The 64,818-nt window shown below is 40.7% G+C and overlaps 1 protein-coding gene and 1 long non-coding RNA gene across 2 annotated transcripts; one reads left to right on the forward strand and one right to left on the reverse strand.

The window, feature by feature from the left end:
- The first annotated feature begins 11,282 nt into the window (after nucleotides 1-11,282).
- On the forward strand, nucleotides 11,283-55,995 carry LOC140592632 (uncharacterized). Its single transcript, XR_011992997.1, has 3 exons — nucleotides 11,283-11,803; nucleotides 54,205-54,294; nucleotides 54,818-55,995. It is a non-coding gene; the product is annotated as an uncharacterized lncRNA (long non-coding RNA).
- Nucleotides 27,004-46,625, reverse strand: zbtb32 (zinc finger and BTB domain containing 32). The gene is made up of 6 exons (XM_023792249.1): nucleotides 46,537-46,625; nucleotides 39,231-40,262; nucleotides 36,895-36,992; nucleotides 30,059-30,229; nucleotides 29,624-29,797; nucleotides 27,004-29,192 (listed from the first exon to the last, which is right to left on the reverse strand). Exons 2-6 carry the CDS (start codon nucleotides 40,169-40,171, stop codon nucleotides 28,963-28,965), a joined length of 1,614 nt encoding a protein of 537 aa, XP_023648017.1. The 5' UTR covers nucleotides 40,172-40,262; nucleotides 46,537-46,625; the 3' UTR covers nucleotides 27,004-28,962.
- Nucleotides 55,996-64,818: the final 8,823 nt, after the last annotated feature.

The raw sequence follows: 64,818 nt of genomic DNA on the forward strand, positions 1-64,818 counted from the left end.
CAATTACAGATATCCACAATTGCATTCTTACTAGTAGAAAATGTATTTCAAGATATCTAAAACTTTATTTCTCCTAGTCACAATTCTATTTAAGATATTTTTAAATCTTTACAAAGTACAAGTGGCCGTTTTGACATGTAATCGCTAGAGTGGATATGGTATTGCAGATATCCGTAATTCAATTCTTCCTAGTCAAAAAGAGCATTTCAGATATCCACAATGACATTCTTCCTATCCACAATTGTCATTTCAGATATCCACAACGTCATTCTTCCTAGGAGAAATTACGTCACTTTTGCCATTCATGTCTATTGGGCTTTCAATTTCAGATATCCACAATTACATTTCAGATATCTAGAATTAACATTCTGGATATCCGAAATTGAATTCTTACTAGGAAAAACTCCCATTTCAGATATCTACAATCCAATTGTTACTAGTCATAATATTAATTTCAGATATCCGAAAGGATACCACCATTTTAGATATTCATAATGTCATTTCGAATATCCGAAATATATTGTGAATAGTAAAAATGTCATTACAGATGTCCACAATTCATATTATGACTATGACTAGTATTTCAGATATCTACAATTAAAATTACGCCTAGGAACAATGCAATTGCAGATATCTACAATTGTATTGTGGATATCTGTTGACGAGTAGATAGGACGCCGTTTTAACATAAAATGGGTCCATTGACTATCCACAATTAGCGTCACCTCGCTCCACTTTCGTATACCGGAGCTGTACCAGACCAGCTCACACCCTGTGTCTGAAGCATGACTGACCCAGAAATAAACAATTTCTACTTGAATGTGGATTTGACTGCTCATTTATTTTGATGCCAGGCTAAAGTTAAGGCTAAAACTTTCATTCTTGGAGACAGCGGTGAGCGATTTCCTTGGAGCGGGATTAAAATTGACCCGAGAGGGGGGCGATAATGAGCGAAGTGGCTGTGAGTGGGGCCACTGGGGGGAGCTGGACAAATGCGCGACAAATAACAACGCACTTTCACAGCCGGTCGCGTACAAACACTCGCGAACTGTGTAAAATATATAATAATCGCACACACACACATATATATTTATTTGTGACATCAATTTCTGTCAGTCACACAACGCCAATAAAATGAAAATTAGCAATCGCGGAAAAATAATGCGACGCTCCTTGGAGTGATAAACAGAATAACTTTTATTCCGACGTTGTCGCTTACAGAATATTGTTATACTGGCTGACTGGAATACACAGGTGTGTGTAATAACCAAACATTACAGACGACCTTTCCCGAGTACAAAGGCATGGATTCGTATCTGACCACTGTAGTGTCATTCTACTGTTCCATTATGGAAAGGGCCGGTGTGTTGGCATGTTTTTTTTTGGGATAACCGTTGGATCAGTTGCTCAAACCCAGTTGTGCGACCTCTTCAGTCGATCGGTCCTCTACGTTTTGCTCTAAGCACGGAGTTGCAGTGAAAAGCTGCATGCTCTTTCTGGATAAAATTAGCCACCCCTGTGCTAATTAATACTTTGCAGTCTGAGATTTGTCCCTATTGCTCACTACAGACAGTTACCGTACTTATGACCAGAGACCCACACAACAATTACGTTTCAAACTACATTTTCAGACACCTTCACATTATATGTGATCGTAGAGCTAAATTATTTCTTATTAGGTATTAAAGATTATTAAATTTCTTACTTACACGGTGACTATACCCTTATTAAACTGCATTTTCCACCATCGCTTACGAATTTACATATAACTACGCTTCGAACTACACAACTTAACGAGTGTTTGCGAACGTTCGTTCGAACTATGGTTTCGAGAAACACCTGCGTCGTTTAACGATGCATCGTACCACGTAAGTCCGCAGTATCGTTACCTATGTAGTTTGAACTATGGTTTCGAGAAACACCTGCGTCGTACTTACATAGTTTGAACCACGCAAGTTGCTAACGTAGGTAGCAACGATGGTTTCGAGAAACGCACCCCAGGTCCGTGAGCGATGAGTTCCACTTACATGCTCTGGTCAAAATTATGCATTTTGTGAATGAATGACCGTCCCATGCACTAACTGCGAACAGCTGACAGCCTCTCAACACGCCACTTGCGCTAGCTGTCTGTCTGTCAGCAGACCCTCTGGATGACCAAATCAAAAATGAAACTGGAGCAAATCTAGTAAACCCCGCTAATATTGATTTAATTGCACTGGAGTCTGTATTTGTGCTGAACAGTGCAGATGAGCTAAACCTATCATGCTGATCACTTTCTGTTCTGCTGCATTAACAGCAAAATCTATATATTCAGCAACAAAACAAAGAACGTTTTATATTTTACAGAATAAGAATAAGCTTTATTGCCAGGTATGTTAACACATACGAGGAATTTGTTATAGTGACAGAACTCTACAGTGCAACAGAATGACAGTGACAAGACAAGACACAGGTAATAAAAAGAGTTATATACAGATATACAAAATAGCATGCAAAATAGCAAAAGACATTCCAGTATGACCAGGTATGATGCGTTTGTATAGGTATGTTGATATGTGCAAATATGAAAAATAAATAAGTGTGTGTGTTAAATAAATTATTTATTTTAGCGTTGTGTGTACCACGTGTATTGTTAAGTGTTCATGACATTGTTAAGTGTTCATGACATGGACTGCCTGGGGGAAGAAACTGTTCCTGTGTCTGGTCGTTTTGGTGCTAAGTGCTCTGTAGCGTCGACCAGATGGCAGCAGATTAAAGAGGGAGTGTGCTGGGTGTGAGGGGTCCAGGGTAATTTTCTTAGCCCTTTTGCTCACTCTGGATAAGTACACATCTTGGAGAGTGGGGAGGGATGTTCCAATGATTCTCTCAGCAGTCCTGACTACCCTCTGCAGTCTTCTAAGGTCAGATTTGGTAGCTGAGCCAAACCAGACAGTTATAGAAGTGCAGAGGACGGATTCAATGATTGCGGTGTAGAACTGTATCAGCAACTCCTGTGGCAGGTTGAATTTCCTCAGCTGACGAAGGAAGTATAACCTCTGTTGGGCCTTTTTCACAATGGAGTCAATGTGAGTGTCCCACTTCAGGTCCTGGGAGATGATGGTCCCCAGGAACCTGAATGACTCTATTGTAGCCACAGTGCTGTCCATGATGGTGAGTGGGGGGAGAGCAGGGGCGTTCCTCCTGAAGTCCACGATCATCTCCACTGTTTTGAGCGTGTTGAGCCCCAGGTTGTTAAGACTGCACCAGGCAGCCAGCTTTTTAGCCTCCTGTCTATAAGCAGACTCATCACCGTCCTGAATGAGGCCGATGAGTGTAGTGTCGTCTGCAAATTTCAGAAGCTTGGCAGAGGGGTCTTTAGAGGTGCAGTCGTTGGTGTACAGGGAGAAGAGCAGTGGGGAGAGAACACAACCTTGAGGGGCGCCAGTGTTGCTCATACGGGTGATGGATGTGATTTTACCCATTCTCACTAGGTGTTGCCTATCTGTCAGAAAGCTGGTAATCCACTGACAGACAGAGCTAGGTACAGAGAGCTGGGTGAATTTGGGATGGAGGAGTGATGGGATGATAGTATTAAAGGCAGAGCTGAAGTCCACAAACAGGATCCTCACGTAAGTCCCTGGTTTGTCCAGATGTTGCAGTACATAATGTAGTCCCATATTGACTGCATCATCCACAGACCTGTTTGCTCTATAAGCAAACTGCAGGGGGTCCAGTAAGGGTCCAGTGAAGTCCATCAGATAATCCAACACCAGTCTTTCAAATGATTTCATTTGACATTCGCTTTAAATAGACAATCAGGCCTACGTACAGATATTGACTCAGAGGTTCTCAAACTATTTCTGTCTTGCCCCCCTTTGGAAGCAGTTGACCTTTCTCATAGATATATATGCGAACAGCTGACAGCCTCTCAACACGCCACTTGCGCTAGTTGTCTTTCAAATGATTTCATGACCATAGACGTTAGAGCTACAGGTCTGTAGTCATTAAGTCCAGTAATTTTGGGTTTCTTTGGGACAGGAATGATGGTGGAGCGTTTGAAGCAAGAGGGGACTTCACACAGCTCCAGTGATCTGTTGAAGATCTGAGTGAAGATGGGGGCCAGCTGGTCAGCACAGGTTTTCAGACAGGCTGGAGGCACACCATCTGGGCCTGGTGCCTTCCTTCTTTTGTTCTTCTTGAAGACCTGGCACACCTCGTCTTCACTGATCAATACAGCAGGAGTGGGGGAGAGGGGGGTTGCAGGAGGTGTGAATGGTGTTCTCTCAGGAGTTGGGGAGAGGGGGGATGCAGGAGGTGAGAATGGTGTTCTCTCAAACCTGCAATAGAACTCGTTCAGATCGTCTGCCAGTTGTTGATTCTCCACAGTGCTGGGGGATGGTGACTTGTAACTGGTGATGTCTTTCAAACCGTGCAAGTTATTAGCTTTCTATTAAAACGTAGGCTATGTAGTTATTAATTTATTTGTAATAAGGAATTTATAGAGAATTGTCATAGCAACAGTATGGATGGCATCAATAATTTAGCTGGCTTATATTTTTATATATTTTTACGTCGCACCGCCATTCTAGATATCTGAAATGGTAATAGGGAAACATACTGGTGGAAGACTTCAAGAATTCAATTTTGGATATCCAGAATGTGTTAATTCTGGATATCTGAAATGTAATTGTGGATATCTGAAATTGAAAGCCCAATAGACATGAATGGCAAAAGTGACGTAATTTCTCCTAGGAAGAATGACATTATGGATATCTGAAATGGCAATTGTGGATAGGAAGAATGTCATTGTGGATATCTGAAATGCTCTTTTTGACTACGAAGAATTGAATTACGGATATCTGCAATACATATCCAGTCTAGCGATTAAATGTTAAAACGGCTTGCCATAGGAGCGGTCTCTCTGTCTCGCTCCAATTTCGCTCCGACACCGCTCACACTAGGACTCTGAGGCGTGCCCAAATCTACCCAGAATTCATCTGTAGTTATCAAGACTGTTACACAAATTGGCCGAGATGGAATTCGAAAAGTATTTCACGAAGGAAACTGATAGATCATACAAGTGTACTATTCCTATCAAACGTATAGATGACAATAATTTAGAGCAAGAACAACAATGTGATGAAACTGTTTCAGTGAGTAAAGATTCACTTTGGAATCACTTTTCTCAAAAACATGAGTGTGCTACGCGAACAGGCGGAAGCCAGTTCCGAAGTTCGGAAGTTTTATATGGTTGTAGCATATCAAGTCTATAAAGTAAATAAAAGTATAAAAGCCTATAAAGTAAATATTGGTAATCAAATAAATTAGTTTTATCATTCAAAGTAGGTCTAATAGGATTTTGTAATTTCACGTAACGCTGTCAGTGAAATTTTATTTTATAGAGACGCAGCAGCAGCATCAACAGAAAAAAATTGAGGAATTTAAAACGTGGATGCTGTTGTGAATCGGGAGAAGGGCGAAAGAGCAGTGCGCAGTGAAGCAGAGTCCGGGAGCAAAAAATCCAAGGTAAAGGGATTTATTGAGGGCAGACGGACATACAGGGCACAGACTTCCACAAACGTCAATGACAGACCTGGGGAAACAGACTTGAACGCGGACTAAATACAGTGGTACCGCCGAACTCGAAATTAATCCGTTCAGAACTATGGATCGAATCCTAAAAAGTTCGGGTTCTGATCGAATTTTCCCCATAAGAAATAATGGAAAACCAATTAATTGGTTCCCGGCCCCAAAAAATTACACCTAAATATGTTTTTTTTAGCATTTAAACACAAAATTTACCGGATAAAACAAAACGAGCATATACCGTACTAAACACATCTAAGCACATTTATCAAAACAGTCATTTGTAAAGTAAGAAAATAAATGTATCCAAACCAGGGCCGGAGTGGGACTCCTTTTCAGCCCTGGAGTTTCAAGCCTTAGACCGGCCCACTTTAGTTCACGACTGGACTATATTAAAATAACGTCATTTCCAATTCAGTGCAAATACAGTAGCCTAAGTGTTGCTTCACAGTGAAGTTAACACAATGTTTAACAGTATCAAAATCTATTTTCTGTAAGAATTAGTGCTCATGAATATCCAAACCATGAAATGAAAAAATATCAAATAAATACAAATATATATTTAGCTATATGTATAAAATAAAGATTAAAATAAAATGTATTAAACTTTCTAATGACACTATCATGTCTTTTTCAAGGAAACAGCTGCTTTATAACTTCAAATATTTTTCATAAATATGAGAACATTAAAGGGTAAATCTCCAACACTATTCTTTAAAACATCACAATGTCCTTTTCTGCAATATCTGAATATATATTCTGTGCAAAATTGTTCACAGATATCCAGTCCTTAAACACAAATAAAGAATAAAACAAGTATTGCACTATTATCTGCAAGACTTTTTTTTAACCTGTGGTACAACAGCTTACCTGTGTTTTCCACATTGAGAGTCTCTTGCATGATACAACTGGGTCCTGGCTCTGCGTCTGACACTAAATGAAATTTTTTAAATATTATATATATTTATCACCACAAATTTCTCCTTTTTAGCTTTCTGATGAAGTTAAGTCAGATTTATTAATGTAGTAGATCATCTGATGTCATTAATTATCTCAGGGCATTTTTCATTGAGCAGGTGTAATATTCATTAATATTAATATTAATTATTCGAATTCTTATATTCACTCAATGACAATCCTACCTACCCATTCTAGTGTGTTGGGCTCATGACTTGTGCTTGGTAACGTTACGGGGCCTGGCTCTTCACTGTTAGCAGCAAACTGGACTAGAGGCTGCTGCTGCTGAAGAGCTACAGTACAAAAAAAAGTTCGATACATCAACATGAACGGTGGTTTGCAGACATCGTTGTTTTGCACTGCTCCTAACTAGCTTAACGTTAACTTACTGGCCGTTTCATCGTCTTCATGTGTTGTTGTACTCTCGCTGCCGCTGGTTTTAACGAAAAATGTACTCAGCTTAGTACATTTGGCCGCGTCAGTTTCTAGAGCTTTCTTTTTTTTTTAATTCTGGCCTTTTCAGCGCCACCTTTTCGCTTTTTATTATCCATTTTTCATCTCTCGTGTATCTCTTAACAACTGATTTTGATCTGTTGAGCAAAGTGCCGCTGTCGGGGAAGTCGAATGATAATTATGTCATCATTAACCTGCAGGCTGTATTCTGCTCATGGGGCTGCGAGAAAATAAATAAAAAGAGTGGAACTGCGGTAAAATGATGAATAAAAAGAGTGAGGCTATGGTTAAATAAATAAATAAATAAATAAACAAACAAACAAACAAATAAATAAATAAATAAAAAAGTGCGACTGCTATGACTGCAGGCAGCTATGGACACCGGCCCTTGCGGCCAAAAAACGGACCGGCCCACTGGGAATTCTCCCGGTCCTCCTGATTAGCCAATCCGGGCCTGATCCAAGCAATGTGTCCTACCCCGATCGTCCGCTCCTTCCGTGTGCCACGTTAACCCCCGTCTCCGCCGGGTCCGTGGATGAGAAGAGATTCACAGCTGACACGGGGAGAAGTTGCAAATCACCAGTTTATTCTCTGACAGATTGCAATACGGGAGCAGCCATCTTACATACATTCAGCATGTACAGGAGGAAGCTCTGCCATATGTATCAGCTGTATCCCTTTTAAAGCCCTTTGGGCATCTCCCCCCCTCTCTCGGTACCTTCCGACACTTGCTCTAGTTAGTTGGTTAGTACTTGTCCTTGTGGAAGGCTACAGATATGTAAGGGCCGCTGACGTTTTTCTGTCTGCTCCCCCTATCGGCCCCGATTAGGTAACCTTGCCCTGCTGGCGCCAGTCAGTTCTCGTTTCAGTTAACTGCATTTTTTAGAATGAACCCCCCCCCTTTCATCATGCCCTGCTTTAAGCTATATTCTCCTTTTCCTCTATTCATTGTATGTTCTTTATAATTCTATTGAATCCCACAATTACCCCTTTTGATCATGCTGATTATTAATATTTTGCCTTATTTATGAAATTTTGCATTCCCCCTTTTCATCTCCACTAGGAGATCACCCTATTGGCGGGGGAGGTGTAGTTCAAAGCTGTCCAGAGGACCTTTGCCCATCTCCGGCCCGACAGGCAGGAGAGGCATCATCTGTGCATAGGTGTCATCCCGCTTCTCTATTACGGTAGTAATGAGACGACTGACAGTGCGCGCAGGCAGGGAATATAACAACACCCGCAAGTAACTAAAATTGCAGCAAAAGTAGCAATGGATAATAAAAGCGAGCTCATTAAGCCTTTCCACTGTCCAAACACCGAGGTCAGCCAAGCATCCCAGATGTTATTGATCCCGGAGTGCCCATGCATCGTTTTGGAGAGGGTCCGGAGACCCTCGAGTGCCCTGGTCACTGAGCCGTCTGGTGCTGTGTTATTAGGAATGCAAGTACAGCATACCTCCCCGAACATAGCGCACACTCCCCTCTTTAGGTCTCCAAAGAGTTCCACACATAATCCTGTCCATCCAGCCTAGGAAGGAGGGTAAAAACCCTGAGCTTCAGGGAAATTCCACTCCTAGCCCACCACAGGCGCGGCCCCCCTTCGGGGTCCATGGCTGGCATGGCTCACAAACTACTAATCATTAATACTTTAAGCATTTTAAACATCACACATAACACACTTGTTTCCCCCAACATTCCCCTTTTTATCTTGATCTTCATCCTGGTCCTAGTGTTGTCTGGCGGTGGATGAGGTGCTTTTGTTCTTTCTGGTCGTTGGAGCAGGGGTGGACTACCCTGCTCTGGTTGTTCAGGTCAGGGGATTATTGTGCCCCTTCTGTTGAGACCTGAGTTGTGTCTAGTTCAGCCGAACTGACGCTCTGGGTTCCTTCCCTCAGGGCCTCCTGGATCTCTGCTGTGGTTCTCCCTGGGTCCTCCGCAGCCGCACACTGGCTCCAGTGAAACCACGTGTCGCCTTTGCCTTTCAGACGAATCGCATGTGACGTCCTCTCAGTGACGTGAAAGGGGCCAGTCCACCTGGGCTTTGACCACTTCCGTTTCATGACTTTCAGGAGGACCCACTCTGGTCTTGCCTCCTGGATCTGTTTAGAAAAATCTGCAACGAGACCTTGCAAACAATCATAATATGCCCTAGGATTTTGCTCCCCCTTCTCGTCGGGGGTCTAGGTTAACCCTTTCTGGGGTCCTGGGAACTGCCTACCTGTCTGGAGCTCAAAGGGGGTGAAACCGGTCCCCCTGTTTATGGAACACCTCACTGATATCATTGCCAGTGGTAAAGCGTCAACCCAATTAATTTTGGTCTGCGCGCAGATTTTTGCCAATTTTTGTTTTATTGTTTGGTTCATTCGCTCCAATTTTCCCTGGGACTGCGGATGATACACACTTCCGAACGCATGTCTCAATCCCAACACTTTCTCCACCGTCTGGAGGTCCTCGTTCTTAAAGTGGGACCCATTGTCTGACCGAATCCTGTTGGGAAACCCATGTTGTGGTATATACTGATTTCCCTGCGGGGGTCCCGTACCCTCCGCTCCTTAAAGTTCTACTTCTTCACACACGATGCCTGCACACAATCCCTAGACACAATGCATACACAATACATAGACATACCCAATATACACTCACCTAAAGGATTATTAGGAACACCTGTTCAATTTCTCATTAATGCAATTATCTAATCAACCAATCACATGGCAGTTGCTTCAATGCATTTAGGGGTGTGGTCCTGGTCAAGACAATCTCCTGAACTCCAAACTGAATGTCAGAATGGGAAAGAAAGGTGATTTAAGCAATTTTGAGCGTGGCATGGTTGTTGGTGCCAGATGGGCCGGTCTGAGTATTTCACAATCTGCTCAGTTACTGGGATTTTCACGCACAACCATTTCTAGGGTTTACAAAGAATGGTGTGCAAAAGGGAACAACATCCAGTATGCGGCAGTCCTGTGGGCGAAAATGCCTTGTTGATGCTAGAGGTCAGAGGAGAATGGGCCGACTGATTCAAGCTGATAGAAGAGCAACTTTGACTGAAATAACCACTCGTTACAACCGAGGTATGCAGCAAAGCATTTGTGAAGCCACAACACGCACAACCTTGAGGCGGATGGGCTACAACAGCAGAAGACCCCACCGGGTACCACTCATCTCCACTACAAATAGGAAAAAGAGGCTACAATTTGCACGAGCTCACCAAAATTGGACAGTTGAAGACTGGAAAAATGTTGCCTGGTCTGATGAGTCTCGATTTCTGTTGAGACATTCAAATGGTAGAGTCAGAATTTGGCGTAAACAGAATGAGAACATGGATCCATCATGCCTTGTTACCACTGTGCAGGCTGGTGGTGGTGGTGTAATCGCGGGGGGGATATTTTCTTGGCACACTTTAGGCCCCTTAGTGCCAATTGGGCATCGTTTAAATGCCACGGCCTACCTGAGCATTGTTTCTGACCATGTCCGTCCCTTTATGACCACCATATACCCATCCTCTGATGGCTACTTCCAGCAGGATAATGCACCATGTCACAAAGCTCGAATCATTTCAAATTAGTTTCTTGAACATGACAATGAGTTCACTGTACTAAAATGGCCCCCACAGTCACCAGATCTCAACCCAATAGAGCATCTTTGGGATGTGGTGGAACGGGAGCTTCGTACCCTGGATGTGCATCCCACAAATCTCCATCAACTGCAAGATGCTATCCTATCAATATGGGCCAACATTTCTAAAGAATGCTTTCAGCACCTTGTTGAATCAATGCCACGTAGAATTAAGGCAGTTCTGAAGGCGAAAGGGGGTCAAACACTGTATTAGTATGGTGTTCCTAATAATCCTTTAGGTGAGTGTATAAACACAGTGTGTGCAACCTCTCCTCCGTCTTAATTTACCGACGGGCCACTGGACACTTCAAACTGCTCAATTTGACATATCCAATGTGCAGATTTTCCTCAGAATAAACGCAAGACAGCTGATAAGATGGGAATTGACACGGGGTTAACGAGGAGGGCGTGGCACACACGAGGACTGGAGGCGCAGGTCATGACAGATGCTTAGCCTGTATATTCTTTAGCCTATTAAGCCCACTGATTCCTTTATTTTTAAAAGGAATCCATTTTTGTGTGGAATGCCATTTCCAAACCTGTCCGTTGTTGCCTATAGGCCTATGTTGTTTAAAAATAAATATTTTCTGTTCTGAGTGGCAATGCTGCCGTTGCTCATATTTCGGTTTAAGGTGACATTTGTTAGGCATACAGATTATGTGTCCCTCTTTTAAATTGGAGCGAGCGTGGAGCGATTTGACTGGAGCGGGAGGAAATTTTAGTGGAGCGAGGAGCGATGTTGGGCGGAACGGCTTAGTGCGAATTAGAGCGGAGGAGCGGGCGGAGCTAATAGCCTCGCGAGCGAGGAGCGCTCGCGCGGAAGTTCTCTGCGCTCCACTCCGCTCCCATGCTCTGGTCTGAATAATTAAACTTAAAAAAAAAACAAAACAAAAAAACTAACAGCTCGTTGCGTGCATATTGTGAAGATAAATTGGGCGATTATTGTGAAATAGGGATACCTGCCTAAATGGGACAGTTAAACTTTGCAGTTATATGTTTATTATTACACGTGTAGCAGGGTGGACTTTTGTGGTAGAATTGATTATTTCCGGTAGGGGCGTGTATTTTACATACCTTGCCGTTATAAAAAGGCAAGTGGATAGCACACCTATGGTGCGGTGCCGTCATTGGCATTTCCTGATCCGGTAACCCCCTCCCGGACTGCAGTGGCTTGGTGGCACGCTGGCTGTGTGTTACCTTTATTGTGTGTCTTGGCGGTAGGTGGCTGTTTTATTAGCGCTAATACTCTGCTGGGTTTTAATGACTAACAGTCATTTTATATTGCAGTATCGGGAAGCGAGAACAAGTGCGCTTTGTGGGTGCAATTGCGTTGCAGCTCCAGGTATGATTGTGAGTTAGTTTGGTGGCGGGGCTTATAGGTACTTGTTGGTGTCCAATTGAGGTGTTTTTATTTTACTTAAGGTTGTCAGGATTATGGTCTCAATTTGTCATCTGTTCCGGTGTACGTCTCCAAGTAGGTTTTTTTTTTTTTTTAGATGGTTTTCTTTTTGCAGTAATTGTTGTTTGTTGTTGCAGGCAATGTAAAAGTTTGGGCCTGCACTGTCGCTGCTGTTTTGCCTACGTCTGTTTTGTTCCGTGTTCTGGGGGGTATTCCAGAAAGCTTGGTTAACTTACCATTTGGTAAATCTTAACCTCTGGGTTGATATACCCCAAACCCGCATACCATGAGTATGTCGGTTCCAAAACACCTGAGAAGAGTAAGTTCAATCAACCTCCTATTGCTTACCTAGAGTTAATGCGCGTGCACCGTGCATACATAAAGACGTTTTCAATTGATCGCCGATTTCACGAGTCAGAATGGAAAATCAAAGTGAAAAAAAGAGAGCGGCATGCTTCACAGAGGCGGAGTTGGAAGTTTTAATGCACGCATACGAGGAATTCAAGCCAATAATAATGAAAAAAGCAATACGGCTGCATCGGCTAAAGAAAGAGTTGGCTTGGCAAAAAATAAAGGACAGAGTAAATGCGTGTGTATTAAATTGCAAATTTGACATCGCCTCCCCTTTTATTATAATGCAAAATAATTAAACACATAACCCTTCCGCATCCTTTCTACTGTTAAATCACTATGAAAGCATTTACTTTTCCTGCCATTCATTTCTTTAGGTTAAAATAACAATGTGTATCGACTAGGAATATATGGTTTCTTATTTAATAAGGTGTAATCCTTCTGGAGACAGAAGAACTTTGAGCCAAGTCAAAATGAAACACAAAAACATTCTGCAAAAAGGTAATTGATTACACGATCACTTAACTATTTATTAAACACGATTTAGTATATTCTTTCTGTCATGTAGCTAATAGAAAAAAGGCTGAAGCCCGTCTAACTGGCGGGAGCCCACCTCCCCTCACCCCATCTGAGGGCAACCAGTGGTAACCAGCATTGTACTGTCCTGTAATGATTACCTATAGTTAGTGGAAAAAAGTAATGAGTTTGATGATTTTAACAAGGCAAAAAATTAAGGATACAAAATCAAGTTACCTGCACATTGATACTATGAATAGATTTCCTCCGCTATCTCGCTGTACTTGTATAGTGACAATAAAGACATCTATCTATCTATTAACATAGTCTCCCTCATTTATTGAAGGAGCTTTAATAGGTGCCATCAATGCACCCAATTATGAATGAATGCCTTTTATTGTCACTATACATGTATTACATGTATTCCAAATTACATTTGGAAACCCTGAAATACAAAGTCATATAGGGAAGTATCAAGTGTGTGTGTGTGCAGGATGAATACATGTAGGCTATAGATATAAATAGTATGACTATATATTAAATATGCATCATAGATTTTACTACAAAGGACAAACTTACCACTCTGTGGAATTCCTCTTTAATAACACGCAGAGCTTTATGGACAGGGAACTGTATAAACGTGTGTAAGAAGCGTTAAGTACCAGACATACTGTGCGAACGGCTCTACACACAGTTGCCTTTCCTATATGCTCTGCGTCGCCCATATTGTACAAAAAATGCCCTGACGCAAAAAACCGAAGTGCTATGCACAGAATGTTTTCTGTGCTAAGCGCAGACCCGCGGTTTGGGTTTGTGACATTTGCAATATGCGGTTTCAAGAGATGTTAAGTAAATGAACGATTCTTTTGAAAACTGATAACGCTTTTTCAAATAATCATTAGGAAATGACAAGACATATCAATACGCGGTCTTATAACTCTCTCCCGGCGAAAAAAACCTTGTATAATTTATGCCTCCACGTTCACAGGATCGTCATCAAAAGGGCACGCCATGCTCAGTAACCTTCTGCAACAAACTTACCCTGGAACATAACCTGCTCAGTAGCAGGTTATCTTCAGAGAGTAAGCTGCTATGGTTACGTACATACCCAGAAAGTTAACCTCCGTTTTTGGAACCGAAAGTTGAGGTTATCCACTAACTTACCCTTAAACTTACCCGGGTATGTCACATAACCTGCTTTCTGGAATACCCCCCTGTTCATTTTGGGTTTTCTTGGCTATTCAACGCCGCCCGACAACTGATTGAACGCTCCTGATCGTGGGAGTCTTGGGACGCGTCAAGGATCATCGCGTCGTTTCCTGGTTCCTGGAGCAGTTAATTTACCTAGGATTGTGGTTTAACAGACGCTGGGGCTGCCCTTCCTGTTGGGGACTGCTACAGGGAAATTATTGTTGTTCGTTGTTTTCTTGTCCACTGATTTTTAGTATAATACCACGCCGATTCGTGGTTACTGTTTTATATACATTTCTTTTCCGTTTGTGGTATACCAGTGGCCGTCGTTGGTTGACCGGCTGGGGAACAGAATTGATTGGTCTGGGGTGGTGGTCATACGTTCACCGTGTGCTGTATAATTGTGTGGTGGAGCACGTGTGTGTGTTTGTGTGCGTGTGGTAGTGGACTTAATTCCCCCTTTAGATCAACTTTATGGAATAGCTGTTTCTTGCTGGTTAGTCTGCGAATAGCCGGAGTCTGGTCGCTGGTTCTTTTCTCTTTCCCCCCCCCCCCTTTGGGATTGCTGATATTAAAGTGTTTTATTTCCAATAAATGGTTATTTGTATAAAACACGTCTCCAGCTCCACTCAGTAAGACGAACCTGTGTGCTCTTAATTTAGAGTAATATTTCCTGGGGTGAAATTCCCCAGGTGGCGTAGTCGTGTACCGGTATTACTACCCGCTTGCCGCCACACACGGCTCTCTGGAATGCTTGATTCTGATTGGTCAGTTGAGACATTTGCAGGTTTGTTCTTTTCAAATAACCGCTCCAAAGTAAACGCATAGCTATGGAAGCCCGTTTCCGCCAGGTAGTAAAAAAATATAAGCCACGGAATCTCGCAATTGCGACTTAGTAAGTCGCAATTGCGACTTTATATCTCGCAATTGCGACTTTATATCTCGCAATTGCGACTTTATATCTTCAATTAAAAGGACCTGGATTTCACTTAAGCATCGGTGTCATTTTAATGACAGAATCGTGTTGTCCAGTACACATACAACGATGCCCACCGATTATTTTTGCGCTTCAAACCATTTCATGATTTGTGCAAAATCGTGTTAATAGCTAATATTATAGGTGCTGTCAGCTGTAATGACATGGTGGTTTAGCATTTTGGGCTCATGGCGACTGATGCACACCCCTTTGTTTCCCAGATTGCTTTACGTACAAATCTTAATTAATTTCTGAATGTTTGAATGTATCCGTATAATGTGCAATGGGACGTACAATACATGAATGGGTTAATAACTTTAAAACTAGACAAGACAGGCACTTCTAGTGAAGTGTGCTTTGATCAGTGGACTACAGGGAACAATGCACACCCCTTGGATTTTCAGAATAACTTTCTCTCTATCAGTTATTAATTATATATTGTATCCATATTACATGGCATAGGGGTAATGCACTAAAGGGTTAATTGCTCTGAAACAAAATGAGACAGTCATGTCCTATGAAGTGTGCCTTGATCAGTGGAGTCAGGGGGCAATGCACACCCCTTGGATTTTCAAGATCACTTTCTGTCTAACAGTTTAATTATTACATCATATCCATATTACATGCCATTGCTTCATTTCATACATATTGACAGTTAATTGATAACACAAATTAATCCATAAGTAAGTTGTAAAGTGTGATTTAGGCAGTGCACCGTGGGACAAAGTAAATGTATCACAGCTGAATTGCTTGATTACGTGTTTCGTAATCGGTGTGCATCGTTGTCTGTGTACTGGACAACACGATTCTGTCATTAAAAACGCCCCACCTTATTCCCGTGAAAAGTTATTAAAGCTAGAAACTTGTTTCGAGATACTAAGTCGCAATTGCGAGATATAAAGTCAGAATTCTGACTTACTAAGTCGCAATTGCGAGATATAAAGTCGGAATTGCGAGATATAAAGTCGGAATTGTGACTTACTAAGTCGCAATTGCGAGATATGAAGTCAGAATTCTGATTTACTAAGTCGCAATTGCGAGATATAAAGTCGGAATTGCGAGATATAAAGTCGGAATTGTGACTTACTAAGTCGCAATTGCGAGATAAAAAGTCGGAATTCTGACTTACTAAGTCGCAATAGCGAGATATAAAGTCAGAATTCTGACTTACTAAGTCGCAATTGCGAGATTCCGTGGCTTATATTTTTTTTACCACCTGGCGGAAACGGGCTTCCATACATAGCCGGTACTACTTGTATGTTTAAAATACTGGACTCTGACCACCGCTGACAGACAGAAATGGAGCAGTATACTCTCATCAAATCCTGACAACAGCTTGGCAAGCAGTAAGTGTTCGTATTAAACATAATATTTATCATAAAATTCAATCACCAACATAGTTTAATGATAAGTGTGATTTTAGGTGCAGTAAACAAGTCCATAGAGAACTTTCGCTGACTCTACCAAAAACATCAACTTCAACATCCCCGCTGGGACCACATTTACAATGTCACAGTTCACAATTAATGGAAATGTGCAATTTAATACTTGTAAGTAAATAAAATACATATGTTATTATATAATCATATGTAGATGTTATAAATTGTCTTACTAACATTTGAATGTTAGTCACGTGGTACTATATCATTTCTCGGAAGGATAAAATTGTATATTTAAAACATATGCCAATAAAATGTTTCAAATTCATATTCATGTCCAGTTTTTTTCCTTATGTGGCAAGTAGCCGTGTAATAAGCAGGATAATGTACAGGCAGCCGGTAGTTATCGCGAAATAAGCCCCTTCAGTGTGATGCAAGACCCTCCGCTTCGCGTCGGGTCCTGATCACACTGTCGGGGCTTATTTCTGCGGTAACTACCGGCTGCCTGTACATTATCCCTTACGTAACGCTTTATTCTCTTCTATATAGTGTTCAATGGGCATGAATTTATTTAGAATGGTATCAAGTCGGGATTCAAGACATTGAGATTTTGTCAGAAAGCAAATTTACAAAAAGTGTCACATTTTAACAATACACACCCTATGTAAAATAAATTTATCAAATGTATAACATCGTAACAATCATAATGAAGCAAATGCCATCTAAATCTTGTGTTCCGCACGCCCGAGTTCTCATAATAAATGCATGCGCATTATACGGCAAGCCAGTCTGCCAGGAAATGGACCCCCTGCCTATGGCCCATTAGGAAAGATTCACACGGATGAATGTTATTGCACGGATCAGCAGCACTCCTATAACTATTTTGTAATATTTGATGCTGGGACCAGAAACTCCTGGCAGACTGGCTTGTTTTTAAAAGCACTCCCCCAAACAAATAAAATTCGGCATCAAATACTTAGGACTGATGCTCATAATATCTAGCACTGGCCCCCGGGATGGTTTTATATAGCCTGTTTTTACTCGTATGTCGACCTCCTGTTTCCATGGTGAATTAAAAAAGTGTGCAAGATTTACAGTTAATTGAATCAATAATGCATAATTTCCAATTCACTTGCTGGAGCTGGAACTGAAATTGGAATTTCTACTTGCTCTAGGATCACAGAATTGGAATTGAATTGGAAATGCAGAAAGCATAATTGAATTAAACTTAATTCCAGTGCATTTTGGAGCAGGTGGCAGTCAAAGGCAGGGGCTGTAGTTACCAATTGTTGCCTACCAAAACTTACTTTAGAAAATTGGAATGTAATCTCTCTGGTGGAAAAAGAGCCTGAGTTGGTGAAAGAGGTAAAAAAGTACATCTAGATATAACCAAGCTCACCGTAATGCACAGCTGGGGCTCTGGAATCAAACTCCTGGAGAGGTGCTGATTCAATTCCACTTTGGAGTTTCTCTGGGTGAGAGGCATTGGGCAGGTGTGGGTCTACTCAATGCCCCCTGTTTCAACACTAGTATGCTGGAGTTTCCTCTGGTGAATATGAGGGTCATCTCCCTTTAACTTCAAGTCAGGGGATGGTCTCAAACTGTTGTCTGTGCTTATGCACCAAACAACTGTTCAGAGTATTTGGCCTTCTTTTTAGACCCATTTCCAGACTTTCTCAGTCAACCATTCTTTAGATCCACTAGCTATTTTTATTATCATTCTGGTCATAGAGGGTAGAAGATTTTATCTTTATTTTTAATTGTGTGGTGTTATCTTTATTATATTTAGGGTATTTACATTTTTTTGGCATTCCAATGTTTGAATATTCTTAAGAATTAAGAGTTCATTGCTCTTTGAAAGGGTATACTTGCATTATTATGCTAATATATTATAATTCTATCAGTAGCATAAAATGGTCTTAAATTGACAATAATAATGTTTACCATAGTTATTTCTGGGCCAATATATTGTCTAACAAAAGTAGTTATTGTGACAGGCTTAATCCCACTAACATGTCTTCCCTGGTGGAAGTAGAGTTGTAGATCTTGGAGAAAGACTTGCCCATCACTGGGGCTGAGGTCACTGAGGTAGCTAAAAAAACTCCATGGTGGTTTGTCACTGGGGGTGGATGAGACTCACCCTGACTTCTTGTAGGCTCTGAATGTCGTTGGGCTGTGTTAGCTGACAGCCCTGTGCAATATTGATGGAGGTTGGGGACAGGGTCTCTGGACTGGCAGAGTGGAGGGGTATTTTACAACTTCCTGGGGATCACGCTCCTCCTTGGGAAGGTCTTTGCCGGGGTACTGGAGAGGAGGGTCCATCTGTTGGTCAGAAAAGCAATGTGGATTCTGTTCTGGATGTGGAATTCTGGGTATGATATTAAACTGCATCCAGAATCTGCAAGCGGTCCTCCAACTTGCAGGGAAAATTTTGGGGGTTGGTGGCGGGATTGGTACTCTGTGAGGAAACACAAAAGATAGATGCTGGCACAGATCAGCAAGGTAAGCAGAAGTTGGTACACGAGGAAACAGGCACGGGAATGAGCACTCAAACTCAGGAAGAACCATGGAGATCTTGCAACAAGTTAGTGAGCCAGACCTCCAGATATACAGCTAACACATAGAAGATAGGGAACAGCTGAGAGAGGCGTGGTTCCAAGGAGGGGCCACTGGGGTGATCATGGAAAAGAAGTATTTTCCCGGTCAGGCATGTCTTGACGAAGGGACCGCCTTGAGGGGAGCAGCGGAGGTGGGGGATGTCTAGGGTGATCCATGACATACTCCAGCCACAGACAGCACCAACAAAACAGGCATGACACCTTTCTGCTCTCCGCCTAAGTAGCTTTGCTGCAGCCGCTCACAGGAAGGCTGCACATATCTGTAGGTGTAGGTGGCTACACCTATTTTTGGTCTGGTCGCACTGATGAGTTTGCATGCAGTTTATGTGAGGAACTTGCAGATTTGGGTGCCGATGCTAATGTGATGTGGGGGACCTAGAAGAAGATCTAGAAGGTTGCTGATAGTTGTGTTGGTGTTGCTGGTGTTCCCAGAAGGAGGTGCTTCATCTCAAAGGGCACCCTGGATATTATCAAGAGGAGTTGCAGCCTATGACTTGGTGGCAACTCCAGTCTGCCCTGAAAACTGAGTAGGACAGCTGTGAGGGCTCTGAGGGCTGATAAGGAGATGTTTGTTAGACGAATCTGTGAGCAGGTGACACGCCATCTGTGGTCTAGTGACCCATGTCCTGTTTACAGAAGAATCGAAGCATTACGTACATCTGAATCTGTTCCTTGGAGACTTGGAGTGAGGGCAGGTGATGGAATGGTCCTTACTGATGACACAGCAGTTGTGACCCTCTGGGCCAGCTACTTTGAATAGTTGATTAAAGCTGCTCCATTCAACGAGTGTCTAGGGCACTCCTTGGGTGTCTTGTCTCAGTGTATGCTCCGACCACGGTGAGTGATGTCTCATTGAGGAAGACATTTTACTAACAACTTTGCTCGGTGGTTGAAGGGTGCCCAAGAGGTGATACTCCTCTGGTCATGGGTGACTTCACTGTGACCACTGGCACTGACAGGGCTGGCTATGAGGATTGTGCTTGTCCCCATGGATCTGGAGACTGGGGTGAAAGTGGCTCCATGTTCCTTGACTTTGCAAAAGGTCAGGGGCTGCGGGTTGCTGGATCCTGGTTCCCACGCCCTGAGCCGCATCATTGGACTTGGTACTCCAGTATTGGTGGTGCCACGAAGGAAATCGATCAAATCCTCGTGGGCAGACGCTGGAGGTTCCTGCAGAACTGCATGGTCTATAGAAGTGCCCAGGTTGTGAATTCTGACCACAGATTTGTTGTTGCTACTCAGACTCCAAGAACAAGCTGTTTCTGATGAATTTGCACGCAGCTTGTGTGAGGAGACCATCTGTGATAAGACCCTGAAGGTTTCCGAGGGCTGTTTTGGTGTTGGCAGTGTTCCCAGAAGGTGTTTTGTCTCGCAGGGCACCCTGGATATTATCGAGAGGAGTTGCAGCGCACAACTTGGTGGCAACTACAATCTATAAACGGGAACTGAGATGGATGGCTGTGAGACCTCTGAGGGCAGATAAGGAGGTGTTTCTTAGATGAATTTGTGAGCAGGTGACATGCCATCTGTGGTCGAGTGACCCATGTCCTGCTTACAGAGAAATCAAAGCGTTATGCACATCTTGATCTGTTCCTCAGAGACTTGCAGTCAGGGCGGGTGATGGGACGACCCTTACGAAAGACACAGCAGTTGTGACCCGCTGGGCCGGCTACTTTAAGCAGTTGTTTAAAGCTGACCCTCCGGCTAGGGTGTTGGACATCTCTGGGTCCACAGTTCTCGAAGCTGATCCTCCAATCATCTGTGAAACATCTCATCTCACTGAGATTACATGGGTGGTGAACCATCTGGGGGTAGGGAAGGCCGCAAGCTTCTAGGTTATGCTGGGTGAACTTCTCCAGGCTGGTGTTAAGGCTGTCCTCCTGCCATTGGAGGCAAGCTTTGTTAACATTTAGAAGACATCCCAACTGACTGGAAAACAGGACTTGTCCCTATCTGGAAAGGGAAGGGTGATTGTTTTTCCACTGGCATAAAAACTGATACTGGTACTGAATAACATCACAATGTGAGGCGGGGTATTTTTTACTGAATTTGAAAAATTGCTGTAGTATATAATACGGCTGGACGAAGTGTAATATTAATATCAAACATCACATGTTATGCACATGCAATTCTCACATCGCTAGTCATCTTTATTAAGATCATGTTTATTAATTCCTGTCACTTCCCGATCCATACAGCCAACCCAATCCATTTGTTCTGTATCTGGTTTATCTATATTGTACACGTATGCATGTGTGTGTCGCTGCCCAGTTTGAACCAGCTGGATGCGTGGTTCCATATCTAGAAAGGGAAGGGTGATTGCCTGGATTGTGTTTCGTCATTTGGTGGGTGCAGTAATGCACTGCATCAGTGCATATTCTCCAATCTGACCTGACCTGACCTGTGGAATCCTGGACCAGTTTTTTTTTACCCTCACAAGGATACTGGTGGGTTCATGGGAATTTGCCCAACCAGTCTACATGTGTTTTGTGGACTTGGAAAAGGCATACGACTGTGTCCCTTGGGTCCTGTGGGGGTGCAGGGCTCACTGTTGCAACCAATTTGGTTCTTGTACAACCTGAGTGAGAGTTTGCTTCACATTGCCAGTAAGTCAGACTCATTAAAGGGAGAGCTGAGCCAGAAGACAAAGCTATCTACTTACTGTACAATCTACATTCTTACCCTTACCTATGACCACAAGCTTTGGGCAGTGACTGAAAGAATGAGATTGTGGCTACAAGCAGCAGAAATTAAATTTCTTTCAGGGTATCTGGGCTCAGCCTTTGTGATCAGACATTTGGGATGAGTTCAAAGTAGAGCCACTGCTGCTCCACATCGACAGGAGCCAGCTGAGGTGGTTTGGGCATGTGTAGGACACCTCCTTGAGGAGGTTCTATGGGCATGTCCCATTATATCTCAAACCCTACAAATACTTGGCCATTCCTGCCTCATCCGCACCAGCACAACACATTTTCAGTGTCACAAGCAAGAAATTTAGGTCTGATAAATATAATCTTAGCCATGTGAAATTTGAAGTAATGACGATTTCATGTAATAAAGCTGAAAAGATTATATTAGATTAGATTAGATTCCATTATTCTCATTGTACAGAGTACAATGAAATTTTTGCAGCAGTCTAAATGGTGCATTCACACATAACAAATAATTAAAAATGTAAAGTGAGGTACAACTAGAGTGCTGTATGCAAGAAAAATGGAAATATGAACAATTGTGGTATCTTATCACATACAAGGTGTCATGGACCCGGGTTTGGCACGGGAACATGGCATGACACAGGCACAAAAAGGTGGACAACCCTCTGGCGGCTCCAAGAACAAAAACAGGGTTTATTAAACAAAACAGAAAACACTGCGGACACAGCAAAATCAAAGGACCACGAGGGGTCAAAAACTAAAGGGGATTAACAAAGACTAAATAACAAAAACCAAATACACATCTAACACTGAGAATATCAAAACCATCTAACATCACAACCATCAAACAACAACGAACACAATCATCTCAATACAATCAAACACGATCAACGAACCACTAGGGAACAGAAGCAGGGACTTAAATACAGAAACCAAACTGGGTAATAAGACTAACATAGGACAGGTGAGACTAATTAACAGAGATCAGGAAAACAAGGCACAGATGAAACTAATAAACTCAAAGGAACAAAACAGGGAAACTAAGAACTAACCAAGGAAACAGCAACCACCACTAGGGAATTACAAACAGGTAAAGACACAAGCAGGGGCACAAGGATTAAAACAAAAACCAACTACAAAATCAGACACAAGAACCAGAGAAACTCAAATGAAACACTAGGGAGCAAAATACAAAAACAGAGGCGGTGGGATTCAAACACAAGACAGAAGGATTCACAGACAACAGGATGCTCAATGTGTTGAGCCATGAGGCTGACAGAAAATACAGGAAACACAAAGACTAACATGAAGGACGGGATGACCAGCAATGCCTGCTGGCCAAACGGGGAAGGGACACAGAGTGGAACAACGGGGGCTGACCCTGACACAAGGTGCAGTAAATTTAATCACCAGTGCATTTTATATATATAAGGTGCAGCTGGATGTAAACATTTGCAATATTGTTTTAAAGTGACTATAGTGATAAAATTGACATATGAATACTGTTGGACACTGGACATCACACAAGACATAACATAATAACCATAATAGCAAAAAAGTATGGGCATAAATTACCACAGATAGTTGAGCTATTGCACCGAGGTTGCTATAGACCCATATGTCAGCTGTTTGTCTGTGATGTGATGGACCTGAAAAGTATTTACTCAATAAAAGGATTTTAGTAAACTAATAAAAATATCTCATTATTTGAAGTTGGTTGGTGGTGTGTGGTTTAATGGGTTAGGATGCTGTGACTGTGATTGGAACATCACTGATTTAAACACCAGTGTCAGTAGAATTATTTCACTTATGGGCCTATGACAAGGCCCTTAACTCGCCAGATGCTCTAGGGATTGGATGATCCTGCTTCCTAAAAAACAGTTATGCTGTTTTGGATAAAAGCATCTGATAAATAAATTAAAAGTAAGGCTTGAGGCATCTTGATCATGTATTACAAAAGCAAGGAAGACAATACACACTTCCTCCACGTAATGTAGTTAATGTACTTATTACAAATATTTCTGTTTAAGTAACCCTTTCCTGGTATAAATATTATATTGAAATCTTCATCATGGCATGGATTTCTACAGGTGCTTGTACAACAGTAATGCCTCATTCATCAATAATTTCAAGTTCTTGTATTTATTTAATTTTCTGGGGGAGGGTATTTCCAGCCTGCCTCAGTTTGTGTGTGTGTGTGTAATTTTTATTAACTTGTATAAACTATTTATTTACCTGAAAGGGACATTAACATTTTATTACACTTAGAAATTGAAATATAAAAATGTTCACAAAACATTAATTTACACAGATTTTTTTAATTCAGTTTAACTTTGTGAATTTCAAATTCAGTTCCAATTCTGCTTCTTCTAGTTTTTCCCCAATTCCAATCCCATTTCTTTATCTGAATTGGAATTGATGTATTCATTAATGAATGGCCCACAACCCACTTGGGCAAGATACTCCAAAATTGGTATACTTCATTACAAAGGCGTAACTTTGGCTGGAACACTGGGGGGGGGTTGAGGTCTCCACCCATTATGGGGGAAACATGATTATTGGGGGGGTTGTATTAGCTGGTTTTGATTTATTGGGGGGGGGCTACACCCCCATCCCCCCATAATTTACGCCCATGCTTCATGATGATCATTGCTGGCTTTATAATCTTGGAAAGAGGTATCTGCTTTGTCTTGCTCAGCACACTGTGACTATAATCCTCACCAAAAGTGATCTAAAAAGGGATGGATGAACCAAAGTGTAATTTCCTGGTGTGGTAATTACCTTTGGCAGAACAAAATGTTAAATATTTTTTCTTTCTGAATGTTTCTTGTAAATATTTATTAGATTTTTAGGCTGAGAGGAATTTTCCACTGAGAGGAATTTCTTCTTTATTTTATTTAAGGACTGGTGTCTTCATCTGTTATGTGGTATGCTTTCATATGGCTCTTTTCTGTTGGCCTTCTCCTCAGGGTGCATCACACACTTTGTTGTCGCTGATAGGGACATCCTTATATTTCTTCAGGATGTGTTAGTCACAAGGTGGATGCCAAAACTAGAGACCAAGGCACATCTAGTGCAACCTCAGAAAACCCAGTACAGTTCCATCTCACACTTTGCTAACAGTGACATGGGGACCCACATGCACCTTCAGAAATTAGCATTGGCTTAAGTTTTCTTATTAAATAGCGACACACGGTGGTCACAGACGATAAGTTTGCTTCTTAAGCATTAGGTCTGTGCTGTGTATGTATTTTAATGTCAGTGTTTCCAAATACAGTGGTACCACAGAACTCGAAATTAATCCGTTCAGAACTCCGGATCGAATGCTAAAAAGTTCAGGTTCTGATCGAATTTTCCCCATAAGAAGTAATTGAAAACCAATTAATTGGTTCCCGGCCCCAAAAAATTACACCTAAGTATGTTTTTTTAGCATTTAAACACAAAATTTACCGGATAAAACAAGACGAGCATATACTGTACTAAACACATCTAAGCACATTTATCAAAACAGTACTTTGTAAAGTAAGAAAATAAATGTATCCAAACAATGTGTCCTGCCCCGATCATCTGCTCCTTCCGTGAGCCACGCCCCCTTGTTAACCCTGTGTGGAATCCCCGTGTGATCAGCTGTCACTGGTTGTTGTCATGAGTCCTCTGTATTTCGTCCGCGTTTCAGTTTGTTTCCCCAGTCTGGTCATTGTTTTGTCCGTTTGCGTTTTGCCTGCCTTACCTGTAATTAAACCCTGTATTCCCCGATACCCTGACGTCTGCGCCTTTATCTCCGTTCTGTCCCCGTTCAGCACGACAATATTATTATAATTAAATGTATTAATGGTTTATTATTAATATTAAAACAATTAATTAGAAATCTTTATTTTAAAATGTATTTTATTATATAATAATAATTACTGTTACTTTCTATCATTGTCTAAATGTATTTTTACTGTCTAAATATATGTATTCAGTTTGTGTAAACATGCACGGTGCTATCACAGCGAATGCGAGGCTGAGACTGAAGCTTTACCCTTTCTTTCCGCTGAGAGACATGCCACGTGACTCATTTCCCCACCCGTGCAAGTTATCTTAGGTCGGCGTTCACGGTTTGACTTCTGAGATTCAGATCGAGTACTAGGTACATTTTTTCCGAAGTGGTTGGTTCGACTTTTAAGAAATTCGAGTTCTAATGAGTTTGAGAACTGAAGTAACACTGTAATACAATTCAAAAACTGCTCTTCTAGTACAGTGGTCTGAACAGCTGTGCTGTGTGAGATTAAATTTATTATTATTGATCACTGACAAACTTTAGCGTTTCTTTTACTGAAATAGATTAATGGAGGTCCTTCACAACATATGGCTGTTTTAAGTCATGTAAGCTAAATGTGAACTTTTTTTTTTCGTGTGCACCTTCGGCGTTTCCTTAGTACTGGCGCCCCTTCTGCGCTACGGTGTTTGCGACACGTGAAAAGAAGTCCGCTTGTGTGTGTGTGTGTGGCGGGTTGGGGGCAGAAAGGCATTGTAGCAAGGTTAAAATTCAGGAAGACGTGGTTTTCGAAGTAAACATTTGTGAGATGAAAGATAGAACACCTTTGCCAGGTGGCTATAGACTATACGGTAAAATACACACACACGCACGCACGCACGCACACACATACATACACACACACACACATACACACAGAGGTTTGTAATTATATCTTTGTGGGGACTCTCCATTCATTTCTATGGGGAAAATTAATCACAACATGCCGACCATAACCAATACCCAGCCTTAACCTTAACCATATATAACCAAACACAATACAAGACTTCTGGCATTTTTACTTCTTGATTGCATTCACAGATCTTTGTGGGGACCTGGAAAATGGTCCCCACAACGTAAAAAAAACAGGTTTTAATTACACTGTGAGGAATGTAATTACACTGTGGGGAACATAGTAATATAAACCTAAACAACAAATGTCTGTGTGTGTGTGTTATCCTATAGTCTATAGTGCAATGCATAATTTATTTTTAATTTGTGTGATTCAAATGCTAAATATGGTTCCACATAGATATATGTGTAATCGGCTCATTTATAGGCCTATGTGTTATAAAGTATTGTAAGCAAACACAGTTTATATTTGCTATCAATGCAGAATAATTTATTTATTAAAAATAACCAGCTACGTGTAAGTACCAAAACAGATCACAATTAAAGTTTCACTTTAGATACACGTACAGGGCCTACATAAATAACTGTTGGCTAATTAGATTGCAGCCGGTCATGGTTTCTTTAACTTGCTTTTTGAATTTATATAGGCCTACAGGTGAGATAGACAGAGGAAAATCTGAACTGCTTTTAAAAACTTTTTATTTGGTTAAAAGTGAAAATGAATTTACAATAATAATATAAATTGTACATCAAATTTCATGCAAATATATTAACAAATCCAGAAAGTATCCATCAGTTTTTAAATTTCATTTATGCTTTTGTTATATTTAGCAGTGCTGTTGTAAAGTATCTTTCATACATACTAAAAGGGCAAAATGCTTGCCAAGACTATATAATTTCCAAGCAATTGCAAGTCTATGTATCTACAGCATATTTGGGGATATTAAGGGTATGTAAGGTTGAATTTGTTTGAAAGATTAGCCATTTTACAGGACCCACATCAATGCAGTTTATAATCAATTTTAAATTTATATTTGGTAGAGAATTTAAATTAATTGAAAACAACTTGTAAAAAACCCTGAGCTCTTCGTAGGCTTTTAATTTTAAGATCCACCATTCTGGATACTATCCTTCTGAAAATGCCCAGAATCAAAGTATAAGGCTAAGACTAAGATCACCTTACTCACAGACTCATCCTTGGAACAATATGATGATATGAAGAACTGGTGTTTTAAATCTGACCAATCCATTATAATCTGGAACTCCAGTTCATTTAAAAAACAAAGCAATTCAGATGTTTATGTATATGTGTACATTTGTGTGCATATGAGTACTGTGATGTCATTAGGTTTAGTTCATTCTATAATACGTATTTAGAAAACATTGCCTGTATTTTGTCAAATACGTTTTATACGACATTCACATATAATTATAAAATACTGAAGATGTTTAAGAAAACACCATGCATTAAAGCCTACATTTTTCTGAAAAAAGAGAGTTTTTACTTTTTTGCAAAACATATAGAAGTTCATTTTGTTCCTGACATTAAAGCAGCAAGTTCCAGGAAATTATAATGATAGTTATACATGTATATATTATAAATGCTCACAGTTAATACATTAATGATAAAGGAAAATTTTCAAACGCGATCTAATAATTCTGCTACATTTTGCATGGCAGCTTTTCGCCACACATACAGCAAGGGTGTCAGTCTCCACTCTGTTCATATGGCATGGCAATGTCCATCTGGGCTTTTATTTAAATCATGCTAAACTGATGCTTGTCCAGAGTTTAGATTAACTGCCTCAAAGTATAACAATAACTGAATGACGAATACCAATGAATAATGCACCTTACATTTTCTTTTATTAGTCAAAAATTCTCTTTATTAATAAGCCATAAATAACTTATAAAATGAAATTTAATAATTAATTCTGCATACTATTTTCCAAACAACAAAGGCATATTTTCTCATAATTGAAAATAAAAAAGCTTGAAAACAACACTGAAAGCTTACTTTTGGTTTCAGTTATTACAGTTAGGCATTTGAATTAACATGAAATAAAGAACTGGTTAAGAGTTGAAACAAAGCGATAATCTTGGTCTGAATCTTAAGTGGTCTTTAAAAGTAAATCCAGCATTCCCCCTGGCCTATTAGAGCTGGTTCATGACAGCTGTAGACCACAGCAGTATTTGCTCTTTGTCCTTTCATTCATGGCTTTGACAATCAGTACCATGTGCTGTAGTTGGATGCCAACCTGTCGTACTGCCAGTTTGGATCTTTTAATGCAGTTTAATTCCTCCATCACTGACAGGATATAGACTTTAGATCTGTTGAGAACTAGTGGTGTGTTTGTGCATTGTTTGTCTTCTTTGTCGTGATGCTTCAGAACATTGTTGTGTCTTTGTGAGCTTTTCCACTGCACTAGATATTGTACTTTTGGTAAGTTCCAAAAGTATGGTTGCTAGTGCAGTGGAAAAGTACCCCTTATATTGATTTTGTCTGTGTTTGAGCATGGAGCAATTACTTAGAGAAACTTGTACTATGCTAAGCATTTACTTGGAAATTGTCATTTCTGTTTTGCTGCTAAAAGATAATGAGTTTCATATCCTCCGGAGTGGCAGGTATGATGCAGGAGCATCAGTTGTGGCAGGTATACAAGTAGGTGCTGTTGATGCTCCATTCTGCTGGGAAGTCCTTCGCAGGGTGAGTCTTGATGTGCTTCTGCATGGCGGCCAGGCTGCTGCAGAACTCCAGGCAGATGGTGCACTGGTAGGGTGCAGCGCCCCCATGTGTGCGGAGGTGCTTGATCATTGCTGAGTAGTCGCGGGAACGCTGGCCGCACAGCCGACACTCGAAAGGTTTCTCACCTGTTTTGGGGGGGGGGGGGGGGGGGAGGATATGATGTGGGATTGGCCTAAGTTGCTTGAAGGTTTGCGAGTCAACAAAGATGATGCCGACTGCAGGAACACTCAGCAAGGCAGAGAAAGTGTGCTTAAGCTTACTACTGTTATGCTTATCTGAGGCTTTCATTATAAGTGACCGGTAATTAAATTTGGAGTAACGGAAGTTTCAGACATAGCAATAGTTCCTACTGGGACAACCTTTGGGCTACATATTTTTGCCCTTAGCTACTGTCATACTTGCTGCCTGGAGACATAAACAAATTTCCCCTGATCTTAGGGCCACAATAGGGCAAACTGTGTGGTTAGGGTGCATGTAGATGCAAGGCAAGGTAGCAGAGTGACTGTGCAGGTGAGATTGCTGCATGCAGGAGTGCTGCATAGGCCATGCACTGTACCGGTATGCACCCTATGGTGGGTGTCTAGTTGGTGCTTCAGGCTGAACCTCTTGGGGCAGCGTTCGCACTGATAGGGCTTCTCCCCACTGTGGACACGGCGGTGGGAGCGCAAAGAGCCCTCATCACGGAAATAGCGCCCGCAGTACTTGCAGCCCAGTGTCATGTCGCTTGGGCCTGCAAGAGAGTTAAAGAGACACAAAAATGGGAATTAAGGAACAAAAAGTGTATGACATGGAGGAGTAAAGGAATTATTTGTTTTAATATTTGGATACTCCGCAACCTGCTAAAATGTTAGGGAGCTATAACGATATATAGGGTTCCAAGAAGGATACTTTTTTTCTTAAATCTAAATGTAATTCTGAATATAAATTGTAAAACACAAAATAACGCTTCAGTGAGGAATTTGGTCTGTTGGATTTCGGCAGCATGACCCACGTGTGTGCAGCCTTTGGTGGCGGCGTAAGGCGGCATGGCTGGGAAAGGAGCGTCTGCAGTCGGTGCAGATGTGGCCCCAGATCGTGCTGTGCAGAGACTGCTGCTCCCTGGGGGATGCCTGGCTCCTGAAGCTTTTGCCACAGAGAAGGCATAGCAAAGACTCTGCCGGTGCTGCAGAGAGGGGTGTGGAGGTTACTGTCTGTAGATACACAGAACGGTTTCCGCTTTAGCCCAAAATGCAAGCAGTCCAGTCTCTGGCTACATTTTCTGTTTATTTGGTGAATTAATTCACATAATTGTGCATGCGATGTTTAGTAAATTAGATTTTGGGAAAGACTGGAAAATCTGTAAAGTTGCTCTTCAAGAAAATCCATGTATAATGGGTGCGTTATATGGGTTAGTACAGGAGTGGGCAATATTATCAAGAAAGGGCCACTGTGTATGCAGGTTTTTGCTGCAACTCCGTAAATAAAATTGCCCACCCCTGGGTTAGTAGAAAGGTTTCTGCTAGGGATGTCCCAGTTTTCTTGTTACCCAGATCTGATCCATTCAACATTTATATCTGCCAATTCTGAGTTCTGAACCCATTTAATAAATATTTACATACAGATACATACAGTAGTTGTCTGTACATTCATCTGAACGATTTCACTGTTTTCTTTCTTATGCTGCAAGTGCCTAATTAGACTCATTGTATTAAATGATGCTCTGTTGCTACCTCCTCTTGATGGCATGGTGAAGGATGGCATTGCAAACATTACAGGTAGCTGTGGGGCTACATTAAGTTTCCCATTTAAAGAATTTACACGACTAATACTTGGATAGTTTGTAGTTTCAAGCCATGTGCCTCAGGCTTACTGCAGGGTGTGATGGAAGTTTACAATCTTTGCAAATGATATGAATTAGGCAGACACAGGAATTTAAATAAATGGCGCTATGGTATCCGATACCGATCAATTAAGAAATGCCTGGATCGGCCCTGACTCTGATCTTTGATATTGGCTTGGAATATTGATTTCTGTAGTCATTTGGTAAAAATAGTTTTGAGTTCATATAATTACAGGAAGATACTTTTCTCCAATTCAAGTTACATGTGAGCAAACAGAAACAGGCAGTCTCTAGAACAACTAGACTTTGCTCATAGGCCATACAGTGAAATAACTTTTCTAGTCATGGGATTTGAACCAAACAATCTTCTGATCACAAGCACTAACTGGCAGAGCCACACACTACCCCAGATTAAAGTCAATAATCTCATATCCACACTGGGTGATACACTGGTTGTAATGGAACCAGAGTTAAAATGGAACCACACTCACTCCAATAATTATTGAAAAAATGCCTTCAGCTTTTCATGCCACCAAAATAAAAGCTATTATTTAGGACCTCTGTGGCACTAATAAACATATTGCCAGAACACATGAACACAGTATGTCCTCAGACTTTAGTGAAAACCTGCATGTCTAGTACCTCCTATTATGGGGACCACAAAACAGTGTAGTGTTTATTTCCACAAAAATGAAAATATAGGTTTTCTTTTTCCTGCAGTCTGCATAGTTGTTGTAAGGGTATTTAGCCAAAATGTTTAGGGAGGTAGCTTTTTGCAGAAATACTTAAAAGTTTATCTGTTCTAGCAAACGTCACATATGTTGTGGCATTTGATCTGTGCGTCAGGGTGCATGCCAAAGTAGGAATTAAAAGCCACCTACTGTACAGTAACATACAGTCTAGTACAAAGGCCCTGTAAAAGAGCGCACTTCTGAAACCAATCAGATAAATAGCTTACAGAAAGGATGCGGTTTGGTTTGTCTGTTTGTGTTTGCATTGCACCCACAAAACCAGCCAGATAAACTGTTTCAGAGTTAACGTGGGTTGCCGTTCAAGATCCATGGCGTGTTCTACACAAGATGGCAGATGGGTGAGGCAGGAGGACAGCAGTCCCTCGTGAAGATGAAATAAAACGACTAGTGGTCGCTGCTTCTTGGGGACGGAACCACATCCGTTGTCAGTACAAAGCGAAAGAAACAGGAACAAAAATGGCGGATCTTTTTTTTTTATAGAGTACATGTTTATACATATTTAATTGTATATAATTTATTTCATACTTTATATATGTTTCATATATATTTAAAATATTAACTTTTAATATCATTCATAGTATATATACTTTAGGTTAAACTATTGTGTGTGTGTGTGTGTGTATATATATAGTTTTATGTGAAGTATATGGATTATATATTTCATATAATATATTTACATCCATCCATCCATCCATCCATTATCTCAAGCTTATCTGAGGTCAGATCGCGGGGGCAGCAGTCTCAGCAGGAAACCCCAGACTTCGGCCACTTCATCCAGCTCCTCTGGGGGAATCCCGAGGTGTTCCCAGGCCAGCCGAGAGACATAGTCCCTCCAGCGTGTCCTGGGTCTTCCCCGGGGCCTCCTCCCAGTGGGACATGCCCGGAACACCTCACCAGGGAGGCGTCCAGGAGGCATCCTAATCAGATGCCCGAGCCACCTCATCTGGCTCCTCTCGATGCGGAGGAGCAGCGGCTCTACTCTGAGTTCCTCCCGAATGACCGAGCTCCTTACCCTATCTCTAAGGTAGAGCCCAGCCACCCTGCGGAGGAAACTCATTTCGGCTGCTTGCACTCGTGATCTCGTTCTTTCGGTCACTACCCACAGCTCGTGACCATAGGTGAGGGTAGGAACGTAGATCGACTGGTAAATCAAGAGCTTTGCCTTTTGGCTCAGCTCCTTCTTTACCACGACAGATCCGCCTGTCGATCTCCCGCTCCATCATCCCCCCACTCGTGAACAAGACCCCAAGATACTTAAACTCCTCCACTTGGGGGAGGACCCCATCCCCGACCTGGAGAGAGCATTCTACCCTTTTCCGGCTGAGGACCATGGTCTCAGATTTGGAGCTGCTGATTCTCATCCCAGCCGCTCACACTCGGCTGCGAACTGTCCCAGCGAGAGCTAAAGGTCACGGTCCGATGAGGCCAACAGAACCACATCAACTGCAAAAAGCAGAGACCTAATTCTGGGGTCACCAAACTGGACACCCTCAACGCCTTGGCTGCGCCTAGAAATTCTGTCCATAAAAACTATGAAAAGAATCGGACAAAGGGCAGCCCTGACGGAGTCCAACCCTCACCGGAAACAAGTCCGACTTATTGCCGCTCATGCGGACCAGGCTCTGGCACCGGTCATACAGGGACCGAACAGCCCTTAAAAGGAAGCCCGGCACCCCATACTCCCGGAGCACCCCCCACAGGACTCCCCGAGGGACACGGACGAATGCCTTCTCCAAGTCCACAAAACACATGTAGACTGGTTGGACAAACTCCCATGAACCCTCCAGAACCCTGCGGAGAGTATAGAGCTGGTCCACTGTTCCACGGCTGGGGCGAAAACCACACTGCTCCTCCTGAATCCGAGGTTTGACAATCCGGCGGACACTCCTCTCCAGAACCCCCGAATAGACCTTATCAGGGAGGCTGAGGAGTGTGATCCCCCTATAGTTGGAGCACACCCTCTTGTCCCCCTTCTTAAAGAGGGGGACCACCACCCCGGTCTGCCAGTCCAGAGGCACTGCCCCCGATGTCCACGTGATGCTGCAGATGCGTGTCAACCAGGACAGCCCCACAGCATCCAGAGCTTTAAGGTACTCCGGACGGATCTCATCCACCCCCGGGGCCCGGCCACTGAGGAGCTTTTTAACCACTGATCCAAACCTCATGCCCCAGCTCAGGCTCCTTCCCCATCAGAGAGGTGACATTCCATGTCCCAAGAGCTAGCTTCTGCAGCCGAGGATCAGACCGCCAAGGTCCCCGCCTTCGACCACTGCCCAGCTCACTTCTCCTATAGGTGGTGAGCCCATCGGAGGGGGGACCCACGTGCCTTGTTCGGGCTGTGCCCGACCAGGCCCCATGGGTATAGGCCTGGCCACCAGGCGCTCGCTATTGAGCCCCACCCCCAGGCCTGGCTCCAGGGGGGGGGCCCGGTGACCCGCGTCCGGGCAAGGGAAACTGTGGTTCCATTATTTTGTGCATCATTAGGGATCTTATAAGCCGCACTTCGTCTGGTTCCTCACACCGGACCTGTTTGCATTGGGTGACCCTACCAGGGGCATAAAGCCCTGGCCAACTTAGCTCCTGGGATCATTGGAACACGCAAACCCCTCCACCACATTTATATACATGATTACATACATTTAATCATGTATATAATGTATAGTAGTAATTATTATTATCCGTGCAGATAATGACTTTGACCTGTACAGCTTCTTCAAGGTATTGACCAATGCTCTGCAGCAATAGGCACAACTTGAACATTGGCAATTCTCCTGTTTTATTGTATTACCGTGTGAATTATTGTGTCTATCATTGTGTTTTTTGAGCCACTGCATGCCTAAATTTCCTTCGGAATTAATAAAGTGTCTATCTATCTATCTATCTATCTATCTATCTATCTATCTATCTATCTAACCCAACCCAACCCAACCCAACCCAACCCAACCCTAAGCCAATGGGATACAAACAATAGGGGGCCATAATATTGTTGTAGTATTGCCAAGACTGATTTTAAACCTTCCCTTTTGTTGCATGATATATTTCAGATTTCTCGATGCCCTGTCACAAACTACACAGTTGCAGGAAACAGACTCCATAAACTGGAGTCAAGTTCACATCCTTCAACAATGTGACAGTTTTAAAAAATAAATCCACAACACTGAAAGATTTTGTTAATCAGCAGGTGATGTCTGGTGTTAAAAGATATTTATCATGACTCAGATATCTGAAAATCGTTGGGTCGACATTGCTAATCTAGTTTATTGTATATTTCTAATTTTATGCAGGAACCAGTTTGGATTGTAAAGGACATGGAGTTGCAACATGCAGATAATCACATCAAGTTTCCAGTAAGATACCCAGCTGCCATAAATAAAATGGGTCATTTTTGATAAAAGCATCAGCTATACAACTACATGTATGCTACCTGTTGATATGGTGACCAGATAATCCTTGTCAGGCAGGATACTTTTAGCTACTTCAGGTTTTACAGACTACTTTGAAACTGAAAAGCTACTGTGCTTGGCTAATTAGTTCTTCTTAAGCTTTGACTGGTTTGTTTCTTTGATTTAAAGACTCATCCAGCTGTTTGACATTAGCATTAGTAACCCATGCATAATTATAAGAGACTGACCAATCAGTTAACAGGAAGAACTCAGTGCTTAAGTGAAATCTTGGTCCTTTTAAGTGAAGTGGTAGTTTACAAAACCTGTCCTAGCTGGAAGTGTCCTCCCTGACATGGACTATCAGGTCACCCTACCTGTTAATGTTCCTTTTTTGTGCCTCAGCAATTAGCCTCACATCTATTGTGGGGGTTGGAATCCCTTAGCTTTTGGAGCTTGTGTATTCTCACTGTGTACATGTAGGTTTCCTCCAGGAACTCTGGGCTTCCTCACACAATTCAAAAGTGTTTGACTAGTTGAGTTGGTATCTCTGAATTGCCATGTGACAGACAGGCATCCCATGCAGGCTGTTTTCCTGCCTTGATACCTCTACTTCAGGCTTAATATTTAATCGTTTGTGAAACTGTATACCAAAAAAATAGCAAACAGGTTTAAACAGTATCAGAGGCCTCTGTCAGTCACCAACACTGGCTGAAAATGGTGGCTCTGTTTTGTATGTAAATGTCCTTCAGAGTTACTCCATTGCCTTATATGACAGCAGACTTTGTTTTTTCGCATTTCTGAACAGATAGAGTGGTGCTCCATGCTGCTACAATGCTGAAGGTGTGATCTTTTTTTGTTGTGGACCTTAGTTAACTTGACACTTCTAACATGAGGTTGTCCAAGCATGACAGGGGGCCAGCAGAGAGCGGAGAAGATTAGGGCGGCCACAACAAAGGACCTTTACACATGAATTAGCTGAAGGGACCCCTGATCCAAAATGATGTTTTTACCTTGTGATTGAGATATCCTTTCTCTGTTATTATCTATTATTGCCTAATTCCACATAAAACAATTAGAATATGGTTATGCTGCATAACAGAAAAGTACTATTATAAGAAAAGTAACTGTTTAAAAACCCGGTGTGGAAAAAAACATCATCTATGCTGCCCCTTTATTTTTGCATGTAAAGAAAGGCTGAGTGTGTGGTGTATTGGCTTGCTTCTTGCCGACACTGATAAGAATCAGCACATCATGTACTGTACGTATTGCCGGCTGGCTCACTATAACAATTGTGCACTGTAAAAGTGTGACTCGAATTTAAGGGGAAATCGTAAGAAAACGAAAAATCATCTTTTATTTTTCCTCTGGCAGATTTCCAAAACCACTAGTTTGTGGCAGAACATGCTGTTCATTATGCCGGGTAACTACACTGATGATCATAAACCTGTGTTCTCCTTCACTTACTTGCCTGAGTGCCATTTTTATTTCTCTCTCTCTCTCTCTCTCTCTTAACAAATGAGGGGTCCAGAGCTGTGTTTTTGTCAAAAAAAAAAAAAACCACAAAATGTTTTTAGCTGTATGATGCATGCACTATGTTACAAACATAGTTTGAAATGTTTTCCTAAATGGCAGTTTGAAAGTGTAGATTGAATTGAAAAGTTATAAACATACAAAATGTGCATTAATCAAATATTTTCTGGATTGCAAAAATTATACTGTATTTTAATCATCTGTATGTGTTCCAATGATGTTTAAAAATGGTCTGTAAATACAAGGAAACACTATCCATTATGTCATAATTATATATACAAAAAATGTAGATTAATGTAATTGACAAGGATGGTCGAATTGGGGTGGTAGGTGCCATAATCACCCGGGTGAGAAACAGCGTGGGTCTGGAGAAGGTGGCTGTCTCGGATCTCGCCAGGCTGCTGACAATGGAATGTCTTGTCTATTGCTTCTGGAAGCTTCCTGGAGAACAAAGGATGGGCAGAGAAGCTACTTTAGCTGCTTGAACCACTCTCCCACCACATTTTTTCCTCTGCTAAAAAAAAGGAGCAGGTGTCTGGCTGAGGTTTCAGTCAAGGTTACTGTGTCACATGAATGCCATTTTGACTGCGCATAATGTCATGCTGTAGTAAGTTAGTCAAAGCAGAACACTTGCTAAGTGGACCTATGATAGCAGTTGAAACTGGATCATAGCAATAACAGTGGTACAAAAACAATGCCGATGTATTCATCAGAAGTATTGCACTTCGTGTGTAATTCTGTTTCTAGACTGTGCAGTGACATTGTGGTTTATCTTTGAACATATATGTTTCCTGGTAAAGGGGGTATGTAACAGCAGTATGGATGGTGTGAAAACAGGTATGTGAGCATGTTAACATCTCTGCTCGAAACATCCTGTCCTTCCTCTAACCGCTTTGGCCACAATATATTAATAACATCTTGTTTATAGCTTTAGGTGACAAATGCTAATAGATTTTGGGTATATTTTGGATTAATTCAGATTATTCTTGAGGATATGTCAGTGTGGTTTGCAGAAAAAAACTACACTGAAATAAAGTTGTTTTAAAAAAAAAATAAAAATTATTCTTGAGGATATGTCAGTGTGGTTTGCAGAAAAAAACTACACTGAAATAAAGTTGTTTTTAAAAAAAAAAACACTGATGTAATCATTTTTGTGCAAAACTAATCTGGCCTCATGTTTTGCTGTTCCCAGGAAAAAGTTATGCTTTGCATACTCTATGCATGTTTACATAACATTAGGTTAGAGATCTAGGAAAGAGAGGTATCAGTGAAAATGATATTAAATTATTAATAAATAACTAAAACATGCAGAGTAAAGGTAGTGTAACCAAGTGGCTTAATCTAGGGGACGTGTATTCTGGGGGAAGCTGGTTCTTCAGTGTGAGAACAAAAATTTTACTGTTAACCGTTATGATAGACATTTTGGGTTTAGTATTAACTATAGTACATCATTTGTTTTGTATTTGGCAAAAAAGTAATTTACGAAAGACATGCACAGTATGTATGTGCTGCTGCACTTTTTAGTCTTCACAGTAAACATTAAGCACAAGTAGCAGGCATCTGAAATTGCATTTAGGTGAAAGGAAATGAGCAGAGCTCTTAACTGACAAGGATTAGTGATAAAGATCTGCAGGAGGACCTGAGGAGATAGTGTCTCTGAAAACATTCTTGCAGTTTCAGATTTAAGGGGCCCATATCAATGATTTCGAAGTTGTACATTTACTGTAGGAGGCTGATTCAATTTTACCCTCAACCTTCAACAGATCTTGTTATAAAACTGAATAATTTAAGGGGGATGGGGACTTGTGGACTCAATGCAGGCAAAGTAGAGAAGGAAAAAATGATAACGTAAATCTGACATATGTCATACGGTAGTGGGAGAATCTGCAGACAGTGTCTAAGAATGAGAGTGAAACAGCGTGTGCTGATCAGTGGGTGGACCTCTAGGCCTTTCATGTACCTGTTTGCAGCACAGGGAGAAATAGGGGGGAAATCCCCAGCAAGACTGATTGTTAATAGATACTGTACTCTATCTTTAACTGATCTGGTTCCAGTGATCTTTCTTTGGAACAAAGACACCACAAGTGTTTACATGGGCTTTCGCTGTTGTTGTTAGCGTTTACAGCATCCTTTATGACAAGTTAATTACAAGGCAAGTCCAAAAGAGTCACTGGGTCAAAGTAACATTTTCACCCCTTGGTCTACCAGTTTTGATATACTACTCCTAACCTTTTTTGCTATAATTTTGCTACAACAGGGTTAGTTTTTGTATGTGAACAGAATGTGGATGCTGGATTAGATTATCGATGGATTGGCACATGCATAAAATATAGTTTCTCTTAACTATATTACTTCAACAATTTTGTGCATAGATGTTAACTATGATGAAGGTTGAGAAGAATCAGAGCATGGAGACTACAAGTATGTCTGGCTTTCTACAGATCTAGCATCATTGTAGGGGAAATTAAAGTAAGGGAAACTGTGAATATAGAAAAGTATGACAGGAAAATACTCTCACTGACACACGCACACCTGTGAATTGGCTAGTTCTTTAGCATTTAGGCAAATGAGGGAGACTCTGAATTCTTGTTTTGAGACTATGAATCAACTGCTTTAACCCATTAAAAAGGGAACATTCATTCTAGATGTGAAAACACTGCGTAATGGGAGCTGTCTTACCTCTTGTCATCCTCAGCAGTGCTACCCATCAGTGCTCCATCCACCGAATCACCTTTACTTGGTAAATTATTCTTGACTGTCATTGCCAGCTCATGGGATCCAGGCAGGAGTGCAGGATGAAGAGGGTGGAAGATCCCTGCGTAGCCCATAATGGGATTGTGGCCTTGGGGCAGGGCAGGTGAGGAAAAGAGGGGGTACATGGGATTTGGCACAGGGAAGGGACATGCCACTAAATGTTCCGGGGGGTGGAGAGAGCGAATGGCCATGAAGTCAGTGCTAGTCAGAGTCATGCGTGGAGAAGCAGTGACCGGATGCCATCCTAGCCTAGGAGATCGGCAGGAAGAGGGGTTGGGCAGTCTTGTGGTAGTGCTAGCTATCACACTTACCCTTGGAGGCACAGTAACAGGTAAGGCATTGTCTGTCTTGGGTTTTTTGTAGTGGTGGGGAGGAGATGGAGAAGTAACAGACTGTTCCTCCAGTGGTGGACTGCTTGGAAGCATCTCTGTGAGTCCCTCTCCCACTATCCCAGCCACTTCCAGTGGTGCCAACAGCTGCCTTCCACCAGCTGTCAAGTTCAGGGTCTCAAGCTGAGCATGGCACTGTTGCCCAAGCTGATGCATTTCTAAGAGCTGGGCTGCATTTAGAAGTTCACGTAGGTCTTCAGCAGAGACCTCAAGGGTCTCCATGTAAACATAGTCAAGAATCTGCTGGAAGGTGTGGGAAGAGAGTCTATTGAGAGTGCAGTGGTGTTGCTGGCCATCTTCTTTGCTAGTAAGATGGTTCTCCAGCTTCTTGCTGGCACAAGCCAGCACAAGACTGTGGGCCTTGAATGTCTGGTTTTCCACCACAATGACTGTGTCACAGAGAACACCGGACAGCCGCATCTTATTGGCTTGACACAAGAAGTAGGAAAACTGTTGGTTGTGGAGCTGGATCTTCATTGTGGAACTTGGTAAGGATAGAACAGCAGGTAGAGAACGGTGAAAAAAGACTTGGGTTTGAATGTTGTGTAAGAGATCTCCATTCAGTTTGCTGGAGACAGAGAAATAATAAGGCAGGATGTGGGAATTTATCATTTTTTGGTCATTTGAGTAAAGTCAATAAAACAAGAACTTCTGTTTCTAGTTTGGCTAGTACTCTTATGTTGTAAAGATGGATGGTACATAATGATTTTGGAAAAAGCTATTTCGAGTTTTTAATAGCTTGATAAGTATTATGTTTATTTTTGGGAAATAAATGTAGAAAAATGTTTATCATGGAAATGAATTAACTGTATATTATATATATTTTTATTTCACAGAACATATTTGATCGTCCTTATGACCCTGGCCAGGATAAGCAGTTAGAAGATGGATGGATGAATCATTTACTTAGTGCAAGATTATATTTCCATAAGTTTTGCCACTTTAAAAATAATTAAGAGGATGTATATCATTCATTTTTATAAGGTTTTCAGATTTTCTTCATTAATCCTTTTGCATTATTCCCCTCAGCTAATATTGTTTGATACATAAAAAGGCCTTCTCCTTTAACTAATCAGAAGCGCAATACAAATTAGAATTGTTTTTTTCATCTCCAGTGGAAATGTCCATTTGAGTTGAAAAATATTAAATTAAAGTTTTATAATGAACAGTAGGCTAGCATTTTTTAAATCAACTCAATTCCAGCACAGCTTTGATATCGATTTTTAAAATACAATATTGTTACACCAAATAACTTGAATTACAGCAAATAACTCAATGCTGTAGTCTCAGGGAGCACTAATTATTTTCACTGGTGAATTATTTTCTGCAGTTATTTGCTTGTTTTAATGAAAGAGACATTTTTTGATGTTCCTTTTTAAAGTAAAGCAAATTAGTGACTGAAGTAACATTATGACATGATTTTCATATGTCTCACACATTTAGTTTGTTAGCTTGGTTCTTCCATTCGAACTCTGGATAAGTGTGAGCTGGTTTGGAAAATAAGATAAAATGGAAAAGTAACCCAAAATTAGACCAATTTGCAGATTTTATGTACTTGGCCAAAAACCAATTGTAATCACAAATGCAGACTGACTTTATTGCACCTCATAAGGACTCAGTTATCGCCAGACACACATTATGCCATAAGGAGCATATACAAGGCTAGCACTATACGCTAGAGGATCACCTTTTGTGAGATTTCACAAATAGTCCATCAACTGCTTAGCTTTCTCTTGTTCCTTTAGTCTATTGCTATAGCACACACTAGATGTACATCATATATTTTAATGTTATTTCCATGCCCTTTGACACTCTGGGAGCTAATAAGGAATTGAATAAAAATCACAGGGATTCTGCTGATGCCCTCCTGAGGTGCTGTCAATGGCTGTGAATTCAAGAATGCGGAAAAGGAGTTTTGCATCAAATTTGTAATTCAAGTTACAAGTACGCACACCAAAGCCACAAACCTCCTTAAAATACGAAACCATGACTAATGCCAGGAGTACTCGTATGCCTTGTAACGAGGCTCGCTGCCTTTTTGATCAACAAACAACAACAATAATAGGTTTGATACAACAGTTCCTCACATAAGATTTGCTTTGATATCGGTCATATGACTAAGCTGACTTGCTTTATCTACTTGCAAGATAGAGTGATAAGCATTAAATGAACTCAACTGAGCAAAATTACCTTAAAGCAGGTTTGCTTGAAATAGCAGGGTCCTTGTTTTCAGTATCTCCTGTTAAGCTGAAGTTTTAAAGAGCTAAAATTCTTAATCTTTGAAATCTCAAAGCAGGATATGCTGCTATTATGTTAACATCAACTAGAAGAAATAGATAGCAGAGTTCTCACTAGAATTTCTGTATACCATGGGCTGGTGTGTTGTTTCAGTTGTTATTAAATACAGGTTTAGGTTTAAGTACTATGTTATATTCTTAAAATAATCAAAACTGGCATTCAGTTAGATTGCATATTGGTTTCATAGTACAATTAAGGGTTACCGGGTACTGGCACAAATTATAGCGCCAAGCCTTTTCTCATAGTGCTTCCACCAAATGACGTAAGGGAAAGAGTAGGCGAAGATCCATCTCATCTTCTTCAGAGTAAAAGATGCTGAATGCATTTAAAAACACTAAGATACTAAAATCTGAAATCTGATATGAAACCCTTTTTACCCTGCTATACAATGCAAAGAAGAATGAAAAAATAATTTAAAAAACAAGCAGTGGTGATGCACGTCCACTCCTCCTCAGTCTGCCGACAAAGGCTGATGCACCGGAAAGTAGAGGAACTGATATGACAACATTTATTACTGTGATTACTGGAAGTGAGCCTCGCAGCCTCAGGCACAGAGGCGCACACACGCATCGGCAGTTACACATGGGTCTGGAGATGTCAGCCGGTTTCGCTCTCAGACTCATGATGCGCTGTCAATAAAAATTTGTAACGGTGATAAAATCGTATTAGTCCCCATTTAAGCCTACGCAGTGCATGCACCGCAGGGTAGTATGTGAAATAATTTCAATATGTTGAGTTCGATATGGGTCTCGGGCCAAAGGCCTAGGATACCAACTGTTCTGTCATTTTTTTTTTACCCAGAATGCTTAAATATTCAAACTACCACTAATTTAACTGCTAATTTAGGATTTTCAGTATAATTCCCATTATACTGAACATACAGAACATTGCTTTCACAAGATTCGTACACGCATTTCGTCAAATGTTGCATACTTGTTACTGCTTCCTCCACAATGACCACATAGAAAAAGCAAAAAAAGTTTTTTATATATTTATTTATTTTTTTATTACTGTAAAATCCAGCCCCTCATCGTCTTCCATAATCACTTATCTAATACTGGGTTGTGGTTCATTTTGGTAACTATCAGACCATCTAAAATCACTTACAGTTTAAGATTTTTAAAGCTCTTAATGTCACTAGTTTAATAAAAGTTTGGCATGTCGTTTGATTCCTTTATTTGCTATTTCTTGTGCCCTATGATACCTGGGATACGCTCCAGTGATCCCCCCTCCCCATCCATACTACTGGATGGCAGCTGGTTGATGAACGGGGGGCTAGACAGTATTTCTTAATTTGTTTCAGTTATTCATGTTTGGTTTTATTTGGTACTAATTCTTTACTTTACACTGAATAAAATCAATGCAATCTTTGCAAAAATGAGTCAGTCATGGTCTAGATTGAATCTTCACTCAGTGTCTTTCACAGCCAAATATCGGTGATTAATTAAAATTTATACATTGAAATATAAATTTAACACAAACATATTATTCCCAAACAGCAAGTTAAAATAGGGTACATGTTAATTTTTTACTTAAAGTATTGACTAAAACTGAATTTGTATTGTGAATCAGTGATTTTCTTTTACTAAATGAATGAGACATGAGGTGAAAATCCACATTTGGGGGCTGTCTGAGGCATCAAATGAAATGAAAGACTCTCTCTACTTAGGCAATTGTTAGGCCAGTCAACTAGAGACCTGGGTCACCTCTCAGTGTTCTCATGTGAGATTGCTGCACAAGCATGGCTTCCAGATAACGAAATCCTCATTTATTTGAAAGTATGTTCAAAATAAACATTATGCTACTGATTTTCATCTGGAAAGGGAAATAAGGTGGGAGTGAATTAAACAATAATGAGAAATTCCATGGTTGCTTCACAGAGACTTATTGCCAAATGTGGTAAAACAGTCTTAGCTAAAGTGACACACTTTATATGCACATACACAATTCAACTGAACCAATACAGTTTTTCAGTATAAGAAACAGCCTATTTTGGAATATGTACATACATCCATTCCATCAATGCCGGCAAAATAACCACTACGCTATCTGCTGTAGCAATTTTGGAAAGAAAAGTTTTAATTTTGTTCAAGATGAAGTTGAGTAAGATTTATCACTACTGTGTATATCCAGAATAGACAGCTGATTGAATACACAGACATTTGTCAAACCCCTAGGAAACAATTTAAAATTACAATTATGCTGCAAAGTGTAATACCCAAGCAGCATTTGGTATTATTGAGTTATTTTGTTATTATGACTTGTAGCATGCAAAATTAGTCCCAAAATTAATTATCGTTTACATTTTCAATCTTCAACGATGCTCTTGCAAATTTCCAGAGAGTAAATGCAAATGATCATACATTAAATTATGTTTAGTAATAAATTTTCTCTCAATTATGCGTGTATATATATATATATATATACACGCATAATTGAGAGAAAATTTATTACTAAACATAATTATATATATATATATATATAGCGAACATGTTAATTATTGTCCACTTCATTCATAAGGCTACTGTTGTACCCTGAAGCTATTGCCCTGTGCTTCCAGGGATTAGCGGCTAAAGACAATGGTTGTATGGACTTCAGTACATGGTATGAATAAAAGCTCAAATATAATTTGCTAATACATAAATTTTAGTACTATATAACATTAAGATCCAGCAGTATCTATTAGCTGTGTGTCCGCAATTTACATGATGATGCGTAAAAAATTTGCCGCGTAGCATATTGTTGGATTTTACAGTCCATAGAATATGTCATAAATTTCCAAAATTTGGAAGATATCATTGTTTACTGAAATATCACATAATTTATGCATTTAGATGTTAAAAAAATCTTAAAACATAATGGACTGTAGCATGGGGAAAATTACATGTTGTTTAAGAAAATAACTCATTTGAGCATCTGAAAAATCAATGTTGGTTCAAATAATATGGAGATATTTATAAATTGCAATTCCTGTCCTGTATCTAGGACATATAAAAAAGGAAAAAAAACAACCATGTATTCAGTTCAGCTGCTCTTTGTAGACTAAATTGATCTTATCTTTAGATCTACAACTTGAGAACAGCCTTTGATGTTGACAAACTGACAAAAAAGTGTCCATATACCTCTTTGACTATACCTAAAGTTCTATACTGTATTTATGCAAACACAATCCTTTCCTTTTTCATGTGATATAAATATCATATGGTAAAAATAATCTGGTGAAAAAAAGACATTTACACAGTAAAATGTACCTAGAATTAATTTAATCATTTGTATCTATGTAAGTCCACCTGTTCATTTTCTAAACTGCTGAGAGGTATAGTGAGAATTTCATCAGATTTAAAAGATTTAATCAATTTTATGGCCACAATTTAACTAACTTTATCAAGTCTAACTAAAATAAAGTTATTTTGGTCAGCTACATGTAGAAGTGGAATGTACTGATAAATGGTTTAATTTTAATTGTAATCAATATTGTAGTTCATATTTAAAGTGATCTTAGTCTCAGATATGTCAACTAAACTCTTTCAAAACACTACAATACTGAAATGATAATACATCGAAATGGTAATGATAATGTATTGTCATAAAATAGAAAATTCTAGGTATATGTGATAGGGCTTAGCACTTGAAAAGGTACTCAGAAGCTTGTACTTTTCACAGTGTTTTACAAAAAAAAAAGTTTTATATATCTTTGCAAATTATGGTAATATGTTAGGCCCTTACTGAATTGCACAAACGCTGCACCATACAAATGCTTTGCACAGAGTATAGTGTGACAAAATCATCTGTAGAGGCTTTATGGTAAATAATATCGCCGATTAGTAAACTTAGGCTAGGTCAGTGTAACAACACACAATATTTTTTGCAATTATAGCAAAGCCCTAAAAGTACGCAGAGAAAAATGCACAGAGAAAATGCCTTATTGCTTAAACAGATGGATAGGGCAACAATGGTGATAAACAGATATGTTCACACAGGTAAGTTTGTGTAACATATTGTATAGGTACTCTCAAGCTCTACATACATAACAGGTAGTACTAAATATTGTGTCCAGATTGGTCTACACTCCTAAAGTCGTGTTTAGTTTCACGCCATCAGGGCCTATACAGAGAATTGCCAGGTGGGTGAATTTTAATAAACAATTTTCCCAGAGTTAGATGCTTGAACTAAGAACATGTCACAAAAAGCCTTATCGATGTGATCAGCCTAGATAATAGCTCCATGTACAATCTATGCCTGCAGTTACAGACACCGAAATCAATACTCAACAGTAGAGTCATACGATATGATACAACACAATAAAATGTAATAATATTTTGGTGATCGGTCATATTTAAGATGCTGTTTCCCACCATGATACATCCTTCCTGGATTTATAAAGAAGAAATAATGTAGTTCTTTGAAATCAAACAAGTGCATAGCATGTTTACGGGTTTAAAGATTGTATCTAAAGCCCCGGGAAGATCAGACACATGCAGTGATACAGTCAGCAGAGCTCCACTCAATCTAAAGCAGCAAGCTTGTTCAGTACTTGAACTCACCAGTTCACAAGTGACTCAAAAGCCCCCTTTCCATCCTGAGCGCTGAGCAGACACACTTTGTGGCTTCGCTTGAAATGACATTGGTTGTGAAGGAGGTAAGGGACGTGGTGACCAGGCCTCTCACACCCGCCCCCAGCTATTTGGAAGAATATGATTGGTTGGTAATTTTCCTAGCTTCAAAAATGATTTGCACATGCTTCTAAACTTTCACAGCCTGCTTATCTGTGTTAAAAAGGATAAAGGCATCATTTAAATAGATATCAGGGCAAAGTGTTACCTTTATCTGAGGAACTTATCAATCTCTTACAAGTAATATCAGTCATATTCATTATTATTTTATCTTATTTACATGAAAATACTAACTTGCCTACAAACAGTAAATAATAAAATGAATTATTTAAATGTGTCTATTTATAAATAACTTCATCAGATAAATCTGGCAGCTGAACTCTGCATAGTAAATTAGTATATAAACTGTATGCCAGTGGTCCTAGTGGAACTAGTTTCACCTCAGCACATCCAAGTTTGTAAAATTTTGAGCCAAATACTTATTGGTTTAAATTTTAAGTAATAGTGAATACAACATATAACAACAATATATATATTACCAGTAATATTTGTCGACCGGCATGGGTGGAGAGGTGCTACCAGTAAAATTATTACTGTTTAACCACACACTTCGAGACCCACTGAATGGTCCCACGACCCACCAATTGTGAAACTGCGCTGTGTACTGAATATGCACTGATGCGATATGATGAAGCATTGTAATGTGGACTAAATTATGTGTGTGACATTGATATATAAATATTTAAATGGTTCAAAGGTAAGACAACATTGGATATACATCAATCAGCCATAACATTAAAACCACTAAAAGATGAAGTGAATAACACTGATTATTTCATTACAATGGCACCTGTCAAAGTTGCCATTATACACTCACCTAAAGGATTATTAGGAACACCAAACTAATACGGTGTTTGACCCCCTTTCGCCTTCAGAACTGCCTTAATTCTACGTGGCATTGATTCAAGAAGGTGCTGAAAGCATTCTTTAGAAATGTTGGCCCATATTGATAGGATAGCATCTTGCAGTTGATGGAGATTTGTGGGATGCACATCCAGGGCACGAAGCTCCCGTTCCACCACATCCCAAAGATGCTCTATTGGGTTGAGATCTGGTGACTGTGGGGGCCATTGTAGTACAGTGAACTCATTGTCATGTTCAAGAAACCAATTTGAAATGATTCGAGCTTTGTGACATGGTGCATTATCCTGCTGGAAGTAGCCATCAGAGGATGGGTACATGGTGGTCATAAAGGGATGGACATGGTCAGAAACAATGCTCAGGTAGGCCGTGGCATTTAAACCATGCCCAATTGGCACTAAGGGGCCTAAAGTGTGCCAAGAAAACATCCCCCCACACCATTACACCACCACCACCAGCCTGCACAGTGGTAACAAGGCATGATGGATCCATGTTCTCATTCTATTTACGCCAAATTCTGACCATTTGAATGTCTCAACAGAAATCGAGACTCATCAGACCAGGCAACATTTTTCCAGTCTTCAACTGTCCAATTTTGGTGAGCTCGTGCAAATTGTAGCCTCTTTTTCCTATTTGTAGTGGAGATGAGTGGTACCCGGTGGGGTCTTCTGCTGTTGTAGCCCATCCGCCTCAAGGATGTGTGTGTTGTGGCTTCACAAATGCTTTGCTGCATACCTCGGTTGTAACGAGTGGTTATTTCAGTCAAAGTTGCTCTTCTATCAGCTTGAATCAGTCGGCCCATTCTCCTCTGACCTCTAGCATCAACAAGGCATTTTCGCCCACAGGACTGCCGCATACTGGATGTTTTTCCCTTTGCACACCATTCTTTGTAAACCCTAGAAATGGTTGTGCGTGAAAATCCCAGTAACTGAGCAGATTGTGAAATACTCAGACCGGCCCGTCTGGCACCAACAACCATGCCACGCTCAAAATTGCTTAAATCACCTTTCTTTCCCATTCTGACATTCAGTTTGGAGTTCAGGAGATTGTCTTGACCAGGACCACACCCCTAAATGCATTGAAGCAACTGCCATGTGATTGGTTGATTAGATAATTGCATTAATAAGAAATTGAACAGGTGTTCCTAATAATCCTTTAGGTGAGTGTATATTAGACAAGTGAACAATCAGTTCCTGAAGTTGATGTGTTGGACACAGGACTTTGACAAGGGCCACATTGTGATGGCTAGACGAGTTGGATCTCCTCAATGGCAGGTCTTGTGGAGTGTTCCCAGTATGCAGTGGTCAGTACTTACCAAAAGTGGTCCAAGGAAGGCCAAACGTTGAATTGGCGGTGGAAGTATGGGAGGCCAAGGCTCGTTGATGTGCGTGGGGAGCAAAGATGAGCCCGTCTGCTCACATCCCACAGGAAAGCTACTGTAGCAGAAATTGCTGAAAAACTTAATGCTGGCTATGATAGAAAGGTGTCAGAACCCACAGTGCATTGCAGTTTGCTGCGTAAGGAGCTGAGTAGCTATAGAAAGGTCACAGTGCCCAAGCTGACCCTGATCTACTGCCATAAGCACCTATAATGGGCATGTGAGTGTCAGAATTGTACTATGGAGCAAAGGAAGAGGGTGGCCTGGTCTAACAAGTCACATTTTCTATTGCATCATGTGGATGACCAGTTGTGTGCGCATTGTTTACCTGAGGAAGAGATGGCACCAGGATGCACTATGGGAAGAAGGCAAGCCAGCGGAGGCAGTGTGATCCTCTGGGAAATGTTCTGCTGAGACACCTTGGGTCCGGGCATTCATGTGGATGTTACTTTGACGCGTACCACCTACCTAAACATTGTTGCAGATCAAGTACACCCCTTCATTGCAATGGTATTCCTTGATGGCAGTGGCCTCTTTCAGCAAGATAATGTACCCTGCCACACTATAAAAATAGTTCAGGAATGGCTTGAGGTTTGAGGAGTTCTTTGAGGAAGCTACAAGAGAAATTGATCACAAAAAGGCCTACGACGTGATCTACTTAGATTTCCATAAGGCCTTTGATGTTGTCTCCCACAAACGACTCTTGCTTAAGCTCAAAGCTGCAGGGATTTTAGTAACTGTGGCAGCTTGAATTGAAAACTGGTTAACAGACAGGAAGCAGCGGGTAGTTATTAGAGGCACAATGTCACAGTGGGCCTGCGTTCATAGTGGGGTACCGCAGAGTTCAATTTTAGGACCACTATTGTTCCTAATTTACATTAATGATATTGACACCAATACATACAGTAAACTGTTTAACTGTTTAGGTGGGTGGTATAGCAGATACTAAACTAGCAGCACAGAGGCTACAATGGGATCTTGATTTAATTAGCGACTGGGCTGATACCTGGCAGATGAAATTTAATGTAAGGTAATCCATACAGGGAGCAGAAATATAAAGTACAGATATTTTATGGGTTCCACTGAAATTAAGGTAGCTGATTATGAGAAATTTCTCGGTGTGTATGCTGATGCTTCCATGTTCCACTCTCTCCAGTGCGGGGAAGCAATTAAAAAGGCCAATAGGATGTTGGGTTACATTTCTAGGTGTGTGATGCTACAATTATACAATTCCTTGATAAGACCCCACCTAGAATACTGTGTGCAGGTTTGGTCACCATACTTTAAAAAGGACATGCTGCCTTGGAAAAGGCATGATTCCTAGTCTTAGAGGAATGTCTTATGAGGAGAGGTTAGCTGAGCTGAATCTGTTCAGCCTCGCGCAAAGGAGGTTAAGGAGGGACATGATCCAGGTATATAAGATTGATGTCTTGATGCTGTTCGGCCAAATGGCTACTTTAATATTAGTTTAAATACTAGAACTCGTGGCCATAGCTGGAATTTGAGAAAACACTTCTTTACACAGCGTGTAGTTGGAGTATGGAATAGTCTTCCTGCTAGTGTAGTGCAAGTTAAAACCCTGGGTTCCTTTAAATCAGAGCTAGATAAGATTTTAACAACTCTGAGCTTTTAGTTAAGTTCTCCCCAAACCAGCTTGATGGGCCGAATGGCCTCTCGTTTGTAAATTTCTTATGTTCTTATGTATTTAGGTGTTGACTTGGCTTCGAAATTTCCCAAATCTCAGTCTGATTGAGCACCTACGGGATGTTCTGGATAAACAAGTCCGATCCATAAAGTCCACAACTCTCAACTTGCAGGACGTAAAGGATCTGCTGCTAGTATCTTAGGGTCAGTTACCACCGGACATCTTCATAGGTCTTGTGGAGTCTTGTGTTTTGCCAGCATGAGGGGGACCTACACAATATTAGACAAGTGGTTTTAATGCTATGGCTGATGATAGTTTTAATGATAGTTGCTTATTTGGTTATTTATATTACTTGTACTGATAAAAGTTACTTCACAATCTTGCTAATACAAATAATTAATGGGTGATAGACCTATAAATGGGACTGGTAGCAGTCAAATTCCTTTCTGGGATTATTTAAAATTACATAATTACTTCTGCATTAGACTGGGGTGAGTTTCCTGAAGTCTTCTTAACGCTGCATCGTTCGTAAGTTCTACGTTGCAAGATTCACAACTTACGAACGACATAGCATTAAGAAGGCTTTGGGAAACTCACCCTTGATGATTTGTTAGTTTATGGGTATCTGATGGCCGGTATTTATCTGGCCTTTTTAAAAATCCCTCATAAATAATAAAACATTGTTTAGTGTCTGAAACAAAATATAATAAGCACGTCACTATTTAAATGCTTTATAAGATAAGCTTTTAAATGTATCCCTGTGGTTCTTTGTGAATCGTAATGGAAATACATTTTTGCAGTTTTTGTCAGCTCTTTGAAGTCACTTTATTCTGTTTTTGTAATAGTGTACTGGTTTCCTTATTTGAAACTCCCCACTTCATTGGGTTCTGATGTTAACTTGGAAAAAAGTTGATGAAAAATCCCCTTGCAGTCTTCTATTTAACCTCTTTATTTTAATCATTTGCTCTCAATGCTACAACAGTTAATATAATTTTTATGTCTTTATATTAGGTTAAACTTTTTTTCAGAGAATATTAAAACACCGGGTGTTTCAGTTTTGCAACAGAAATGAATTGTTGGTAACAGTATTACAGCAATTTGGAGAGTACCATCTGTGAAAAGTGCCACTTATTTAATTTTTAACCTTGCAGCTTGCAGTCCTTAACACTTATAAACCATTTGTGTTAAGCTTGTTTTTTTTCCATTTTATGATGTTCAATATCCAGAGTGCAGTCTGTCCTCCATATCTGCAAGGGATTAGTTCCAGGACCCCCCCCCCCAAAATAAGTCCCTTGTCTTACATAAAATGGTGTAGTATTTTCTTATAACCTACACACATCCTCCCACATACTATAAATCATCTCTGGATTACAAATCATACCTAATACAATGTAAATACTATATAAATAGCTGGTACACAGTATTGTTTAGAGAATAATGACAAAAAGGTCTATATATGTTCAATACCAAGCACTTAATTGCTTTTTAGGAGCCTTTTTTTATACCGAAACAAAAGGTTTGCACAACCGCGGGTCCGCTTCCGGGTGGGGGGGGGGGGGGGGCTCTTTGTATGGGCTCCCCTTGGATCATCCTGCAGTGTTGGGGGGGAGGCGTGCCGGGTCGCTGCGGTGGGCGGCGGCCCGTCCTGCCGGGGGACGAGCTGGGGGGGCTGGGGCTCCTCCGGTGTGTGGGGGGCCATCCGCCGGGGGGGGGTGGGGGTGGTCCCGGTTGGTGGACCACCCAAGACCCTTCGGCCCTGGACCCGCCTGCCTCGGTGGGGGGGTTACGGGTGGGGCTGGGGGACTCGCCGCCCATCCTCCCTCTGCTGGCCTCCCTATGCGGGGGTTGGCGCCCCCTTAGTCCCTCGCGGGCTCCCTCTTGGGTTGGGCGGGTGGTTGTCTCTGGGCCCTTGTGCCGGGGGGGCGGTAGGGTGGCCTCGGTTGCCTGGTTCTCCTGCCTTCGCCTTGGGGGTGGGGGGGGGGGGAGTGCTGCCGCCTCCCCTGACGGCATTAAATGCCAGCACATCCAATGACAAATCAGGTCACACCTACACTTGCACATGCATACAAGAATGGTTGAGCGATCAATATCATTATTATTATTACTTTTTAGGGTATGTTATAGATTTAGGAATTGAAATATACATATATAACGGTACGATCACGTGTGTGTATGCTACATATATATAATACCGATTTGTCACATTATTAATTATTATTATCATCATCACTGATGTTGTTATAATTCTTGTTGTTTGACGAGTGTTATGTTTCTTATGGTTGTTTGTATTCTGTATTCCCCTATACTTAATTTTTTTTCCATCCCACCTACATTATTAGTGTTATTATTTCTGTATACCTTTTTTTTTTTCTCCTCTCTCCCCCTCTCCCCATGTTGATTGATGCCTGTTATTGTTACGCTTGTTGTTTCTGTATCCCCCCCTGTTTTTCTTTTTTTTTTTTTTCCTTTTTCCATGGTACTGGTGAGTTCGGAGCGGCCACACTCTTTGCTCTTGAATGTAATGTAAAATAAAGTTGTACTCCGAAGAGGGGGGGTGGGGGTGGTGGTGGGCAATAAAAAAAAAAAAAAAAAAGGTTTGCACAAAACAAGTAGCAAATGAATGAGATGTGAGGTGAGCCATGCTCAATCAACGAGTGTCGGAGAGAGACTGAGAATCTCTGAAATTGTAGGAGGCAAGGTATGCCTACATATTTCATGATTTCAGTGCTCCAAGAATGGCAAATTCCTGTTTTTGCTGTTTGAAACTTTTTTTTTAAACATATATATATATTTTCAGTCCGTGGTAGTTGAACCCGCAGATGCAGAACACACTGATACAAAGGGCCGACTGTACTACATATACCAAAATCCAAATCAAACAGTTTCTGAAGACAGACAGGATGTAAAAAGTTATTTGTCACTGGTGCAAAGACTCAATACGATTCAGCAGGGACCAGGCAGGAATCCTCATTAATGTCCTACTTCCGTGAGGTTCCAGATTTCTCCCTTAGACCAAGACATTTGCTGCAGGTGTCTTCAGCGTTCAGATGAGATGACACATTATCTGGATGGGTGCTGGAAGTGGAATTTTTTTTTTTACTCCAAAAACATTATGTGTCCTTGCACTCTATGTTAGGGATTGGCAGTCCAGATCCTGGAGTGTTGGTATCTAGTAGGTTCTCTGTCCTAGTTGACGAGTTACTATCGGCCTGAGATCGGGTGTGGTTCATCCAAGACCAAGTAGGATGGAAAACCTGCTAGATACTGGCACTCCAGGATCAGGGTTACCTCACCTTGATCTTTCTAAACACATTGGCCTACCATTGATTTCAACAAAAAAATCACATTGTGACTTGGCTCTCAGTCAAACAAATGCATCCATCTTATAATGTCACATCCAGTACAGGGTTATTAGTCTCTTCAAATGTTATAAAATTCTCATGAAGTTGACCACAGAGTGAAAATGTAGGCTGTAGGCAACATGGAGAGTACATGTCACTTTGTGCTGAAAGACACTGCTTTGCTAAATCTGAGCACTTGTTTTTGTATTTGTTATCTTTGATTGCCATGGTATTTGTGGATCAGAATTGTGTTTTTTTATGGTGATATCCATCCATCCATTCCTCTTTTTTCTATACCTACTTGACCTGTGCAGGGTCGCTGGTTTCCAGAGCCTATCCTAGAAGCTTTGGGACAAGGAAGGAATAGCCCAGGACAAGCCACCAACCCATCACAGGGCTATATGGTAATGTATTTATTGAAAGACTAGGTCTCTTAGAGAAGTCATTTAATTCAAAATGAGTCTGAAGCAGGGTGATAATGTATCCTGGGATGAATTACACTGGCTCGTCACGTAAACTGGCAGTGTTCCAAAAGGAAGCAAAAGAAAGAGAAAGAGAATCTTGTATATATTTTAAGCATTTCTGATTGATGTACCAATGTGTGTGAAAATGGGGTGTCATGACCCTGAATAGGACAAGTGTGTCCAGAAAATGGATGGATGAATGGATGGATGAATGGATGGATGGTGTACCAGTTTTTCTGTTCATACTTTTTGGAATATGTACATGTTCTGTGTGTTCTTGAGTTTTCAGTCCATCCATCCATCCATCCATCTTCAAACCCCTTTCCCTTTACATGCTGTGTGAGCATGGAGACAGGAAACATAGGACTCTGTTTGCCAGCCCACTGTAAGCCATATACACACACAGTCATACACTATAAGCAATATTGCCCTACACCTAACCCCATGTTTTGGACTACATCAGGAAACTGAAATACCCCCAGGAAATCTATACAACGTGAAGAACAAGTGAAATCTCTACACACAGGAGCAGAATATGAACCCCAACCCCTTGAAATGTGAGACCTACCCACCCAGCCATTGTACAGATAAGAATATCAGTTAAGAATATCTTTATATAATACAACATTTAAAATCCAAAATGTTGGATTCAATCTTATTTACTAGTTTTATTTCTTCCCTAAATACAAAACCCATTGTAATATCATTATAGCACATTGAACTGCTTCATAATTACCTTGTTATTTGTGTCTCTCATGGTTTTGATCCCTGAATGTGAGCCCTGAGGTGCTCTTGAATGCCCAGAAGGATGCTCTTAGACTCACAGTCAGTTTCATTTTGTTGTACCAGATCATGGCAACCTGCCATGGTTCTGGGGCCTCTTATTTGTTTAAACTATGCTGCCATAACTTCCAAGATGGCTCAGTGGATAATACTACATGGTTAAAGGTTTTAAGTCTGTGTTCCCCAGGCTTTCTCAAGGTATTCTGATCTCCTGCTGTAGTCTAAAGGCCTAAAATTAAGCATACTGCCATCAGGAAATTCCCTGTTCAGCATTTGTCATAAACTGCCCTCCAGTCCAGGGTGTACTCAATTAATTATTTATCCGACACTCTTGTCCAAAGCAACTTACAATTGAGAAAACAGGGTGAGCCCATCCTGGAGCAGTTGGGGTTAGGGACCCAATGGTGAAATCACTCTGCCAACCACAGGACTAGGCACCTTCCAATCATGAGCACAGATTCACACAGCACCCCTGTCTGCCTGATGCTGCCTGCAATGCAGTACTAGGTAAGTGAATGTAAAGTGGACAACTCGCACTGAAGTGTCATCCCTGTGAACCTAACAATGCCCACATCACAAAACCAAATGTGAATTTCTCAGTTATATAGGAATTCTTTAATTTTAAAATATCCCACCTTGCTTTCATATGAGAGGTAAGCTTGGGGTGAGAGTGCAGGGTTGTCCATTTATGTAGCACCCATGGAGCTGTTTTTGGGGTTATGGGCCTTCCAGTAATGTGATCACATTACAAGGCCAACTGGGATGCTTACCTGCTAAGGCATTAGCAACCTTACAGACACTTCTGCCCTGGTACAGGTTGTTGACTTGGGGGTTATAAATTTGTACTAAGCAAGGTTAGTTGAGGCCCTCTTTTTAGCAGAGGCCCCTGCGCTTCAGCCTGGTTCTGCCTGTGCATCAAACGCCCCTGACTACAGTGAATAGTTCCTGGCTTAGTGTTGGGTTTGGTTCTGTTATTTTGCACTGTCTTGGCATTACAAACGCTGAATTTCCTGGTTCAGTTCTTCGGTCTAGCTTAGTGTCCTGGATTCTCTTTGCTTCTTAACCCCTCCCCCTCCGCTTCAGGCTGTGATCTTGTCCTTAGCATTTCCTGTTCAACTCAACACTTGAGTATAATGCAGCTGTCTCATCAGTATAGCTTGCATGCAGCACCCCCAGTACTATCAGCCCTGAGTACTCAGAGACCAGCTTTTAAACAGGAAATGCCTGACATTTCCTGCTTTTCTGTGCATGTTGCATGTCCATTCATTAATGCCTCATATTAAATACTGTTAATAAAATTCAATTTTAAAACTCTTATGGCTATAACATCCAGATTTTCTTCCCAAGCATTAAGGACTCCTTAAATCATTCTGTACATATTACAGCATTTTTCTCTATTAATTTGCATTCATCTACTAAAGTTATATGACCAACTGCTTTATAGTAGGAAGACCGCCTCCAGGGCGAGGGTGTTATTTACAGTAAAATTTTTGTCCTGTGGCACAATTGCATTCAGTTTTTAAAGCCTCGCAAACTTATATATGTCACCCTCCTGTCTGTGATCAGATAAGAGGCTTCAATGGAAAATGACGTACCTACTACCATAGGTTACACAAAAATAGAATGCCTGTATTGTCATTGTACTAAACAAGTACAACAAAACTTCAGTTTGGTTTAACTGGGCCCAAAAACTACATTCCACCCCAAACTGCAACACCAGCTACTAAATAATGCCTGATAGTTCTTGTTTCTAGATTAATTCTCTAGATAGTGTTTAAATCATATCTTATGAACAAACTTTATTTTACCATGTGAGAACAATACCACAGGGCCTATCTCTATGATCTGGAGGGGTGAATATAAGCTGTTATAATTTTGCTGAAAGCACCCCTCTGTAGTGATACTTGCAAAGGTACAAAACAAGATGCAGAAAATTATTTGAGATAGTCATCATAACTCCTAATTAAAAAGTGAAAGAAGGGATGCTGCTTTCACAGTGAGGCTGTGGGTTGCAGATACATATCAGAGGCAAGACCAGCTTGCAACGCACTTGCTGCTTATATTGGAGATGAGACCACTAGTTCTGCTCCCCAAAGGAGCCTGTTCTAGAGATGAATACTGCAGGTCCAACACTGATGAGCACCTTCTTATCAGCTCTATCTTTGTGAGGTGCAAAGGGGTTTTTTTTCTCACTCAGCTGACAGCCAGTAAAATGTAAAATGCACCGTGTGATTACCAGTGTGCTACCTCAGATGATGATTTAGTACAGCCCTGAAAGTACATCAGAGGCACATCTGGCAACTCCAAAGCAACCATAATCACTTCCATCAACGTAAAGATATGGATAACGGTGATAAGCTTTTCTAATATGCATGTTGAATTACTTGGTGTGGGCCAGACTCCAGACCACCCCTACACAAGTGATGGATGGATAGATGGATGACCACATAATCCATGTCATGTTAGGTTTTACAAACTACTTTAAAACTGAAAGGCTCCTGTGCTTAGCTAATTAGTTTGGTTCTTCATCTGCACTGACTGGTTTGTTTCCTTGATTGAAAGACTCATCTAGCTGTTTCATATTAATATTAGTAACACATGCATTATTATAGGTGACTGACCAATCAGCACACAGGGTGCACCTATTTTGCTGAAAGTGAAACCCAGGCTTTTTTAATTGAAATGGTAGTTTGCAGACCTTGTCCTAGCTCATCGTGTCCCCCCTGACATGGATTAAGTGGTCACCCTTGATGAATGGGGCATGTCTGTTAAGCAAAAGTAAGCTACAAGATGCTAAGGTGGCTCATTCATAAGGTGCAAGATCAAATCTTTAAATCATTACTGAACTGTTTGCGTCAAAGGTATTAAAAATGCCTAATTAACTTGCTTTGCATAAACTTGTTCTGAATCATATATAAGATGCAAGGCTGCTGTTACAGTGTAGTGCATCGTCTGAAATAACAAGCAAAAAAGGTAAAAAGGTGTCTCCTGGATGTACTCCCAATAAGCACATAATCTATATTATTTCGCAGATACTTTTATCCAAAACATCGTACTACTGACAAAGCAGGGTCAGATAGTCCCTGGAGCAACTGGAGTTAAGGGTTTCGCTGAATGATCCAACAGTGACAACACCACTGACCACAGTGTTTGGTTGTCTTCTCCGGAGTCCTCCACGCACACAATCCTTCAGTCCAAACCCATGTGAAGCTTTGCAGAGCATACCACCAGCAGTGGCTGAAGTATAGCATCATGTTTTGTCACAGTAATGAATGATGCTCTGAAACACATCTCAGGTAGTGGGCGGCCCACTGAACAGTTTGACTGGTCCAGGAAATTCCAGTCCCCCTCACCCATAAATGTCAAGTTTTGCATAGAAACCAAACATGTAGCCAAACTTCCCTGGGGGTCATCTGAGCTCTTGGTTATTTCAGCCAAAGGTGTTTTCTCATTCCTAGCAGCTCTGACTCTCTCCCTCTCTCTGTCACACACACACACACACACACACATCTGTAGTCAAAAATTGCATATTTTACCTTTCTTTGGTGCAATGGAAAGAAATTTCCTAATGACTAGGAAATGGCAGTTTTCATTACACAGGATTTTTGCATACCACTAAAGGGCAATACTGTCATTTTAATGTTATACGGAACAATAAGAATGCCTAAACATGTTTTGAGTTGTTCTTAACAACCAAAACTAAAGATAATTTAGTTGCATTGTGTCATTATTAACATATATCGGTGTTGCAACATTAACAAATCTCAAGACAAAAGAAATAAATGATTGTAATATGTGAAAGCATCTTTGACCCATTGCCTGAAATACTTTTGTTAATAATAATAATAAAAAAAAATCTTTCAGCCACATGCTCTCCCCTTACCATTTTCACGGAGAGTACCCTCTTCTGCAGGCTCACCTTCTTGGAGGTGTTATGACACTTTTTTTAGTCACTTCCAGGGGCTTGTATATGGGTGGTATATGTTTGAGGGTAACATCTCACTACTTTGAGTGCAGTCATAGTTAAAGCCACTAGAGAAGACTAATGACTAATGAATGATTAATTGTATAATGAATGATTAACGATTAGATTGTGAGAGAAATGGTGGGAATGTAGATGTTAGGGGACAAGGCAGAATATCATTTAAAATTGCTAGCTTGAAAGCTTTTACTATATTTATATCTACTCTTTTTGACTTAACTTACTGTCAAGCAACACCTTTCTGTTTAATAAAACCCCTGAGTTTAAATTTAGTAGTTGCAATACATAATGCTTGCATATAAATTTCTTTAAAATGTAACATTTTATTCGGGAATAGTGTATTCTGGAGTACTACATATTATAAACATCCATCCATTTTCTGAAGCTGCTTGTCCTATTCAGGGTTGCTGGGGGTCCAGGGCCTATCCTGGAAGCTATGGGCACAAGGCATGGAACAACCCAGGATGGAGTGCCAACCCATTACAGGGCACAGTATTACAAACATCATCATTAATCTACCATAACCATTCATGTATTTCATTCAGTTAATGTATTTGTTCATGATTTGTACTTCAGTAGTACTAATCAGTCTCTAAGTTACTTTTGCCCCCTCAAGTAAAGAGCTACCCAAAAATCTGTAATATACCTCATGTTAATTCACCTTGTATGAAGATACTAAGTGAAACATTACCAGATTTATCAGGTATCGCAGCTACTCAAAAGATAAATATATATTACTGCATTTGGTATCTTACGATCATAGAGGCAGACACTTTGCATTTGAATTAACAGAACTTTTATTGATTAGACTTTTCTAAACTTCTAGGTGTGTATGTATTTCATCATACATTTTTCCCTTTTGTGGTCAATTTTTTGATCTTCTGACACAGAAGAAGTTGCATCTCACAAGAGTCTTGTTTCCTCATCACTCCAGTTGTAGTTTCCTGTTTGCGTATGTTTATCACAGTAATATGTATATGATACTGTGCTCTAAAATCTTACTCACGTGAATAGTAAAAAAAAAGTAGTAAGTAACTATTACCTTTAACGTCATATCTGTTGACAATAATTAGTTGTGCGTCTGTTTCGAGAAACATTAAAAACCGTCGAAAACCAGTAGAAGAGCTTAGAACCACTGAAAAGGAAAGATACAAACATGGCAAGTAGAGTGGAGAATAATTGTCACGATTGGAGGCGCGGTCCTTTCCTCTGCTAATCTTGGTCACAGTCGGCCTGGGCAAGCGGCAGATGGAAGCGTTGAGTCCCGCAGCCGCTTCGCTCGGCTTGTTAGCACGGCGCGACATCGGCGCACACGCGTCAGTTTCGGCTTGACTCACAGACAGTGCGTACAGTAACACAAACCGCCCTTCCAACATGCCCCACCTGGTGTCTATCAGCGCGCTGTTTCCCACTTACAACCCACCCCGCTTCTCAGGGGTCTGCTGAATCATAATTAGCGATTACATGTCATATTGATCACAATTTTACGGTATGTAAGCAAAAATATGATACTTTTTGGTAAAACGTTTAAAATGTAGGCTACCTAAAACATATAGGCCTATCCACTTACTGTAATGCTGTTTAATAAAATAGTAAAAGTTTCTTTCTTTTCCTTAACCTATATTTTTGGAGAGAATATTAGTGTGAATAAAAAATAATAATAATAACGGGTTCAAACAAGATTAGTACGGTTTCAATGATATTCATTATGTCTTTAAAGTAATTATAACAACGCTCTTTTTTCTTTTTTATCAGACATCTAATTTTTTAGGTTTTATTCACCTGACATGTTTCGACGTTCGCTGTCGTCTTCCTCAGAGTGTTACTGGATGTTATCGGTAGCTCATTAGTTATCAGCTGATGTTCACGAAGGCGTGACCTTCCCGTCTGGATTGACGGATCGGTCACGCCTTCAGCTGTCTGTTCGTCCCCTGTAGGATGTCACTCCAGGTGTGTGAGAGCATGTATGCTCCCTCATCCCGGTTGATGGTCCTCGGGCCACTATGGTAATAGTGACATCCTACAGGGGACGAACAGACAGCTGAAGGCGTGACCGATCCGTCAATCCAGACGGGATGGTCACGCCTTCGTGAACATCAGCTGATAACTAATGAGCTACCGATAACATCCGGTAACACTCTGAGGAAGACGACAGCGAACGTCGAAACATGTCAGGTGAATAAAACCTAAAAAATTAGATGTCTGATAAAAAAAAGAAAAAAGAGCGTTGTTAAGATTAGTACGGGGTTTTTTTCTCAAGAGGATGTTTCAGGTACATTCGGACAGTATAGTTAGTAAGGTGGGACATGCCATTTTAATTATGTGGCCTGATTTATAGTCAATAAATATGTTTATTGTGAATAAGTATGTTTGTTTCTTAATGTTTATTATTATTATGTCATCAAAACATTAACCACAAATCCTAACAAATCATTAATATAAAAAAGCAAGCAGCCTAAGTATTTAAGAATCTAAGAATTTAACAGTGTGTGTGTGTGTGTGTGTGTGTGTGTGTGTGTGTGTGTGTGTGTGTGTGTTCATGTGTGCATATGTAGGTTATGCACCTTTTCAATATTTTATTGTAAGTCTTAAATAAAAGGCAGGTAAGTACAAATTAAGCTTACATGCATGTCTTTGTCTCTTTCTGTTTGTATATGTACTGTACATGCCTAACAACACTTGATTCATTCTCTGCTTAAACTGAAAAACTGAAATTATACAATGGCTTGTAAGCAGTTATGAACTTAACTGTGTGTGTTGTTGACTTGTTCGGTCAGGGGGAAACCTCTCTGTGATAGAAGCTCCAACATCTCAGTTAATTCTCTTTCAGATTATTAGAATAAAAATGGCTTCATATTAAAGGCATGACAAAAGCCACTTACAGCACCACTGTTTTTTGAAGGGTGGGCATTGGAACAGACCATGCCCTAGCTAAAAAAAACAACAAAGCTGCAGAGGGAACATTCCCGGCCTGCCTCCACTCTATTCCCTATATTTATTTATTGTACCTGTCATTCTTTCATAACTCCATTAGTTGTACCTCTGTCTTCCACCTTTCCTAGGCCTACATGTGCCCTCTTTCAGGACAAAGGACTTAGGAGCAGGAGTCAGGGCAAACAAACAGGGTTTTATTCAACTCAAAACTAAGAAACCAGAAAAAACAGATGACAGGGGATCAAGACAGGGAGCGCAGAAAACTATGGAATGGGCAGGCTACAAGTAGGACTGACATTAATGACAGAACTGGCAAGTGCAGGACTGGGAAGCACTTAAATACATGACTAACAAGGGACCAAACAAGAGGCAGCAGCGAGCAGTTAACATGAGGGCAGGAATGAGAGGTGAGACAAAGGAAGACCAAGGGTGGCTCATTAGGACCACAATGGGGAGGAAACAGGAGGGTCAGATAGGCAGGGTGTGACACTCTCCCTGTCTTGTGCAACAAACCTGTACCATTTTCTGGAAAAATTTACAAATTCTGAATTACACATCTTCTCATACATGCTACACCTTCACAAAGTAGTTTTATTCATTTTAAAGGGTGTCCCTATTTTGCTGATTGCAGTTTTAAGAAAAATGAATAAATATATCTGAACAGTAATAGATTCAAATTTAATTATCTTATTATTAGAAATGAAATAAGAACATAAGAACATAAGAACTATACAAACGAGAGGAGGCCATTCGGCCCATCGAGCTCGCTTGGGGAGAACTTAACTAATAGCTCAGAGTTGTTAAAATCTTATCTAGCTCTGATTTAAAGGAACCCAAGGATTCAGCTTGCACTACGTTATCAGGAAGACTATTCCATACTCTGACTACACGCTGTGTAAAGAAGTGCTTCCTTAAATCCAGTTTGAAATGTTCTCCCGCTAATTTCCACCTATGGCCACGAGTTCTTGTATTTGAACTAATGCTGAAGTAACTATTCGGTTGAACAGCATCCAAACCTGTTAGAATCTTATAGACCTGGATCATGTCCCCCCTCAGTCTCCTTTGCTTGAGGCTGAACAGATTTAGCTCAAATAACCTTTCCTCGTATGACATTCCTCTAAGACCAGGAATCATTCTTGTGGCCCTACGCTGCACCTTTTCTAAGGCCGCTATGTCCTTTTTAAGATATGGTGACCAAACCTGTACACAATATTCTAGGTGAGGTCTCACCAAGGAATTGTATAATCTTAGCATTACCTCCCTTGACTTAAACTCCACACACCTGGAGATGTACCCCAACATCCTATTGGCCTTTTTTATTGCTTCCCCACACTGGCGAGAATGAGACATGGAAGCATCAACATACACACCAAGGTCTTTCTCATAATCAGCTACCTTTATTTCAGTAGGTCCCATAAAATACCTGTACTTTATATTTCTGCTCCCTACATGGAGTACCTTACATTTGTCTATGTTAAATTTCATCTGCCAACAATGGATATTGTTGTTCAATTTGTATTGGTTTAGGACCCTTGTTATATTTAAATCCCAGCAGTTTGTATGAGACTTGCCATGTTCTTCTTCAGATCATCCTCCAATTCAGATGCAACCATACCCAAAAAATTAAAACTTGACCAATCAGTTGCTGATATGTAAATATAATACCGTTGTCAGAACATTCCAAGACTGTTTTTTTCATCTTGGATTTCATTATTTAAAAAGCAACACACGCAAAACCTTACTTGTCCCATTTTAGGTGCTGTCCTGCTTTTGCTGGCTTCACCCTATTTCTTAGTTGTCATACAGCAACAAAGTATAAAGAATACTGACATATACACAATGCACCAATTCAACAACAGAGCAATTATTAAAGTGTTACAATGCAGTCTGAACTATCACATTCTATATTCTATTTTGAATTTCTGATATGTTTCTGTTACAAACTTTAATTACATGTTTTGTCCATATCCCATTTTTTATATTTAAAGAAAAATAATCCATTGTTCAATGTTGTATTGTTTAAATATATTAAAACGAAAGTATTTAGGCTTGATGCGTGCTCGTTTGATTGGAGAAGACTGCCCTTGCTTAATGATTCCAGCAGTATTAGCCACTCCAGTGAAGTAGCAAGGGTACATGCTGGTTTTGTTTAGGGGGGGCATAGCTCTCTGTGGTTTATCAACTGAAGACCTGGCAGTAATCTCTAAAGTCACCTTAACCAACTCTTTTTTTTTTATTGTCAGTTAGAAATTTACATTAATGCTTCTTCCCATTTAGGTAAACATCAATAGCCTGAGCTCCTGCTGCTGGTGCATTGTGATGTCTGGCATTTGTATGATTATTCATGTGATAAAAAAAAACAGACATTGTAAGTCTTGATTGGTCTTCTCAGCACTGTTTAATTAGCAATATCAAACAGTGTTTGATGTTTCTTATGAATGACACAATGAAACAACAAAGAGGGTGAAAATGGGGCAGGCAGAACACTTATGGAAGGACTAGAACTACGTGTGATGATGGTAATAGTGTTTGCCACAGTTCAGAGGAACAGTATAGCAATGACTGTGAGTGACACAAAATGAATGAATGAAAAACCGTCATGGGCTGCTGCAGGGAGGGTGTACAGTAATTTCTAAACCATGGCCAGCCATTCAAAAAGTATCTCTGGGGCTGTGGTTGGAAGAAATGCAAAAAAAAATTGAAAAGTTATTATGCAGCTGCATGAAAAATTCTCTGTAATTGCAGCCTAGCCCCCTGGAGCTTGT

This window comes from Paramormyrops kingsleyae, chromosome 9 (assembly GCF_048594095.1).
Source record: "Paramormyrops kingsleyae isolate MSU_618 chromosome 9, PKINGS_0.4, whole genome shotgun sequence".
In the NCBI taxonomy this organism is placed as follows: Eukaryota; Metazoa; Chordata; class Actinopteri; order Osteoglossiformes; family Mormyridae; genus Paramormyrops; species Paramormyrops kingsleyae.

Bases quoted from the DNA above. Each gene is read 5' to 3' on its own strand.
- zbtb32 (XM_023792249.1), bottom strand. From the start codon at position 40,171: ATGAAGATCCAGCTCCACAACCAACAGTTTTCCTACTTCTTGTGTCAA. The intron at 29,798-30,058 runs GTGGGTCATGCT...ACTCTCTTGCAG, and splicing joins CCACCAAAGGCTGCACACAC to GCCCAAGCGACATGACACTG. The intron at 29,193-29,623 runs GTACAGTGCATG...CCCCCAAAACAG, and splicing joins CCACCATAGGGTGCATACCG to GTGAGAAACCTTTCGAGTGT.